The 72,089-nt window shown below is 48.2% G+C and overlaps 1 pseudogene; it reads right to left on the reverse strand.

The window, feature by feature from the left end:
* Nucleotides 1–29,982: 29,982 nt before the first annotated feature.
* LOC140711309 (ATP-dependent 6-phosphofructokinase, platelet type-like) lies at nucleotides 29,983–41,422 on the reverse strand (annotated as a pseudogene).
* Between the last annotated feature and the right edge of the window lie 30,667 nt (nucleotides 41,423–72,089).

The raw sequence follows: 72,089 nt of genomic DNA on the forward strand, positions 1-72,089 counted from the left end.
TTCAAATGGTTAGGAATTCAGCACACACATTGGAATCTTTAGTTTCCTGGAACATTTTCTATTCAAGTATAGACCACATGGCCTCTAAAGGCTGGCTCATTCTTAACACCGTGATTGGGGATCCAGCCTCATACCTGGGGTGGGTGGCAGGAACTCCACAGCCATCCTGGGTGCTCTGGGGTGGGGTGGCTGAGCTGTGGCAGCCCCTCCCAGCTGAGCAGCAAGGCTGGGGAAAGCTCATTCCATTCCCCTTGGTTCTAACCAGGTAGAGGCTTACACTGCACATTTCCTTAGCTGGGAACTTTAGAACTTTACATTTAAATCTAATCTGTGATCCAGGGGGTAGACACATGGGTATTCACTGTACAATTCCTACATTTTTTGTATATTTAAAATTTTTTTTATATGTGTCATGGACGACAAAAGAAATGAGACCCCTTTGAGTTAGCTTTTCTGTATAGCATCTTCTAGAATCAGGAGGCTGGACAGGATTTAGTTCCATCAGAAATCTGAATCTTTCTGGTCAAGAGACGGCACATTAAGTTCTTGGTTGTGTGGTTTCTGGGAAAGAAATATTCTAAATGAGTTCCAGGAATCACCTCTGTGGGATTTCTACAGGAAAAATGACCACTCTTGAAGCTTCGCTGTCACTAACAAGAATAATGGTGACGGTTTCTAAGCTGTCTCCAGCCAATCTTTAGTTCTTTTATGCAGAGTGCTTTTATTCCAAGTGAAGTGCCCTTCTGTTTAATAGTGACCTCCAGTTATTACAGGGATTGCAGCTGCATTTGATGGACGTGAACCTGCTCATCTCTTGCTCCCCAGCTTCGCCTCTGGGGTGCATGGCAGGAGCTCCACAGCCATCCTGAGTGCTCTGGGGGTGGGAAGTCTCTAGGGGGAGTGGACAGTGCATGGCCGGGACGTTCCTGTCCGATGTTCCACACTGGTGTGTGGGCGTCTCTGCCCTGTTTCCTCCGTCCATGCATCTGTGGCCTGTTTTCTCCGTGTGTGCCTCTGTGGCACGTTTCCTCCGTCCATGCGTCTGTGATGTTTCTTCTGTCCGTGCGTCAGTGGCGTTTCTTTCGTCCCTGCGTCTGTGGCACTTTTCCTCCCTCCGTGTGTCTGTGGCTTTTCTTCCCTCCGTGCGTCTGTGGTGTTTCCTCCGTCCGTGCGTCTGTGGTGTTTTCTCCGTCTGTGGATCTGTGGCGTTTCCTCTGTGAGTCTGTGGCCTGTTTTCTCCATCCACGCTGAAGGCCGTCGCTTCTCTCTAGTCACCACTTACTGATCGCTCCCTGTGTGCTGAGCCTGTGTCAGGCATGTGGCGTGTGTCACCTGTGTGGCAGGGTTTTGCGTGACACACAGGGACACACGCTTGGGGAGCTGCAGTGATGGGGTCATAGCCACGCAGCTCAGCCCTCGGTCTGAGGGTCTTGGTGCCCACCCAGCTCTTCCCGAAGCAGCCTGGGGGCAGATCCCAGCTCTGCTTTCTCTCCTCGAGGTACCTCATGAAGTAAACTAAGCAAATCGAAAGTAGGAAACGGTTGTGAAATGAGGTCTGGTTTCAGGTGTGTGTGGTCATTTCTCTTTACATGTTTACTTCACATACCCCAAATGATATACTTTCCAGCTGGTATAACAATTAATTACCAGCCATTACTAGTACAAAATTCCATGAAGGATATTTGAGGAGGGCATAGTCTCAAAAACATGCTTGATTTTCACAGTTGTGATTTGCATGATAAAGCTGTCAGGACTGTGACTTTCTTTTGTTATATTATTTTTATTTTTAGACCCTTGGGAGGAAGTTATTTAGTGATTACTTATAATTGTGAAAATAATGTAATGATTACAGAATCTCATTAGAATAAATATTATATTTTCTGTTCCTTATGTCAATGAAATCATCTTAATCCAGGCCGATGTTGGCAGGAATTGTCACGTTTAAAATGGGTAAGATATTTATGTGATGTGACGACCTCCCGTATTGTCTCTGGAACATATCAGAACTTTCATCTCAATTCTCACTTGTTGACACCCTACCCTGTTTTGTAATTATTCTTGTTTGCATCAGAATTTTGAATCCATGTACCTGAGATGATACTTACGTATGCATGTACGCATGCAGGTGTGTGCATGTGTGTATGCGTGTGTATGTGCGTGTCCACGTGTCCATGTGCACGTGCATATGCATGTATGTGTGTGCATGTGTACGTGTGTATATGAGTGTACGTGTCTGTGCATATGCGTATGTATGCATGTATGTGCGTATGTGTGCATGCATGTGCGCTCATGCACACACGTGTACATGTGCATGCACGTGTGCACGTGCATACACGTGTATGTGTGTATGTGTATGCACATATGTAAACGTGTGTGTACATGTATAGGTACGTGTATGCATGTGTATGCATCTGTGTGTGCACAGATATACCTTCCCCTTTCATACAGGCTGTTTTGAGTATTGCTGTTAGGCAGTGACAACTTTCTGTTTCCTCAGTCAGAAAATGGGTAGCTCATCATTAATAAAGATGAGCATTCAACATCAAGAATAACTAAATACAAATGAAATTGTCATATTAAATAAATAAATTGCAAAACAAAGGCAATGTTCTGTACTATGTGTTCACATTGAACTTTCTTTTTTTTTTTTTTTTTTTTTTTTTTTTTTTTGAGACGGAGTCTTGCTCTGTCGCCCAGGCTGGAGTGCAGTGGCCACATCTCGGCTCACTGCAAGCTCCGCCTCCCGGGTTCACGCCATTCTCCTGCCTCAGCCTCCCGAGTAGCTGGGACTACAGGCACCCGCCACCTCGCCCAGCTAGTTTTTTTTTTTTTGTAATATTTAGTAGAGACGGGGTTTCACCGTGTTAGCCAGGATGGTCTCGATCTCCTGACCTCGTGATCCACCCGTCTCCGCCTCCCAAAGTGCTGGGATTACAGGCTTGAGCCACCGCGCCCGGCCCACATTGAACTTTCTTATAAAAATTGGTGTGAATGTTTCCCACTTATTGGAAATCACATGACTAGTTTAAGCCAAAACGTGGAATATTAATTAATTCTGTCTTCAGATCACTTTTGCATATTTATGATTGATCTGTTCTGCTGTTCTGGAAGCTCTGAAAACCACTCTGTCTTACTCTAGCTGGTGCCACGGTTGTGAGAATTCAGGGAAACAAGGTGTTTGCCAGTTTAAGTATTTTAGATCTCAAACTGCCTCTTTTCTGCATCATAAACCAGTCTTAAAGAAAGACATAGTGTGACTTGTAGTGAATTATATCAATTTTATTTTCTGTGGCTGAATCATCACTCTACATTGTGAATTAATGTTATTTTTCAGATCGTCTTCATAACACAGGGAGGTTCTCTAGTGTTGAGTGCAGGTTCAGTGAAAGTACTAACACTGTTACTACGGACTTAAACAGACTTGTTTTCTGAGGTGATAACCTTGGAGTCAGGCATTCAGTGTCCGCCCATCTCTTGGTTCCGAGTTCTCGGTCCCCTCCCGCTCTCCTCCCCCTGTACCCTTACTACTGTCTTACCTTCTTTTTGACTCATAGGCCCTCGGAAGATGGTGTGTTGGGTGCAGGTGCCTGCTCTGAATCTTTGATAACTTTGGGAGAGAACTTTTTCTTTGGAGCAAGACCTCTCTCAATAAACTTTCAGTAGCCTGAGTATCATCTGTTGTGTGAACTATTTGTGGAAAATGTTCAGCATTTTTCCTTGGATTTTGACTGATCTTTCTCCACCTGCCAGTTTCTTCTCAGTTTGCCATGTCTGTACCCTCACCAACCCGTTCCAGCCCTGGTTACATGTAAAGTATTTGAAGCAGAGCTCTGCAGATGAGAGAGTGTATGTCACCCCCCGAGTTCCCTTTCTGGCCTCTGAGTGTCGGTTGTGTTTTGTTCCGAGGGACGACTCTGAGGCTCCTGGCCCCTGTTTTGGAGCACCCCACACCAAATTGGGTGTAAAATGAAAAATGGGTTTATGCTGTATTATTGTAATTCATAGAGTAGATGATAAAAATGCTTGAATCTGAACAGCAACTGAAAATGAGGACATGGTACCAGTTTGGATGTTAGACGACTTTCTTGAAAAAAGTTTTCATCAAATTTAGAAACTGTGTGTGTGCTGTTTTCTATTTCATACTTAGAATATGTATAGTGTGTGTTGTATGAAGGTGTTGTATGAGTGTGTTGTGTTGTATGTGAGTTGCATGGGTTGTATGTGTTGTATGTGCATATTGTGTTGAGTTGCACTTATTGTATGTTTGAGTGTTGTGTGTTGTATGAGTGTGTTGTGCATGTATTTGTGAGTTGCATGCTTTGTACGTTGTATGAGTGTTGTGTGTTGTATGTGTGTATGTGTATGTCGTATATGAGTTGCATGTATTGTGTGTGATGTATGAGTGTTGTGTGTTGTATGAGTGTGTTGTACATGTGTTTATGGGTTGCATGTGTTGTGTGTTGCATGAGTGTTGTGTGTTGTGAGTGAATTGTACATGTATTTGTGTTGAGTTGCGTGTGTTGTGTGTATGTTGTATGTGTTATATGTTGTATGAGTGTGTTGTACGTGCATGCTGTGTTGTGCGTGAGTTGCATGTGTTGTATGAGTGTATTGTATGTATATGTTGTGTTGTGAGTTGCATGTATTGTGTGTACGTTGTATGAGTGTTGTGTTGTATGAATGTGTTGTACGTGAATGTTGTGTTGAGTTGCGTGTGTTGTGTGTGTTGTACGTGCATGTTGTGTTGAACGTGAGTTGCATGTGTTGTACGTGAGCTGTTTGAGTGTGTTGTATGTGTATGTTGTGAGTTGCGTGTATTGTATGTATGTTGTATGAGTGTTGTGTGTGCATGTTGTGTTGTGAGTTATGTGTGTTGTGTGTTGTATGAGTGTTGTGTGTTGTATGAGTGTTGGAGTCCGCGTGTTTCCTAAACAAAAGAATGTACACACAAGACAACACAGGACAAGAATACATGGCTTCCACGCTCAGAGCCTCCGCCTCACTTTATTTATACTCCATAAACCCCACGTCGGCAGAAAGAACACAATGCAAAACAAACTTTCTTTACCCAGATGTAACCTTCTGCTTAGTTCCTTGTCTCTATGCTCTTCCTTATTTGTCCACCTTCTTGGCGCCTACGGGAGTTCATTAAAAGTTCAATTGGAGATACTGTCCTTGAGCCCTATCTATTCTTAGCATACTGTTTTCAAGGGCCCCTGCATATGAGTGTGTTGCATGTGCATGTTGTATGTGAGTTGTGTGTTGTGTGTGCTGTATGAGTGCATTGTACGTGTGTGTTGTGTTGTATGTAGGTTACGTGTGCTGTATGTGTGTATGAGTGTGTTGTACGCACATGTTGTGTTGTGAGTTGCATGTATTGGTTATGTGTCGTATGAGTGTGTTATAAATGCATATTGTGTTGTGAGTCGCAGATATTGGGTATGTGTTGTATAGGTTGTGTGTGTTTGTGTGCAGTGTGTGTTGTCAGTGTTGTATAACCGCATTATACATGCGTGTTGTGTTGTGTTGCATGTGAGTTGCATGTTGTCAGTGTGTGCCATGTGAGAGGCAGGGCATCCACATGACTGCTCCTCAGTGAGTCCTGCCTTGCAGCCCCTTCGAGCTTGTATCTTCCCGAGCAGCCTAGAAGCAGCAGGCTGTTTGCCTCTGCCCCTCCCCAGGAGGCCTCAGCCAGGTCCTGTGCTCAACCCCCCGCTGGGCAGTTTGCCTCTCTTGTCTCTCTCTCTTCTCTCTCATCGTCCTCCTGTGCCTCCTCCTTCTCGGGACCTGCATCCTTCCTCTGTGCTTCCTGGCAGGCCACACCTGGGACGTTGGAGTTCAGGCTGTCCTCGAAACCGTTTGCTCCTCTCTGAAGAGCGCCCCCCTTGACTGGCCGTGAGCAGCTGGAGTGGATTGCAGGGAAGGGAGGTGGGTGTTCCTGTAGAGACGCCAGGGTCTTACCTGGGGAGAAGGGAGCCTGCACTGGGCAGGCCGCCCTCCTGAGGAAGGGGATAGGGTGGGAGGAGGCTCTCGTGGACAAGGGGCTCACCTCCTGCCCTCCTTCCCTCTATCCCAGTCTGTTGTGAGGGAGGGCGGGACCCTAGGTGATTTCTATGCAGATCTTCAATTATCCACACTGTGAAACAAATACCTCTGTTTTTTTTTTTTTTTTTTTTTTTTTTTTGAGACGGAGTCTGGCTCTGTCACCCAGGCTGGAGTGCAGTGGCCGGATCTCTGCTCACCGCAAGCTCCTCCTCCCGGGTTTACGCCATTCTCCTGCCTCAGCCTCTGGAGTAGCTGGGACTACAGGCGCCCGCCACCTCGCCCGGCTAGTTTTTTGTACTTTTTAGTAGAGACGGGGTTTCACCGTGTTAGCCAGGATGGTCTCGATCTCCTGACCTCGTGATCCGCCCGTCTCGGCCTCCCAAAGTGCTGGGATTACAGGCTTGAGCCACCGTGCCCGGCCTAAATACTTCTGTTTTTAAGATCAGAGGAAATCTCCTTTGTTTGTCTGCCTTTTATTTTATTTTTATTTTATTTTATTTTATTTTATTTTATTTTATTTTATTTTTTTTGAGAAGGAGTTGCCCAGGCTAGAGTGCGGTGGCGTGATCTCGGCTCACTGCAACCTCCACCTCCCAGGTTCAAGCAATTCTGCTTCAGCCTCCTAAGTAGCTGGGATTACAGGTGCCCGCCACCACATCCGGGTAATTTTTGCATTTTTAGTAGAGATGGGGTTTCACCATGTTGACCAGGCTGGTCTCAAACTCGTGACCTCAAGTGATCCACCCGCCTTGGCCTTCCAAGGGGTTGGGATTACAGGCGTGAGCCACCGTGCCCGGTCTGTCTGCCTCTTAGTTAGAACCTGTGTATTTTATGTTTTAAATTTCACTTTTCTGGGTCAGAACAGTAGTGTTTCTTTTTCGTAGTGTTGCTATGAATGTCCTTTACGATTAGGAGACTGGGTTGGCTGCCCACTGGAGAGTGGTATCACTGGGTCACGGTCACCATCTGCCCCAGCAGCGTCCAGAGTGTTTAGAGTCTTTCCTGGACGTAGAAACCCTTTTGTCTGACGTTCAGATAAAACCAATCACCGCATTCAGTTAATCAAAGAGGTCAGAGCTGGGAACCGTTAGTGCACATCCACCTCTCCCGAGAGTGTTCACGCCTCTTCCACACGGGGCTAGGCTGCTGCTGAGCATGGTTCTGCTGGCTGTGGCTGTGGCCCCTTTCCTCAACCACAGCCATCGCAGGCCTGCCACAGTTTTTGTTCTTCTAGAAGAGAATAGGCAACACAAGAGAAGCAAGGTATGTTAGATATGAAACCATTAAAAATTATTTCCTCAAACATTGTATATATTTTTTGCCCATACCTAATTTGATAGCAATTTTAAAAAGATTAAAATGAAAAAAAAATCCCCTATATTAAGTCTTTGAAAGGCATCCAACTTAGTTTTCATACAATTATTCTCTCTTTGGAGTCATACTTTATTGGTTTCAGTAATGTGTAACAAATGCACCAGCATAAACAGATTTAGGAGCAAACAGCTGCTTCGTAATTATAGTTCAGCTCGCGGGGCCCAGCTGTAGGGGTGCAGCCTGTGCCTGCCTGTGCGCCAATAGGGCTGGTCACCTTGAGCATCTGGGAGTGTCTGGGTAAGTGAGGTCTGGGCAAGGCAGCATCCACACACCTGCATAGTTCTCACTTTGTCCACGTTATCCGACAAGGCCACAAAATTATCAAGTAAGTGTTCTCCAAGCGCATATTCAGTTAGTGTTTGGAAAGTGCATAGGTACCTCATACAGCACCTTTAAGAGGAGCTAGGAGCCCAGGAATGATAGCAGGTGTGAGGCCTGTACTCTCTTTGCATAGATAAAATATGCATGTGCATATCTGAGGCCAGAAAGTTTGATTGGGGCCAGAATGTGGAAGTCCTTACCTGTGGGATACTAGGGAACCACTGTGGATTTCGGAGAGAATCGTGTCTCTGATGTGCAGCATGCCGTGGAGCCGGGGGGTGACAGGGCAGGCTCATGCAGGGCACTCGCCGTGGCCGGAGGAGGAGAGAAGGCAGCCAGTGAGCTGAGCAATTCGGTGCCTGGGTCAGGAGGGGAAGAGGGAGTACAGGAAGGCGGATGAAGCTGCGAGTCTGCACCTCGAGGTCGCCGTTGCGCTTTGCCGGAAATCAGGAGAAGCAACTGTGGACCTGACTCAGAGATACTTAGAGACACCACTGCAAGCTGCAAGTTTGGAAATACAGGAGGAGGCTTGGGGAAAATCTGGAGCAGGGAGCATTTGGGAGCCTCTTAGGTAGAAGTGCAGGTCAAGTAGCCAGAGTGTGAGGCATGCACGTCTGGAGAGAGGAGGCCAAAGGAAAGCCCACATTTGGAAATGGAGGAAGGGTTGGAAGACCCAGAAAAGGCCCTGCTTAGAGTCCAGAGAAGAGCTGGATGGTGCAGTTCACGAAAGCCCAGAGCCGAGAGTTTCCAGGAGAGTCCCAAGTGTTGCTGAAAACCAGGGGGCAGGACTCCAGTTGGAGCCTGTGAGGGGAGCCTGGCGGCCCTGATCCCTGAGAGCAGCCAGAGCCTGGGCGTCATGGTGGAAGTGGGTGGGAAGTGCAGGAAGCAGGTGGAGATGGCCTTTCAAGGCCTGGTGCTTCACACAGGTAGCCAGCTGTGGACCGAGACACAACTGGAGAGGGGCCTGAACCCAGAGCATCTCCAGGTGGATGAGGGAGCCAGGAAGGGCAAAGGTATCCGGAAGAAAGGGGGCAGACATGGAGCCAGGTCCCCAGGGAGGCTGCAGTCTTCTTTTTCTGTTCATGGACTGGTTGTTGGTTATTTTGAGTTCTCAAAGTCGTCCACTCGGTGTGGTCCAGAGAAAGTTCCCAGGGGTCTCAAGTCGGAGCAGGCCTTGTGCTTTTCTGAACACTGTGCGTGTTGACTCAGGGTTACCGTCAATGGCTAATTCTAGCGTGTCTTTTGTTGAAGTCTGCAGAAGAGCCTCAACCAGCACCAGCTCTTGAAGAAATTATAAAACTTGTGTTCTTCTGATTCTGGGATTTTTGCCTGAAATGCCTCGTATATTTTTGGGTAGGTGTTGTTAGCACTTGTGTTACAGCATTTGGAGCTCTGCATTTTTGTGATGTGCTAGCTGTGAGGATGTTTAAAATTAGATTCCTAGAAATCAGGTTATAGGAGCTCTCGGCCATGCTTCATGGGTTGTGTTTTGACTCCTCATAGTGGACCCCATTGCAGTGGCTATTCTTAGTATTTGTGGAACACCTGACTGGTGATGCTAGGAGAATGTGATTTGTTTTCTTTGTAAGTCTAAAGTCTAATGACCTTGTAGAGTCTTTATACCCATCTCTTATATATCAGCTTTAATATACTTGAAAATGTCCTCATTGTGCCCTTGAAAAGCAGGCTCACATTTTAAAAGTCATCCTTTTAAAATCCTTTTCTGCAGCCTGTGCCCTTTGTCTGTTTTGTTACCTTCACTGCAACATCATGAAACAGGGACAAGGGCTAGAATCTGTTTCAAACACAGAGCTTGAAACAGGGACAAGGACTAGAATCTCTGTTTCATACACAGAGCTGAACTGTGCTGAGCGACCTGCTATGCTAACGTCTGTTTCTGTCATGAGAGGGAACCCAGACCTCTTGACTTTTCCTTTTGTACATTTTCAAAAAGAATATTTTTTCCTCTCTGGGGTCCATTCCATTGTGGGATTCTCTCCTAAGGCTGTTTCTTTGCATTCCATTTTGACAAGTATGATTTAGTTTCCGAGATGATGAAAGGGCAGTGAAAAGGCCTGGGAAAGAGAAAGCAGGAAGAGAAGGAATTGTCTCATGATTTTAGTCAGAAGGAAATCACTCAGACAGAAACGCTATTCCAAGTGGGTCAGATCCCAGGAAGTGGGATTGAATAAGTGACATGGTATCGCACAACTCTGTTTTACATTCTTGCTGTTGCCAGGGGTAACGAAAAGAACGAGTATATTCATTCCGAGGTCAAATATATATCTTTGCTGACTCTGACTATAATTAGCAGAATTCGTTCAGTTCAAGTTTGAGAATACCTTTACAGAAGAGGGTCTTCGTGCCCGTGTGCCTATTTCTATTTATATGTTCACACGTATTGGAGTATAAATGTGTGTGTGCTGTGTGTGAGACCTCATTATTTGAAACAAGAAATGTGCAGTAGAGCTTATTAATTACGAGAAGGTACATTTGGGGGATAAACTACTTTGTTTAGAATTGAATAATGGGGTCTTTGAGGGATGTATATATGTATGTGTGTTTGCATTTATGTGTATGAAAGTGTGTATTGCATGTATATGTGTTGTGCATGTATGTGTGCCTTTGTGTGTAATGTACATGTGCATGCATGTGTATATGTGTGCATGTGTATTTGTGTTGCATGTATGTGTGTGCATCTGTTACATGTTTAGGCACGACTGCACATATGTGCAAGTAGACATGCATGGATGCTCGTGTGTATATAGTTATACATGTATATTTGTGCATGTTATGTCTACGCATTTACATATGTATGTGTGTCAGAATGTGTATGTATATGCATGTGTGTTTGAGTGTTGTGTGTATGCTTGTGCATGTGTGTTTGAGTGTTGTATGTTTGTGCGTGTGTGTTTGAGTGTTGTGTGTGTATGCATGTGTTATGTGGTGGTATTACGTGATTATGTGAATGTGTGTGCATGTGTGAATGTATGTATTGCATGTAGGTGTGCGTGTCCGTGTGTATGTGTGTGTGTGATATGTGTCTGTGCATGCATGCATGTGCACATTGGATTTGTGAATCCTCTCTGGGAGGGGCATGTTCCTGGAGACAGTGCATGGGATCCTCCGCTGTCCTCTCAGGGAGAGAGACATTGTGAAAGTTCGAGCCATTAGGTAAACATGCCTGATGTTCTATAAAATATATATTTACATATACCACTGGGGTTAAATATATGTTAAATGGGTGCAAAGCTGTTATATTGCATTAAAAGTCATGTTAGTACTTCCTGGTTAAAGGCTTTGTGAATGATTTCCTGTACATGGGACATAATACACCACAGAGAATTACAGTGGGTCAATGGTATTTGCCAGGAGGTCTGGCTTGTGATTGGTATTTCTAGTTGCAGACATGCAGGTTGAGATTTGCTGGACTTAGAGGAGGGTCATTGACTCTGCCCACTGAATGATACCAGCGTCTCTGCTGCTTCCTTTTTCTGCCGGCTTCATCCAGAGCTGGGACAGCTGCTCTCAGACGCATTGTACTTTTCTCTCCATAAAAATCTGCAGCATTTGTTAGCAGTCCAGTAGCAGACCGAGTGGCAGGTCCAGGGGCAGGTCCAGCGTCAGGTCCAGCATCAGGTCCAGCGGTAGGTCCAGCATCAGGTCCAGGAACAGGTCCAGCGGCAGGTCCAGCGGCAGGTCCAGGGGCAGGTCCAGCGGCAGGTCCATCCAACTTTCCACATGGCCCATGTGAAAATGTACCCTCTCCCTTCCATTTTTTAAAGCAGTATCATTAGTAGAGCCTACTGCCATTTCTCCTTGAGCTCCTCACAGTGGATGGTAAGCATTTGCTTTATTAAAGCAAAGTTCTGTGCTCTTTGTGCTAAGTCTCCTCTGCCTTTCTGTGAGAGGCTAGAATTGGGATCGACCCTCAGCTGTGCCAGAGCCTTGGTACACGTCTCAGTTCTGGAATCTACTCTGTGCTTGTTGCCTTCCATCCACCGACAGCCATCTGTCTTCCTGTCACTCCTTCAACACGGAGTCCAGCAGTGTGCACACAGGTGAGCCTGTGTGAATGCTGGTTTTGTAGGATCTTATCGGGACCTTAGTCATCTTTTCACTAGGAAACCAGACACTGCAAGGGACTTAAAGAAAAGCCCAAAGAAGCCGTATCAGTAGAATCATAGAGACAGAATTCTACAACCATAGGAAATGGCATTGATTATCATGAAATGTGCATTTATGTGAGGCATAGTAAAACATCACATTTCTTACTGGGTAAGAGCTTTGAAAAGAGATTATGAAAGTATAACTGACTCTACTCTTGTATCGTGGAACATGGTAAAATGATGCAAGGTATTGTATAGAATGGAACAAACAGAATAGAATTATATAGAGTAGCGCAGAATAGAACAAATAGCATAATGTTATATAGGGTAGCATAGAATAGAAGAAACAGTGTAACATTATGTAGTGTAGTATACAATAGGACAAATAGTATTACATGGTCTAGAATAGAACAAGTAGGATAGTATTGTAGAGTATACAGTTGAACTAATGACGTAGTATTGCATAGCATAATACAATCTAGATTAGAACACACAGCATAGTATTAATATTACGTAGTGTGGTGTGGAATAGTAGAGTCGCATGGCACAGAACAGAGAGGATAGTGTTCTGTAGCACTGATGCAGGAGTTTTGCTCTTTAGCTCAGCTGGGTCCAGGTTCTTGTCTCATGACCAGGAAGAAACAGGCACGGGGACATCGAAGAGTGAGTGCAGTGGAACTTGTTAAGCTAAAAGTTAAGCTCTCAGCGAAAAGAGGGGTCCTGAGAGCAGGTTGCTGGTCGCTCCCTTCCCAGTTGACTACAAGGGCTTTTATGTAGAAGCTGATGGGGCTGGGCTCGCTGTCTAAGGGGCAAATATCTGGTGGTTCCACCCCATTCCCTCGTGTGCATGGGGACCTTTAGTCTGCTGTGAGCATGTTTAGGCGAGCCCCCCCGTGCAAGTCCCCCTATCTGCACAAAACATGGGCTGGAGGCTCTCTGGGACCCTTCCCTTACTGTCTGCCTAAAGCAAGCTGGCTAACTCCTTTCTGTATAGAAGAAAATAGAATAGAATAGAACAGATAGTACAGTATTTTATCGTATGGAATGAAGCTGTAGTATTCTATCATAGAGAATGGAATAGTATAGAATAGAACAAACAGATCGTACTAGTGTAGTATAGAATAGTAGCCTCATGCAGCACGGAGCAGTGTTGTGCTCCCTATGTACAGAGTGTAACCACCATGAGAGCGTTCTTCAGTGGGGCGTCACTGGCCCTTCATATTTCTTTGGTTCTGCGGAAATGAGGAGAGGGAGTTAAGAGAGGGGGAGGAGGTTGGCTTTCTTACTTTTAAGGCGCTCATTACTTCTTGGGGATCATTTGATGGTCCCCTTTGGTAGTATTCTGTGAAGCAGTCTCTGTACTCTGTGTAGGGTGAAATGTGGGGCAGTCTGTGGACTCTGTGTAGGGTGAAATGTGAAGCAGTCTGTGGACTCTGTAGGGTGAAATGTGGAGAGGTCTGTGGACTCTGTAGGGTGAAATGTGGAGAAGTCTGTGGACTCTGTAGGGTGAAATGTAGAGCAGTCTGTGGACTCTGTGTAGGGTGACACATGAAGCAGTTGAGAAAGGATGAAGTCAGAAGTAGCTCAGCAGAGATGCACTAACTCTTACCTGGGAGACTGTGGAGCAGTCTGTGGACTCTGTGTAGGGTGAAATGAGGTGTTTTGTGTAAATTTTTGTCTCATGCCTGGCACATGGCAGAGCCTCCGTGGATCTTGCCGTCATGAACCCTCTGATAACTTCTCTACAGTGCCCTCCACACTATAAATACCACACATTGTGGGAAGTCCGGGCCTTTTCAAAGGCTGGGTTTCTTTTTAACAAAATTGGAATGCCCTGCATATTTGGAATGGCCAGATCATCCTGCACTTTTGACTTCACTTGTCCAGCTGGGTACACCTCCCTGCGTGCTGCCAAGGTTTACAGCGGAATTCCCTGACGCCACTACCCTCACTGCCTGCACCTGAATCTGCTGTGGGGTCATTTCCTTATTGGACTTGTCTGGGGACCTCCTGAGGGGTGGATGGGTCAGGACTGGGTTATCTGGGGAAGGTGTTCATGGCATTCCTGTTTGCAGTCTGTGTCTCTGTTGGAAGAGATGCTTTTAGCACATCCGTTAATCCAGACGTGATTAGCAAGGGGTGTCTCTCTCAGGTAAGAGTTGGTGCATCTCTGCTGAGCTACTTCTGACTTCATCCTTTTTCAAGTCTGTTACAAAGAGAACTTTGGTTTCTCAAGATTTAAGAATTAATGTCAAAGAGCAATTTAGTGTTCTTTTTGAGTCCCCAGCCTTGCTGTGGATGATTCATGAGTCCTTGGTGGTTAGGGCCACAGCACAAGCGGTGGGCTGTCTGTTCCCCACCCTGGTGGATACTTTATCACCCAAAGAAATGTATTCTGTTAACATGTCTCAATTAGAATATTTTAGTAGGAGACAGAGTTATGGCTCTTGTTTTAATTTGTAATAGATAATTACTGTAGCAGGGGCAAGGTTGAGACTTGCAGTGTGGCTCATGGAAAACATTGATTAGAAGCACCCAAAATATATCACCAGCTTTGTTGCTGCAGCTCCAAGGGACTAGGAATGCATATGTATTTTTTCTTTTGTTATTATTTATTATTTTTATTTTTGAGACAGAGTCTTGCTCTGTCACTTAGGCTGGATTGCAGTGGCATAATCTCAGCTCACTGTAACCTCTGCTTCCAGGGTTCAACAGAATCTTGTGTCTCAGCCTCCCACGTAGCTGGGATTACAGGTGCCTGCTACCGTGCCCAGCTAATTTTTGTATTTTTAGTAGAGACAGGGGTCTCACCGTGTTGGCCGCCACCCCCGGCCCGCCCCTCTGGCTTCTGGGAGCCCCATTGCCGGGGGTGCAGGCACCCCCCGCGGTCGGGCTCCCGGCCGCCACCCCCGGCCCGCCCCCCTGGCTCCCGGCCGCCACCCCCGGCCCGCCCTCCTGGCTTCTGGGAGCCCCATCGCCGGGGGTGCCGGCACCCCCCGCGTTCGGGCTCCTGGCCGCCACACCCAGCAAGTGGAGGCAGGATGAGATCACAGGATGGTGTTAAAATTAAAATTAAAAATGAAATTTTGGGCACTCATTGTCATTGATAACATCTTATCAGGAAACAGGGTTTGAGAACAGACAACCTGTCTGACCAAAATTTATTAGGTGGGAATTTCTTCATCCTAATAAGCCTGGGAGCGCTACAGGAGGCCGGGGCTTATTTCATCCCTTCGGCTTCAACCGTAAAAGGCAGAACGCTTCCAAGGGGGTTGTTTATAGGCCTACCCTCAGAGCGCATTCTCTTTCTCAGGGATGTTCCTTGCTGAGAAAAAGAATTCAGCGATATTTCTCCTATTTGCATAAGAAAAGAGAAGAAATATGGCTCTGTTCCGTCCAGCTCACCGGTGGCCAGTTCAAGGTTATCTCCCTTGTTCCCTGAACATCGCTGTTATCCTGTTCTTTTTTCAAGATGCCCAGATTTCATATTGTTCAAACACACATGCTCCACAAACAATTTGTGCAGTTAAGGCAATCATCACAGGGTTCTGAGGTGACATATATCCTCCTCAGCTTACAAAGAAGATGATGGAATTAAGAGATTAAAGTAAAGACAGACATAAGAAATTATAAAAGTATTAACTTGGGAGAACTAATAAATGTCCATGAAATCTTCATATTTTATGTTTTTCTGCCGTGGCTTCAGCCATTCCCTGCATTCAAGGTCCCTGACTTCCCGCAACATTCTCTCTCCCTTTTCCTCTATATAAATGTGCCATGGCGATGAAGGATTGTTCATTGTCTCGATTTGACGCAGGATTCTTCGGCTGGTCCGGCACACTAAAAACAAGCCGATTAAACAGAGACACATAATTCCAAAATTTACTGCAGTAGAGTTCCCAATAGACTTAATCCAAGTCGTTGGGTTTAATCCATAAAGATTTTTTGCCACTTGATCTAACGCCTCAGCTCCAGGCACAATATTTAAGTGACTTTGAGAGGCTTCAAAAATTTGTTCTTTTAATTTAGAAATGTCTAAAGTGAGATTATCTTCTCTTCTTACCATGTGATAAGTAATCTGCTGGTGGGACTGACAGTAGGTACTTCTACCAACCAATTTTGAATAGCAGGCATTAAACATCCTGGTGCTCTCCCTAGGCAAATAGGAGGATAACGTTACCCAGTGGAAATATTTATCATCATTCCTTCTTCCTCCAGTTTGGCAGGGCAACGATCATCTGTGGGACCAGGTACCCACACACTATTATTAACGTATGCTTCAATAGGATTATCCATCCATGTGACTGCCCCAATTAAGGGTGGGAAAGGCACATAGGCCCAGTAGGTATAATTAGCTGCAGCTGCTCCTGCAGGCATGGGGAGACTTACCACCGTTGATACAATCATTAGAGCTGCAAGCAGCATTTTTTTCTGGGGTTTGTGTCACCTTTGTGCTAGCTAGGCTTTTTCCAGCTAACGGTGTCAGCTTCTTTAACTGTGCCCAGGTCGGCAGCTCCGCCTTCTTGGTGCGTGGTGACTTCATCTGTTCTTCTGATATCACCACTTGGTTCATCATGCGAGTCAATGGCGCTCGATTGGGTGTTTCCGTCTCCGTGGAGGTGCTTTTCTCTGCATCTCCGATGGGTTCATTGTAGAACTTTAAATGTCTAGTGGGTATCCAAACAGGAAACTGATTTTCTCCTGGTGAAACACAAGCAAAACCTCTTCCCCAGTTATCACCTTCCCTATTTCCCATGTCTTATTTTTGTTGTCTTTCCACCAAATCAGTTTTCCTTCATGTGGATTGTTCTTTTTACCAGTAAGATGTTGTTCTGCGGAAGTAGTAGTCTGATTTCTACAAATGTTTAAAAAACTTAAAATATAGAGTGCTAGATTAAGCTGCATCTGAGGAGTGGTACACTCCTTACTGTCTCCCCCTTCTTTTTGTTTAACTGAGTTTTGAGTGTTCTATTAGGTCTTTCAACTATGGCCTGTCCTTGGGAATTACAAGGAATTCCTGTTGTATGTGTAATATTCCACTGATTTAAGAATTTTTGGAAAGCTTTAATATAATAACCTGGTCCATTGTCAGTTTTAATTATTTTTGGAACTCCCATTACAGCAAAACAAGATAATAAATATTTTTTAACATGGGAAGTACTTTCTCCTGTCTGGCAGGTTGCCCATATGAAATGTGAATAAGTATCAACTGTTACATGAACATATGATAATTTTCCAAATGAAGGTATATGTGTAACATCCATTTGCCATAATGCATTAGGACACAGACCTCTGGGATTAACTCCTGCCTCTTGAGTGGGCAGGTGTAGTACTTGACACTGGGTGGAATGTTGTACAATATCTTTTGCCTGTTTCCATGTGACATCAAATTTGTTTTTTAATCCTGCTGAAATTACATGAGTCAAAACCTGAAGTTCTTGTGCTTTTATGAATGCAGAGGATACCAGTAAGTCAGCTTGTTCATTTGCTTTAGTTAAAGGTCCTGGTAAATTAGTGTGTGCTCGAATATGAATAATATAAAATGGGAAATTCCTTTTTCTTAGTTTGTTATAACAAATTGAACAACTGGTTTAACTGATCATCCATGCTATATTTAATTAGAGCTGTCTCAATATCCCTTGTAGCCTGTACTACATATGCAGAATCTGATATAATATTAACAGGTTGATTAAAATCTTGTAACACTGTAATGACTGCAACCGACTCTGCCCTTTGAGCTGATTGATATTGAGTTTTGATTACTCGCTCTTTTGACCCTGTGTAAGCTGCTTTTCCATTGCTGGAACCATCAGTAAATACTGTCAGAGCATTTTCTAAAGGTTCATGTCTGGTAATTTTAGGTAAAATCCAAGTAGTCAATTTTAAAAACTGGAATATTTTTGTTTTTGGGTAATGATTATCAATGATTCCCACAAAATTGGCAAGGCCAATCTGCCATGCACCAGAATTGATAAAGGCTTGTCTAACTTGTTCCTTGGTTAAAGGAACAACTATTTTGTCTGGGTCATTACCACACAATTTTATTATTTGTAATCTTGCCTGACCAATTAATGTAGCTATTTGATCCAAGTACAATGTAAAAGTCTCAATTGTACTGTGAGGAAGGAATGACCACTCTACAAGATCAGTATTTTGAATGATGATGCCTGTTGGAGAATGTGTACTAGCAAAAATTAAAAGTTGAGTGGGGCTAAGGGATCTATTCTACTTATTTGCGCTGACTGAATTTTTTCTTCCACTAATTTAATTTCTTTTGTTGCCTCTGGGGTTAATATTCTTTTACTATTTAAGTCTGGCTCTCCTCTTAGGATAGAGAACAAATTTGACATGGCATAAGTAGGAATGCCTAGGCTTGGCCGAATCCAATTAATATCACCTAACAATTTTTGAAAGTCATTTAATGTTTTTAGTGTATCTTTTCTTATTTCTATTTTTTGTGGCTTCATTTTTCTATTTTCTCTCTGCATCCCTAAATAATGAAAAGGAGTAGAGGTTTGGATCTTATCAGAAGCTATTGTTAGTCCTTCACTGGAAACCTCTGCTTGCAGAAATGTGTAACAGTCAATTAATTTGTCTCTTGTTTCTGCAGCACATAAAATATCATCAATATAGTGAATAATATAACAATCTGAAAATTTACCTCTAACTGGTTGAAGGACTTGACCTACAAAAGTTTGACAAATAGTTGGAATATTAAGCAATCCCTGAGGTAATACTTTCCACTGAAACCTGGTGGCTGATCCTTTATTATTTATGGCTGGTATAGTAAAGGCAAATTTTCCACAATCTTGCTCTGCCAGAGGAATGGTAAAAAAACAATCCTTAAGATCAATTATAATTAAAGGCCAGTCTTTCGGGATCATGGCTGGAGAGGGCAATCCGGGTTGAAGAGGCTCCATGGGTTTAATTACAGCATTTACTGCTCTTAAGTCCATTAACATATGCCATTTGCCTGATTTTTTCTGAATTACAAATACAGGAGAATTCCAGGGTGAGAATGAAGGCTCAATGTGTCCCTTTTCTAATTGTTCCTTTGCTAATAAATGTAAAGCCTCCAGTTTTTGCTTAGCTGGCGGCCACTGATTTACTCATACCGGTTTTTCTGTTTTCCAAGTTAATGGAATGGGTTCAGGAGGCTCTACAGTGGCCGCCCTTAAAAATGATACCCTATTCCTTTTCTTTCTTAATTTTTCTCAGTCTCAATTGGGACTTTAATGCCATTTTCATTTTTTCCTAATCCCTTTCCTGGTATATATCCCATCTTAATCATGAGTTTTTGACTCGTGGAGCTGTATAATGGAGCGGGCATAATGATTTCTGCATCCCATTGTTGTAATAAATCTCGACCCCATAGATGAATAGGAATTGAAGTAATCATTGGCTGAACAGTACTTTCTTGATTATCTGGTCCTAAACAATGTAAAATCATGTACTTTCATACACTTCTGAAGCTGTGCCTACGCCGACAAGTCTTCTAACAGCCTTTTGTTTAGGCCAATTTTTGGCCACTAATTTAAAGCAATGCCAGAGATATCTGCTCCAGTGTCTACCAACCCTTCAAACTGTTTTCCTTGAATAATGGCCTTACACACGGGTATGCTCTCAGAGACCAGACTTACCCAATATGCAGCCTTTCCTGCCGGATCAGTGCTTCCGAACCCTCCTGTTCTTTTTATCTCACTCTTTCCAACTTTAATATAAGGTAGGAGTAATAATTGAGCAATCTTGTCTCCTGGCCTGGCACTCCAAGGAATTGAGGAACAAATAACCAATTGAATTTCGCCTTTATAGTCTGAATCAACCACACCAGTATGAATTTGAACTCCCTTTAGATTTAAACTTGATCTTCCTAAGATTAGTCCTACAGCCCCCTCAGGCACTGGGCCATATACCCCTGTGGGGATTTTTTGTGGAGGCTCCCCTGGAAGCAAAGACTGCTTGTATGGTGCATACATCTACTGCTGCACTGCCTCTTGTGGCGGGGGATAATTGCTGTATTGTGATAACTGGCTTATCCCCTGAGACACTTGTGACAGTGGGGGTTGTTGTTCCTGAAAACCCTGAGGAACAAAGGGCTGAATTTGGAATGCCCCAGTTTGTTGCGGGGCCTGAGGCTGGCCCCTCCTCTCATTTCCTGACACTGGTTGCCCATTTTTATCAAATTTAGAACGACATTGATTACCCCAATGTTTTCCCTTTTTACATCTTGGACATAGGCCAGGTGGCTCTTTATCTGTTGTTGTAGTAGCTTCAGTAGTTACATTTTGCTTACTTGAGACTAGGCAATTCTTTTTTAGATGACCAATTTGACCACAATTATAACATTTTTCCCCAAATGTTCTAACTTGTCCTCCTAAAGCAACTCCTGTGATTGCTTGAGCCATAAGCATAGCTTTATGCATAGCTCCTCCAATTCCATTGCAGGCTTTAACGTACTCTGAGATTACATCTGATCCTGCGGGAACCCTTCCTTTTAATGGCTTAATGGCTGATTGACAATCAAGATTGGTGTTTTCATATGCCATCAACTCCACTATGACCTTACGGACATTTTCATTGGTAATTGACTTTTGAGTAGCATCTTGAAGTCTTGCTACAAAATCAGGGTAGGGCTCTTTAGAGCCTTGTCTTATTGTATTAAAGGAGGGGCAGGTGGTTCCTGTGTCTTGGATTTTCTCCCAGGCCCTAAGGCAGATAGCCCTGATTTGCTCAATGGCCTCATTTGGCATTATTACTTGTTGGTCAACAGTGCTCCAATTTTGACCTATTCCTAATAGTTGATCTGCATCTATGTTAATTGGAGGATTGGCAGTCCTATTTCTTTGGACCTGTACTTGTGCCTCATCAATCCACCAAGTCTTAAATTGTAAAAACTGAAAGGGTGAGAGTGATGATTTTGCCAGAATCTCCCAATCATAAGGAATGAGTCTATGTCCATGAGCAATGGAATCAAATAATGTTCTCATGTAAGGAGAGTTGGGTCCATACTGTTTTACTCCTTCTTTCATTTCTTTTAGCATTTTTATAGAAAAAGACTGATATCTGGCTTCAGCTATGGGAGGCTCTCCCTCTTGGACCCCTTCTCCAGGTGGTCTTGCTTCTAATATTACTGGGAATTGCCATGCCTCAATATCTCCTTGTTTTCTTGCCTCATCAATAATTTTATGTACTGCACTACCCTGTGTACTAGGCGGTGCTGTAGGATTAAGTCTCATGGTGGGCGGCTGAGGATATGGCACCCTGCCCTGTGGCAGTGGAAATGTTCCTGGTTGTCCATACGGATTTTCTGGGGGCTGCCGATACTGCAGCTCGGCTGGCAACCAGTATTGATAGACTACTGGCGGCTGGGATTTATTTTCTACTGGCTGATATTGTGGACACTGTATTTGGATTGGCATTGCCATGCCAGAGACTCTTTTTCTATTTGATCTTCTTTTGGAGTTTGTACTTGTTTAACCTGCATTTGAGGTTGTAAAGTTACAGGCATCTGAGGTGCTGTAAGAGGAGTTGGCCATCGTGGTTTAGATTCTGATGGCTCTGCTAATTCTGGACTCTTTTCTTCTAATTTTAACGTTTCAGGATATACTACCTCCTGTAATTGATTATCATAAACATTTTGCATTGACCGAGCCATTACCAGCTCTGCTACACATTTACAGTGTGAACTTTCCTTTCCAGGATTCTATCCCTGCCTCTTTTTCACAATCTACTGCACAGCTTTTAGGGACATCAGAAATTGGAACGCTATCTTCTTCTGTTTGCAATGGTTCTAAAGCTACTTTAATAATGACTCAATCATTCCATACTGTAAGTAGGATGATTTTACCTTCCCTACTTGCTTGTTTTAATTCTTTGCCAATTTTTTCCCAGTCTTTTAGATCTAAAGTTCCCTGTTCTGGAAACCATGGACAAAACTGTTCTATTGTTTGAAATAGCATAATTAGATTTTTGGTAGAGACTTTAACTCCCCCTCTTTTTAAGAGAATTTTAATAAAGCTGTGATAAGAGGCATATTTACTTTCAGTTTGCCCCATTGTTACCCTAGGTTCTTCCGAGTGCACAAGCTTATCGCAAGGCTGACTGTAGACGTACTCGGGAGTCTCTCATCGACTTGTCCTCAATGACCACGCTCTGGTGTACCTTCACCTTAGAGAAAAGCTTCCACGTTGGTCACCAGATGAAGGGGTGGCCTGCCCCTCCACACCTGTGGGTGTTTCTCGTTAGGTGGAACAAGAGACTTGAGAAAAGAAATGAGACACAGAGACAAAGTATAGAGAAAGAAAAAGTGGGCCCAGGGGACTGGCGCTCAGCTTAGAGAGGACCCACACTGGCACCGGTCTCTGAGTTCCCTTAGTATTTATTGATAATTATCTTTACCATCTTAAAGATAAGGGAGTGGCAGGACAATAGGATCATTGTAGGGAGGAAATCAGCAGTAAGACATATGAACAAAAATCTCTGTGACATGAATAAGTTTAAAGGAAAATGCTGTGCCTTGAGATGCATATGCAAACATCTCCATAAACCTTTTAGCAGCATTGTTTCAGCCTATCACATGGGGAGAAACCTTGGACAATACCTAGCTTTTCTAGGCAGAGGTCTCTGCGACTTTGGCCATGTACGTGTCCCTGGGCAGTTGAAATTAAGAGAATAGTGATGACTTTTAACCAGCAAGCTGTCTTCAGGCACTTATTTAACAAAGACACATCCTGCACAGCCCAAAATCCATTAAACCTTGAGTCGCCGCAGCACGTGTCTCTTGCACGGACAAAGTTGGGGGTAGGGTCACAGATTAACAGCATCTCAAATACAGAACAAAATGGAGTCTCTTATGTCTACTTCTTTCTATATAGACACAGTAACAAGCTGATCTCTCTTTCTTTTCCCCACAGAAGTGTTAGTTTTTTATTTGTTCAATCATTTGGAAATGTAAAATCCATTCTTGATTCGCAGGCCACGAGAGCAGGCAGGGACAGGCTGCCCCTTGCCGACCTCTGGAAGGAGCTTAGAGAAGGAAATGACAGGCTGGGCCAGCGCAGCCTCCTCACAGCGAATTCGCTGCAGGAGGGTCCTTCTTAGCAACCACTTCTCATCCTTCATCTTGGCTTCAAATGCAGTTCAGGTGGAGAAAGAGAGAACAGAACTGGCCTCAGCAACAAGAAGGAAGGAGACGCAGGGTCAAGCAGCCCTGTGGACCGATCACACTCAACATTCACACCAAGCGGAGCACAGGCAGGACCAGCCCAGGGGGGCCGAAGTGGAGGCTCTCTGGGGTGGGGGAACTCTGGGTGGGCAAGATTCACAACCTAAAACTCATATAGAAGTTCTACACAGCAGTAGTTACAGAAAACACACACTAAGAAAAGGCCAAAATAAAAATAGGACAGCCACCTTTGACCGCACCTTATCCCTCAGGAACCCACCTTCAAGCCCTGGCAGATGAAGACTCACTTCCTGATGCACTTCCCGGTGAATTATGTGGGCGAATGCATCCGAACTGTCCCCTACACGGACCCAGATCTTGCCAGGTAGGAGGGTGGAGGTTGGGATCTCTCAGGCCTGAGCCTTACAGAAGCAGCTTGTCAAGCCTGTTCGAGTTCACAGGGCATGTTTTAGCACAGGAAGAGTCTGCACTGACTCTGAGTGTTGGACCTGGGGCTTTGTGAGTCTACGAGCAGCCCTCTTTAAACAGCAGAGTCTTTATGAACAAAGGCCCTAACCACAAACTCCTTTCAAAATGCCCCATGTACTCCCCTCATCTCTAGGTGGAAATTGAATGAATTTAGGTTGAGACTTCTGATAAACATGGTAGATTAAGCCTTCGTGAGGACAGATGCATGGAACGACAGCAAAGGTAGATCAAGACACAAAGCCACAAGGGAGAGTGGGAGGTGACCCAGGCAGCCATGGGGGCTGCAGGAGAACCTCATGAGCCAGACTGTGGGTGGGTGGGTGGGGGGTGCCTGACCCGGGGCCACAGAGGGACAGGGCAGTGGGGAGAAACCAGGTGGTCCTGCAGAGCCCTGCAGATGGCAGGGCTGGAGGCTGCCTCACAGTCCCTCTGAGGAGTTTGCCTCCCCTGTCTCCCCACCAAGTCAGAAGCTCAGGGAAGGAGGCCCGGGGTTGAGCGGCCGAAGCCACGGCCGAGAGTGAGGGTCAGGCCTGTTCCCAAAGTGGCGTGGGGCGAGGGAGTTTGCAGCCTACGAACTGGCCCTCCAGCCCTTTCTTCCAAAGTGTGGCTGCCCCTCGGCTGTGTTCATCCCATCTGTGGAAACTGGCCAGACCAGGAGGACAGACTCACAGACATACACTTTTGGGGACCTGTCAGTTGGGTGTGGATGACACAGATCTGTGCAAAAATGTTATATCCCGGAAATTCACTTCCTGTATCCTTGTCCCAGGCAGCTACCCCCATGAGGGACTAAACCAAGGAGGAGACCCCCAGGGTCTGGCTCCAACCTCACTGGTCCCAACTGATGGTGCCTCAGCCACCCGAGTGGTAGAGAGGGGAAGGCAGGCTTAGGCCTGGGCAGTCTATCCTGATAGGAGAAGGTGCCGGGCCTCCAGGGTGTACGTGTGTCACAGTAGGACCACAGATGGGGAGGTGTGTAGCCAGGTGGGAGGAAATGTGGGGCTGCAGTGGGGGCCCAGAAAGAGCTCTTCTGTAGAAAAGAGGTGTGTGGTCAGCTGTTTTGTTCATTAATTTCCATATTTGTAGGAGATAAACAGATCTGTCTGCTGTGCCAGCAGAAGAGTGGTCTGTTTCCACCATCCAATAGGAAAATGCAGACAGAAAACGCTAAAAATGTGGAGGTTCCCCCTGGGCCAGGGGGAGTCTAGATCTGTTTTTCCTTGTTTTTTGTATTTTATAATCTTTCAACAGTGAGCATGTGTTTTTAATATACAAGTAATAGAAATTTCTCAAGGAGGAGGATGCATGGATGGATTGAAGGCCATCCCTGCTGGTGCTTGTAGAGGCTTCGTCCCCCAGGGTCTGGCTCCAACCTCGCTGGTCCCAACTGATGACGCCCCAGCCACCCGAGTGGCACTGGGTTTCTCCTGGAGGGCCCACACGAGATGGTCATGACTTCTCCCAGCACAGCCCCTGGGAACATGCCCACTCCTTCCTTGATTTCCCACCTGGCCTATTTGACTCCCTTCATCTGCTTTGGGAAATGGCCCATCTGTGGAAGTGGTGACCCGGGGCTGATCTCGCCACGGGCGCCTTTAAGGAGCCTGTGTCTTTGCTGCAGACGCTACCATCATTGTCTGCCCTGCCTTCTGTCGGAGGAGGATGTGTTCTGGAATCATCTAGAATGTGATGTCACCATTCGCAGTGGAAGGCAGATGAAATCAGCCCCGTTCCTGGAAATGTGATGTATCGGAGAGTGTGTGTTTACTTAAGGGATTCCTATAAAACTCAAAGAGTTTGACTTCAGTTTCCTTTTTTTTTTTTGGTATCCTGATGTGAGACATTTAAATATTCATTTGCACATTTGCCTTTACAATAGAAATAACATCTTTCTACTTCACCAGATTTAAAAAATGCCACATATGCATTGGAACAAGTTAAGCAGTGTGGTGCTGGAAGTGTTAGATTCCCTCCCCACCACCACTGCTTTCAACCATGTAATCCAAGACAACTGCTTGAAAATTGTGCTTCCTTGTGCTTTTTAGTTTTTGTTAATTAAAAAGAAAATCTCATGCCTGTAAGCCCAGCACTTTGAAGGCAGGAGGATCACTTGAAGCCAGGTGTTTAAGACCAGCCTGGGCAACGGAACTAGACCCTGCCTCTACAGAAATTGTAAAAATAGGCGTGGTGGCACGCATCTGTAGGCCCAGCTACTCAGGAGACTGGTGGGAGGATCCCTTGAGCACAGGAGTTCAAGGCTGCAGTGAGCTGTGATTGCCCTTATGCACTCCAGCCTGGCGACAGAGCAAGATCCCGTCTCTTAAAAAACAAGACCAAAAACATGGGACCATAATTTATGTGGCATTATTGTACAACTTGATTTTATTTTCATTTTCACTGAATCCAATAATTACTTCATTGTCTATGTTTTTTTATCAGCCATGGTGTTTTAAACTTGCATTTTTTAATCATTAATTTCAGTCTTAAAATCCTTGCATGTTTGATGACTGCTAAATTCCTACATACAGAAATTCGAGAAAAAGGTGGCGCTTACAGTGGAGGCGCAAAACTCAGCCACAGTGGGGTTTTCACCCTTTACTCTTACAGGTGAGCTTTGCTCTAGTTCACACATTGGGACACACACTGTGTTTTAGTCTCCTACTCATGATTATCAGTGTCATTTTCTTCTACTGCAGTGAACTTTAGACAAAAGTTGTTCTATGTGCTGCTTTTCACTTCTCGAGCACTTAGCCACACCCAGCAATGTCCTTTCTGGTGCAAGGATTGGGGCCAGCAGCGTAAACGGGAAGCATTCTGTCTTTAGTAAACCCTGGCTTAAGCCAGCATATTTTGGCAAAACACGGTAGTGCCTCCATCCATGGTTTTGCCTTCCACGGTTTATTACCCAGTCACCCTTGGTCTGAAAATATTAAATGGAGAATTCCAGATATAAACACTTCCAAAGTTTTAAATTGTACACCATTCTTCTAAGCAGTGGGATGAAAGCTGACACTGTCTACGGTACCTGCCTGTTGGTCACTCAGTAGCCGTCTAGGTCATCAGATACGCTGTGGGTGTCCAAGAGCTTCTGTTCACAGAACGCTTGTTTTACTTAGCATAACTTTTATTACAGTATAATTGTTGTATTTTGTTAATATCTTGCTGCACCTAATCTATAGACTTTTTCATAGGCATAGGAGAAAAACACAGTATCCATAGTGGCTGTCTGAGGTTGCAACCCTGCTCTGGGGGACCTGGGACACAGGCCCCAGGTGAGGGGCGCGATATAGCCTGAGAACATTCTTAGCTCATTTCATTTGGAGGTGCCTGATGTGGATGCAACTGTTAGCTTTCATAAACATAACACCGTTATTCTAAAATAATAAATTCTTGATTGTGTATGGCTTTGCTGCCCAAGAGAACCTGTATTCTGACACTTTTTAAGAAGGAGTTGGCCAGGCATGGTGGCAAGTGCCTGTGGTCCTAGCTACAGGAGGCTAAGGCGGGAGGATCCCTTGAGCCTAGGGAGGTTGAAGCTGCAGTCAGCAGATTGTGCCACCACACGCCAGCCTGGGCGAATGAGAGCCTGGCTCGTGGATGCAGAGATAGATTAGGTAGGTAGGTAGGTAAGCAGGCACGTAGGTAGAGAAGTCGGTAGCCGTTGCCACCCTGCTGAGTTCTCCCATTTGCTGTGCTGGAAGCCACTCTTCTAGACAAGGATGGGGAAGCAGCTCACAACCCCTCTGCAGCTCTGAGTCAGGGTGGAGGGAGGGCTGGGCTCTTTCCATTTACACAAAGGGAAGTCTGGATCAGCCCCCTCAGACTGATTCCTGTACTGCCCTGGGTGTGTCCTTAAGGGAGATTAAAGGAAAACCTTTGTTTGCTTGATTTTTCCACGTGAGTCTTCTGTAATTTCCTCGTAATCTTGACCTGCCCCCACCCTCCACATCTTTCCTCTCCTGATGTCACAGAGAGGTGGATTTAAATCATCTGGGGAGGACTTTATGCAGACAGACCCTGTCTAAGAGGGAGAACGTGTTGAAAGTCTTATGTGATCGGATTTAAACTTCCACTGAGAGTAATTGAGCAATTTGTCAGGGGGCTGTTTGGACTAGATCAGATGTAAAATAGAGCTGTTAACCCATAGAAAATGTTGAACTGTTAAGTCACAGGTTTGTCATAAACTTGTCCTTTGGTAAAATGCTTGCCTATTTATTTCTCTGGGTTTCCTAGGGACCCCAAAACAATAGAGACACTCCAATCTTTTGGGAAGGTTTACTGGGCAAAATCTGGAAAATTCACGCAGCAAGACATTGACGAAGGCAAACTTTGTCTTCTCAACCGTAGATGCTCCTGTCGCTCCTTCATACAAAGGTATTGTGAATGTAACAGTGAGAATCTCAGTCCACAGCCTCGCAGATGACATTGCTGTTTTCCGAGTTCCCTCATGCACAGGCAGGAGCACCAGCTTCTGGCGCCTCTGTCCTTGCCTGTGATACGATTTCCACGTCTGACACCCTAAATATTGGCCTTGGAAACACGCTTCCCGACATCTGGGCGAGAAGAGTGCATCCTGTCATTTCAGTTTTACTGACCTGAGGCCCAGTGGGGCCAACCCACGGCAGTGACTGGGCTCATTCGTGTGGAAGGATGACGTGACCACGGCCCAGGCCTGGCCACATTACACTGTAGAGCCACTTTTGCTCACAGCATTATCAGCCTCACGCGGTCCTGAATGCATCCACGCTGCAGAAGCAGGCCTTGGTAAGAGTCAGCGTGGCTCGTGGGAGCTAGAGGACAGGGTGTGATCTCTGGGCTGTTAGACATGACCCTGTGGTTGAAACACGTATGTGAAGTAACAGTGAGATGCACCTGTCCCCTCTGGGACACGAGGGCATAGCCCACTGTGCGAGCTCCTGGGTGGCAGCCCCCCTGTGCCTGTGGTTTGTCTTCTAGGAATGGACCACTTCTTGTACGGCCTCTCGGATGAGATGAAGCAGGCCCACAGGGAGCAGCTCTTCACCATCAGCCACAAGAAGCTCCTGGCCATGAGCGATAGGTGAGTGGGGAGTGGGGAGTGGGGAGCGGGGAGTGGGGGAGACAGCGTCCGGGATTGGAGACCTTAACGGCACTGAAGTAGAAGCCAGTCCTCACTGACCTCGCCTGCCTTCCTCTCAGGTACCTCGGCACTGGGAAGAGCACGCATGGCCTGGCCATACTCAGACCCGAGAATCCCAAAATCGCCAAGGACCCATCCTGGATCATCAGGTGAGCGGCCCTGGTGCCCCCAACTGTGCAGGAGCCCCTGAGACAATAGGCCTCTAGAGCTGAATATGAAAAGTCAGAAATGCTACTGCTTTTCCAAGAATATTATATCATTCTTAAAGTGTTGCCAACTGACTGGCAAGTCAATCTTAAGAGCGACCAGGAAGATGTCCATTGAAATAGTCATACACGAAATGCCAAAGATGCACCACGTAGAATTTTCACTTTCTACTGACTGAAAGGCTTGTTTTACCTCATTAGTTCTAGAATATTTAAGAATCTAAAAATAAAGGGCAACTCTGATTTAACCTCTGCTTGAGTCATTATCTTAAGTAGCATTTAGGGCTTTTACTAAAAAACAGAAGTAAAATGAAAAGGTACACAAAGGTGTCCCGTGTCTGCCTGTGCTGATTCATGAAACTCGATTACACCGAGGCCCTGTGGGAGCGTCCTCCTAACAGACGGAAGTTCAACGGGGCGGCCGGATGGAAGCAGTCCTGAGAAGCAGGTGGGCTGGGGTGAGTAAGCGCTCGCTTCGTCTTCACAGAGCCAGAAAGGAGAGCCACCACGCCAGCTCTTCTTGGCCGTTGGACTCTGATTTCCCAAACAGCTTGTTTTTGGGGTCTCCTCTCCCTCCACACAGCTCTCCACCGCCGTTTCTGAGGCACAGCTGTGGTCTCCTGCAACCTAGAGCTAAGAGGCAGAAACGCTGTCCCTACAGGAGGTGGGCCCACGAGGGCAGCAGGGCCGTCACGCCAGCACCCATGTCTACTCTGGCAAGAGTCATCAGAGAATTCCAAATTAGGTCCCAGCAAGGACCGTGGCTTGGACTGGACGAGAAACTGGCTATCAGATTTTTCAAACCCCCACCTTGGTGGTTTTAACATGCAGCTAGGATTGCAATCAAGAGGCCGAGTAGGTAAGATTCATGTGTTCTCTTTTACTTTCTAAGGAGAGCAGGAGCCTGGGGTCAAGGCCCAGGGTCCTGGCCTGCTGCTGTGGTTGGAAACTGACACATGGCAATAAACATGGCATTCCCCTTGGCCTGTGTAAACTACTGGCTTTGTTCTCCTTTTATGACTTGTGCATAGTTCAGTGATCCCTACTAAAAATATTTTTATAATCTTTGCCCACAAAAGTGCTGAGAAAACCATTAGTAGCCACCCATAGATTGAGGTTTTAATCTCCTACTTAAAAAACTAAAACGGAGGACTGTTGGAGTTGTAGGCAAACGTTTAATACACACATCTGAAAGCATGAGACACAGTCCAGACAGCACGCACTGGAGCTGGTGGGGCACACGGTCGGTGACAGGTGCTTGCTTGTTAGGTATTAATGTCAATAAATACTTTCAGAAAGTGCTGATAAATAACTTAAGTGTTACAAAAACAGATGGTCCACGGTGAGTCCAGGTTGCAGGTACATGCAGGCAGGACTGGGTCAGACGCTCCAGGGCTGGGCTGCACGTGCTCTAGCTGGCCTGAGTCCGACACATCATAGTTGTCCATGTACTTGGCCAGGATCTTCATGAGGGGCCGCAGCTTGAGCCACCACTGTTCTTTGGGAATCCTGTGCCTGTGGAGGGATGGGGGGACAGCAGTGAGGCTGGGAGATGCCACGGCCAGCACAGTGAGCCGTCTTGCCAGAAACACGGGGTTTGTAGGGTCGGCTGAATCAACTAGATAATAAAGCCAATTTCAGGGTCAAATGAAACCATTGCTTTTATATTTCTAAAAATTCTTCCCAAAGACCTAGTGGTGGTTTCTTATTGTTGTTCTTTTGAGACAGAGTTTCGCTCTGTCCCCAGGCTGGAGAGCAGAGGTGCAGTCTCAGCTCACTGCAACCTCTGCCTCCCAGGTTCAGGCGATTTCTCCTGTCTCAGCCTCCTGAGTAGCTGGGACTACAGGTGTACACCACCACACCTGGCTAATTTTTGTATTTTTAGTAGAGATGGGGTTTCACCATGTGGGCCAGGCTGGTCTTGATCTCTTGACCTTGTGATCCACCCACCTAGGCCTCCCAAAGTGCTGGGATTATAGGTGTGAGCCGCCATGCCTGGCCAAGACCTAGTATTTTTTAACTGAGCTTCAGAAAATCTAGTTCCTCAAACCCCTGAATGAGTTGCCGAAAGCAACAGCAATGGCCATTCTCCTGTCCTGTACTCACGTTGGCTGGGTTTGCTAAGGCAATAAGACCCCAACTTACTCAAAATCCGTTTGCTTCTTCAGCTCTGCCACAGGTTGAAAAATAAGGTTTCTTTTGCTTATTCCCAGCACACAAACGGAATCATCGGTGGTAAATTTTTTTCCTATAAAAGATTTTAAAAAAGATTAACAACACCCTGTCACATGGGCAGGTGGGAGAGCAGAATCATGGGGCGAGATGAGAAGTGAGATTCCTGGCAACCATCCTGAACCTGGCCTGGAAGCCTGGGGGAGGCTGAGAATGGCCAAGAACGGCCGAGAACAGCTGAGAACAACTGCACAGTGTGGCCAGCGCCTGGCCTGGGCAGCTCTGCTCTTGTGGGATCGCCCTGATGGCTTCCTGGAAAGCAGCTTTTGTTTTTCCTCTCAGTGGAGAGAATTTTTCACTAAATAGTGGAATAGGGAAATTACCTTAAGAAATTGATGCCCACGAATACACACACAGAGGAGTGAGAAACATCCATAGCTAAATTAGCAAAAGAAAATCGATGTAGAAAGAATCAGTCAGTTCTTCAAAAAGACAAACCAATTGAAACTGTTCACATCACTGTTTTTTGTAGACTGTCATTCTTCTACGTTGCACATTGGCAGTGATAATGGTTTGCCCTAAAAAAGCACACACCTGGTATGACTGAAGAAAGCTGAGGGGGGTGGGGGCAAGAAAGATGCTGGCACAAACAGCCACTCAGGAATGAGTGGGGACCAGCCACATTGGAACAATTAACAATTGTATTATACAAAATGTCATGTTTTTTAAAACTTTTCAGTTTATCTAAAGATTTGTTAGAATATGTAACTTACAAAACTGATTTAAGGAAAAACATGCATAGTTCTACAAACATGAACAATTCATTCAGCAGCCAAATCTTCCTCAAAACTGGAAGTTCTGACAGATGGAGTTGCAAGGAGGTTGTCCTAACATACATCCAAAAAATAGAAGGCCCCACTTAAACTGTGAGGGAAACTGCGGGCTGATGCTCAAGATCTCCAGAGCAAAAAGCCTGCACAAAAGAACTTCAGGTTGAATCTAGCAGTGATAAAAGAGAACATGTTACCCACGCCCAAGCTGACCTTATCCCAGGAATCCAAGGTTGGTTAAATAGCAACGCTCAGAGACCAGCAGGAGTTAGAACATCACACGCAGCTCAGTACTGGACTGAAGAAGGAACCAGTATACCCTACTTCTCCCCGATAGGACAGCATTTTCACCAAGGCAGACGGCCTCCCTCCGCGGACCCCTTACCTCTGCCCCAGGCCTCCTTGAGTTTCGCAGTGATCCACTCCATAGCTCTGGCAGAGATTTTGGTTCCAAAGTTTCTATCAAATGGAGAGGGTGCCCCACCCTGTTGGTGGTTAGAGTCATATGAAATATCAGTTATACAGTAACACTTTGTTGTTAAATAGAAATGACGATTTCTATTTCACAGAATTCACGTTTTTATTTCTAGGTCTTTATGGATAGCTGGAACAGAAAAAAACACAATCTCTGTTTCCTGTAGCCTGAACTCAGCCTGTTAAGCAAAAGTGTCAAGTGTTCCCCCTGCCCAGTAAGAGGAGGATTTTAATAAATGGAATGAGTCAACTAACAATCTCCAATATTTTAAAATCTTCAATCAGGATTTCATAAACTCATCTGGGGTGGGGATGGGTCGCAGCTTTAAGAATCTGATAAACGTTGTGGATTCTTTAACAAAATCACACATACGCCTCCTATTTCATCATCATTTCAGGGGATTCATCAGCTCTCTGGAATAAATTCACGGGCTCTGGTTTAAAAGTATAAAGAATAGGAGGTTGTGAGGAAGGAGTGTGTGTGAGTTAGGAATGCTGGACCGCTGTGTCCCAGGCTCAGCTCATGACATGTGTGTGCCTGCATGCAGCTCATTCCAGGTCATTCTGATTTGGGGTGAGTGTCAAGTATATTACATGTCTGATAATCCATTTTAAATCTTAGGAAGCTCCAGTTTTTAACTCGATGAAGTGTTTAATTTGAATAAGCATTTCCAAGTAGTGGGGTTGTCACTGTTTTCATGAAAGCTGACAGTTCCCTTAAAATCCCCATTACTCAAACCTCACCAACAAAAGAATCCTAAAGCTGGTGATGTTTGGCATGACTTAAAAGTTTAGATGATTTGGCTGGGCATGGTGGGGATCACGCCTGTAATCCCACCACTTTGGGAGGCTGAGGTGGGCGAATCACCTGAGGTCAGGAGTTTGAGACCAGCCTGGCCAACGCAGTGAAACTCCATCTCTACTGAAAATACAAAAATTAGTTGTGCATGGTGGTGGACACCTGTACTCCCATCTACTCAGAAGGCTGAGGCAGGACAATCTCTTGAACCTGGAAGAGGTGGAGGTTGCAGTGAGCCAAGATTGCGCCACTGCACTCCAGCCTGGGTAACAGAGCAAGACTCTGTCTCAAAAAAAAAAAAAAAAAATGTCTCCCAGCTAACTGGGTGTATGCATATACTGCAGATCGTTTTGTTGTATAGTGACAACACACGCGACACATAATGTGACACAACAAACTGACACAGGATGTCGATTTCACCTAAGCCCAGCTAACAGGGAGTGATGAAATCTCGTGCTGTGTTGCTCTTTCCCACCCAGAACGCAAATCATCCCTGTGCCCTAAGTCTCCATGCTGTCTGTGCCTCCTGTCCCTGAGTCACTCAGTAGCCGCCTTGGTTATCAGATGGTTATCAGTACCCACCCCCTCATGTATACAGGGGGCGGGTACTATCCCCAGGTTCAGGCACCCACTGGAGACTTGGGACACATTCCCTGAGGCTAAGAGGGATGACTATTTCCTTCTTCCTTCATAAACATCAGGTGCTAATTAGAGAAATGATTTTAAGATATCTAAAAGAGTAAGACTATAAAGCAAAAATTTTAGTTGTCTAAATGCGGGCAAGTCTGTAGAGCAACACACCACGACTCTGTTCTGCAACTGCTCAGCGTATAGTGCACTCCAGCGGCAAAGAAATTACCACTCATCCAGCCCAAAGTCACAGAGCAGAATCTAAGAACCGCAGTGTTACGGTGACCATAACATCAGCCCTGGTCTCTCACTCACCTGAGCACAAGGCCCCTCTGGATAGTAGTCTTCATTTTCTGCGTCAGGCGCTCCACATTGGACTGGAAAAGAGCATTTTGTTAATCAGACAATAAACTTCTGCTAAGCACCTACTGTGTGCCAGGTCCTGCAGGGCGGGAAGTGCCAACCACACGTGGTGGTGAGCGTGGCCAAGGAGGCTGCAAGCTCTCACAGCTTGGGTCTCGGGGAGCCTCCCCAGGCGGCGAGAGCACGTCTGCAGCAATGAATGCTGAGCACAGGGCACTGATGTGAGCAGCCCTCACAGCGGCCACTAGAAACGCCTTCCGGAATCAACAGGGTCCCTCTGAAGATGATAATTCCGTGACTGGCCTAGTGCTCATTCATGGCTCTATTGCTCCTTATTTTCATGACGATGTTCTCTCGGCGCTCTCAGAGGAAAAGAGCGACCTGTGGCCTTTCAATGGAATCTCCTATGACGGCCTGATGAACAGTGTCTGATCAGAGAATTTTGTAAACTCTCATCGACACACAGATTTCTTAAGGAACAGATTGTCTTAGAAAAGGGTAACATCCTATATCAGATCATCCTGGGAGGATTACAAGAGGGAGGTAATTCTCTAATGACTCATCCTAAGAAAATGGAGATTTTTACATCTAATCAATCTGTCACTGGGCACAGTGGCAGAATTTCACAAAGTAGGAGCCTGGGCGCAGTCGCTCACGCCTGTAATCCCAGCTCTTTAGGAGGCCAAGGCGGGTAGATTGCCTGAGGTCAAGAGTTTGAGACCAGCCTGGCCAACATGGTGAAACCCCGTCTCTACTAAAAATACAAAAATTAGCCGGGCATGGTGGCAGGTGCTGTAGTCCCACCTACTTGGGAGGCTGAGGCAGGAGAATCACTTGAAGCCAGGAGGCTGAAGTTGCAGTGAGCTGAGATTGTGCCACTGCACTCCAGCCTGGGTGACAGAGCAAGCGTCCATCTCAACAACAACAACAACAAATCATAATTTCTCTTCTGAAGCTCTTGCCAGGTTGAATGCTGGTGAGGCAGGATCTTTGGACAGATTTCTGAAATACGGTCATGAGTCACATAACAGGGGGATATGTTCTGAGAAATGCATTGCTAGGTGACTTGAGCCTTGTGCAAACATCCTACAGTGAACTCTCACAAACCCAGGAGGCAGGGCCTGCCACATATCTGTTGTTCCTGACTACAAACCTAAATGTCTGAGACTGTTGAATACTGCAGGCAATTGTGTATCTAAACATGTCTAGATGTAGAAAAGCACAGTTAAAAATATATATATATGTATATAACATATGTTTTTTAATATATATAATCTTTCTATAAAAGATAAATAACAGTGCACCTGTTTGGGGCAGCTCCAATATCATCTTATGGGACCCACCGCTGACAGAAACATCATGATGAAGTGAATGACTCCACAAGTATTTAATATGACATAGTGAAGAAATTCGTGATTCACATGTCACATAATTAGTGACAACGCCAAGGCCCTTTTTACTTGATCTACTTGGCCCAGAAACAAGTAACATCCTAACCTTTTAAAAGACAATGGTGCCGGGTACAGTGGCTCACGCCTGTAATCCCAGCACTTTGGAAGGCCAAGATGGGCAGATCACGAGGTCAGGAGTTCGAGACCAGCCTGACCAACAAGGTGAAACCCCATCTCTATTAAAAATACAAAAATTATCTGGGCATGGTGGCACGTGCCTGTAATCCCAACTACTCGGGAGTCTGAGGCAGGAGAATTGTTGGAACCTGGGAATCGGAGGTTGTAGCGAGCCGGGATCATGCCACTGCATTCCAACCTGGGTTGCAGAGCAATATATAACATTATATATTTATTTATATAACTAACTAAAGACAATTGTTCAAGTTGCATTTTATCTGCCAAGGCCTGTCATCCTGCATGGAGTTTAACTGAACACTGCAGGGTCCAGGCCTGGATTCTGCTGTGCCATCCAAGCAGGGGCAGACCCCAGGCTCGGTGACACTCTTCCCTAAAAGAGCCACAGATGCCAAAAAACCACGGCCGTGTGTGTGTCAGTTTAGAGGCAGACGCAGCATCAGAGGCCTCAAGATTTAAAAGAAGCTGCAGCAAGCTTCAGAGCCAGTTGCAGACGTGGGTGGTGATTGTTAGCGGAGGCGCTCAAATCGTTTGTGACAGAAGTGAGAAAACATTAACTACACAACAGACTACATCAAAAAAACAAGCTCGTGTTTCACACAAGAGACTAGAAGGTGTCCTCAACCAGGCACGTCCGCCTTCACCTGACACATGGGAGAGGCATCTGGGCAATGCGAAGGGCATCAAGCATGGCGTGTTCTGTAGTACCTGTCTCCATGCCCCCTCGAAAAGCAAACCACCCTAGATACGATGTTTCACTCCACAGCACCGAGTGGATCCAAAGGGGACGGTCCCCCTAGGCCAGCCCCCGTCACATACCTGCAGATCCCTGATGTCGAAGGGCTCTTCGAAAATGTATGCGGCATCGGCTCCGGCCGTGAGCCCCCCATGTTGGCCAGGTAGCCACGGTAGCCGCCCATGGACTTGATGAACACGCGCCGCTTGGTTCCGCTGGCGGACTGCTTGATGTGGTCGCAGGTCTGGTCACAGAGATCAGTCACTCCAGCCCAGGGCCAGGGTGCACCCACCATCCCAGAGCTCCCCGACGAGTAAGTGCAGCAAGGGCCCCCACCGCGCCTGAGCATGCGGTCCCAGCATCGCAGAGGTGAAGGGTGTACAGCAGCCGGGATGTGCCCTTGGAGTGGGTGTGAACATGCCCCCAACCCCCCCACCCCACCGTGGCAGCCACCTGGAGATGACCTCAATGACCTGTGGTGGGGGCCTGGCCATCTGCCGCTCCCTTCTCCCAGGACCCATAAGAGGAGACTGAAAAGACGACCCCACAAGCCAGCTCACTCCACGCTGCTCTCTGTCCCTGCTGAAGCAGCTTTCACCAGACACGGACACCGTTAGGTGTGAGCTGAGAAGTTAGGGGGCTCTCACCTACCAGCTTAGTCCATGGGAACAGCTGTGATCTTCTATTTTCTTCCATTAAAGCTCCCTGTGATTTTAGATCTGTGGCCATCTTCCATTCATCAGTGAATGTTACGTTTATAGAAACTCTACTCAAAGGCAGACGGTGGTTCTTAGACCCAGGTGCCTGGGGAGTCTTTCGGATGCATAGGCATCAGGTCCCCAAGTGAAATGTCTGCCATCCGCCCTCCACGAGGACCCAAGCTCAGTGGGGAGAAAAGCAGCAGAGAAATGCATCGGCCACCTTCCCACCCACACACGAGTCCGGGCTGCAGCACCCTCTCCTGGGACTCTGCAAAACCTCTGCCTGGGCCTCAGCTCCCATCCCGGCACCCTCCAATCTGTTCACACAGACTGGAGACCCATCTATAAAAAACATAAATCTGATCCAGTCATTCAAAACCCTTTGGCTCACTTCAAGTACACGTCAAGACTTTCTCGGGAATCCCTGGCCCCGCCTGCTTCTGATACCAGGTCCCGCTCTAGATCCAGCAACCTCAGGTCCTCCTGGGGCCTCTGGATATGCTGGCTGCTGTGTGCATTCAGGTACAGTGGTGGGCGGGAGAGCAGCCCCCAAAGGAATCCCGGTCCTAATGCCTGGAACCTGAGAACGTTCCCTCATGCGGTGATAAAGGAATCCTGAGGACTACCCAGGTGCGCCCTAAGTGCCACCACTTGCATCAGCAGATGAGGGGTGTAGAGGCCCTGGAGCAGGATGCTGCACACCTACATGGGAGGAGGCGGCACCGGGGAACAAGGCGGGCAAGGCCCGCAGCTCTGGGCACCTGAATGGGCCACGAGGGACTCTCCTGGAGCAAACACTGGCCTCAGTCCATGGCTCCTGCCTTCCAGAACTGTGTGACAGTGAGTATTATTTTCCAGCCCCAGGTGTGTGGTCAGGGTCACAGCAGCCACGGAACACACACAGGCACCTTCCTCAGCTCTGACCAGGAGGGAAATGTCATTTTCTCACGAAAATGCCGCCTGGTTTCTAATGGCAAAGTTCGTCTGTCAGGGGTTCTCGGGGCACCCCATGTCCTCTCTTCATAGAAATCACCCTGGAGTCTCTCCCTGCAGTTAGCTCGTGGTTATTTGACTTGCGGTCCTCACTAGGCTACAAATTCCATGAGGGCAGGAACTGTGGGCTGGACTTCCACCACTGCACCATCAGCAGGACCCGGCCAAGCACCCACAGCAGGCGCTCAAGAAATGCTTGTCTCTGAATGACATAAGCACAGTATTCTCCAGCCAGCCAGCCATCCTGGTCAAGGGCTGATCCTGCAGGATTCCCTAACCGGCCTCCATGGGACTCAGCCAAGAGTAAAAGCATGAAGTGGGGGTGTGGACTTGAGACTGGGGGCCACATGAGAGTCTGTGCACCAAAGTTTAACACCCACTGGGAAATTTTCACTTGAGATCTTCGGATGAAATTTTAAAACACACTTTGTTGAATAAATACAGGCTTCATTAAACCATTCCAACCTATACTTCGTTTCTTTGGCAGATTCTTTTCCTCCCAAAATAATTGGTTGATGTGTTCAAAAGTGAACACGGGCTCTAGTTAGCGGGCCACTTTGCATTGTGTAGAAGCCGAGATGGGGAGAGAAACAGGCAATGGGAAGAATTCCCATCTTTGTGCTTAGGAAGGACAGAGGACAGAAGCCCGTCAAGGGTCCAAAGAGCCCACAACTGCCTTCTTGAAGGGCCAGTGCAGAATTCTGAGGGTGTCACTGTTCCACCTGTACTGGGTTCTCTCTCTAATTGCGATCTAAGACTTAGGATGTCGTAAGGCTTTAAGACTTACCCTTTGTCTTAGAGAATCCCGGGCATGGGAAGGAAAATGTGGGTGGGGCATCAGGACCCCCAGAGCCACAAAGCCTTATGGGTTATTTTTCCAACTGAATCTCCCCCGCAGCCCACCCTGAGGTGGGGAATTACTGTCACTCATTCAAAGAATGACATCAACCACTTAATGACAAAAGAATTCTGCAGGTAAGCAGCTCTCCCAAGAGGCTGATTTGTGCCCGAGCGTGTCTGAGTTCTAGTCCCACCAGGCTGCTGCTGTGGGTGCGTGGAACAGCGCAGCGCTGACACCTGAGCCACGCCCCCGATCGTGTGCTCCTCTGAGTGTAAACACAGTGACAGCTGGGACGGAAGAGTCCGCCTTTACTGGAGCTCAGATACAGCTTTCCTGAACTCTCTCATTACCTAGATGGTGTCTTAAACCTGAATTAGCTTCTAAAAATAGCAAGTCCCTCCGGCGGTGCCTCAGGCAATTAGTCAAAGTAGTACTGACAAGAAGAAGGCTGATCCCAAGCATGGCCCTGCCTGCCTGCAGTGTTTCAAGCCTGGACATCTAGAAACTGCTAAAGGAGAGCAAAGCCAGCGATGGCCGGACCCTAACGACATTCAGTGAACAGGAGTCAAGCGCGGGGCCCAAGGAAGTCCATGGAACGAGCCGTTGCCAACCTCTGCAAAGCCAGTAGAGCACCAGGGAACACGACAGGGAGAAGCCCAGGAGAGAGATGGCCCTCAGCTCGAGTGGGAGGCACAGGAGGCTGCAGCTGACCTCACGGCCCCTCTGCTCCCTTCCCTGCACTGGAACTCAGTTCTGAAGGAAGAACCCGGAACAGAACTGCTGTTTTCCGAGGTTCTGTGCCAAGCTGAACTAAGGAGTCTCCAACAGGGCTGGGAGTTTTCATGCAAACTCTGGAGCTGGTTTGGACGTGAACATCTAAGGTAAAGGCCAGCGGCTGCTCTCCAGGAGGCACCAGGCGGCCAAGTCACTGATGTAACCCCATGTGCCAAGGGGGCCACTGTCCCATTTGCAGATGAGGACCCTCTCTGGGTCAGCTTATCAGGGACCGGAGGGGGCCACCATGAGGGTGTCAGCACCACGCCCATGACTGGCAGAATCCACTCCTTCCAAAGCACATATTGGTGAAACTGCCTGCCCAGGAGGGCATGATCTCGGCTCTCTTCAGAACCTCTCGTCTCACCAGGAAGGCTGTGGTTCCAGGCAGTGGCCCCCAGTGGGCACGCCTCTGTCCCAGAGCTCGTACGTACCAGGCACTCAAACCCCTTCCTGCAGGCTCCCACAGCTGACCCTGCGGCCTCGCTACTCAACGCAGGCGGGAGAGGCAGTCTCCAGAGAAATGGTGCTCACCACTCCCCTAGTCTAGCAGGGATAGAAACACGACCCCAAGGACTGGATATATCCTCTCACTTTTAATCAATAAAGACAGGTTCTTCCTAAGGCAGAGAAGCTAAAAAATTTACCCTGTTCTGGCCAGTGTGACTGACATAAAGCCAAGCTAGAAAAGGGTGAGGGGGAAATCTGGCTCATTCTTAACACAGAAGAAACACACTGCTAAAATAAATGAAAGAAAGCAATGGGAGGAAATGATGTTTCTTGCATTTGAAACATCAACTTGCTTTGTTCAAGAGGTTTAAGACACACGTAAGCCATGCTCCACACACACGGCCGGCCGTTTCTGAAGTCAGTGTTTCTGGAACAAAAGCCTTGGCCTGCCCAGTGAACATTCACACTGAGCACACTGTCGCGAAGCTGCTTGGCCAGCCAGCAGGGGGCAGGAGAGAGCCGCAGGTGCCATGTGGGGTCCCTGCAAACTGGCCTCACTCCCTCAGTCAAGGGCCTTGCCTCTTGCCAATCCAGGGGCTTCCTCCAAGGGGAAGCGGCCTCTTCAGCTGCCACCGCACTGACTTCAGAAGGCTTAGCCAATGGGACAATAGATTCAACAGAGTTCCATGTTGTTAAGGGAAACTTCTGTTACCAGGCAACCTTAGTATCATATTCAATGTAAAATAACCAACAAGATCGTTTCCAAACAAACATGCTAGTAGTGCCTTATCCTTCAATGCTGCTTAAACACGGAGAAGAATGAGGAAAAAAGAGCATGGCACTTACTTCTTAAAAAATAACACCTCTTCCAGGTTCCTTTTACCCATATCATAAAGACTTACAACTGGATTCCCTACAGGAAGGTGGAGTGGGGGTGGATCCCCACGCTGACCCAGCCTCCCCCCAGGTCAGTCACCCGCCCCTCACCGCGGGGTTCACAGCTCTCCAGACACTGTCACCTCAACAAAGAAAGGTGGCATCTCTGAGATCTCTTCACAGGGAGCACCCAAACGGGAGCTAGAGAGACAGACACACCCACAACTGCTGTAAAATCCAGAAACGCAATACATATTTAAGGACTTCATTATTAGTTATTTAAAACTTGAAGAACAAAGTGAGCCTGCTTTTAACCTCTCTGCCACAATAACATCGTGTACGTCTGTCTTCTACCGTTTGTTCCTTCTCCAGCAGCTGCCGCCTGGCTGGCCGCCTGCAGAAGAGCCGCCTCCGGTACTCCTGCGAGGCCCTCGGTAAAAGCGTGAGCACCACGATCACATCTCAGGACGCTGCACACTTTAGGGTCGCCCACAGACCGCCATTGCCAATGCCTGGAAGGCACTGAACGGGCCCTCCTGCTCTTTGTAAATGTCACCTCTCGTAAGCTATGTTGTGTTGAAAATTTTTAACTGCAGTCCACACATACTTCTTTGTTTCTGTCTTGTTTTTATCCTAGAGGCATATTATTATGGAAAATTAAGTTTGCAAGTGTGAAGGGTTTTCTGAAAATCGACTTCTAATCCTGGAAGGACCAAAAAAAAAAAAAAACTGCCAGATGTGGTGCTCACGCCTGTAATGTCAGCAGTTTGGGAGGCCGAGGCAGGCAGATCGCTTGAGCCCAGGAGTTTGAGACCAGCCTGGAAAACATGGCAAAACCCTGTCTCTACTAAAATTACAAAAAAAAAAAAAAAAAAAAAAAAAAAAAAAAAAAAGGATTAGCTGGGCGTGGTGACATGTGTCTATTCCCAGCTACTCAGGAAGCTGAGATGGGAGGATCACCTGAGCCCAGGAGGTAAAGGCTGTAGTCAGCCAAGGTTTGCGTCACTGCACTCCAGTTTGGGCGACAGAGTGAGACCACTTCTCAAAAAAAAAGCAAAAACTGTATAAATCAGTACAGAAGGGAACTGGCTGGGCACGGTGGTGCACGCCTGTAATCTCAGCATTTTGGGAGGTCGAGGTGGGCAGATCACAGCTGAGGTCAGGAGTTTGAGACCAACCTGGCCAATATGGCAAAACCCCATCTCTAATAAAAACACAAAAATTAGCCGGGCATGGTAGTGGGTGCCTGTAATCTTAGCTACTCAGGAGGCTGAGACAGGAGAATCACTTCAACCCTGGAAGCAGAAGTTGCAGTGGGCCGAGATTGCACCACTGCATGCCAGCCTGGGCAACAAGAGCAAGAGTCTACTTCCAAAAATAAAAATAAAATAAAAATACAAAAAAGAGAGCTAATGCTTTTCATTTAAGGGAAGGGAGAAGAACATTCAGTATTTACACATCTCACGCACACATCTGCAGTGGTGCCCTGAAGTATTCAAAGATACACATTCCTACAAACATAGCTCAAAACCACTCACCAAGTTACATGCTAAAAGCACATGCATTGGAAGAATGCTACATTATATTTTTTAAGCATCTGTATCCAATATTTTAGCATACTGTCAATTTTCTCTTCAGGTGCTGTATGCCTAAATTATTACATCTTTAGTCATTCATTTTAGAATTTATGACTTGCTTTAGACAAAAAAATATATTTGAACATAAGCTACTAACTTAATGACTTAGGGGAAAAATTACTAAATTAACTTAGAAGTTAAACTTTGCAAACTGAATTTGTTGGACCTCATGTAAGCTAGATCATCAGTTTTTTAAATTGTTGTGTGTTTCCCTTGAGGATGGAAGTCTCTTTTCTCTCATGCACTGTGCACACCACTGCAGCCCGCGTCTCTCGTCCACTGCACCACAGTGCGACCTGCAATTCACACTGTACCACGCCTTCCACACTTTACCTGAAAGTCACTAAGTATAACCAAGGAGGAAATGAAAAGCAGATAAATGACCTCCACCCCCAAATCTAGCATACAAATGTTAAACATTCATCCAAGTAAAACCAAAAACCCCTGTTAGCTCACGATTGTAACTGGTAGAGTTATGTGCATGGCAATTGAAAGTCTCAAGAAAAAGTTTATACAAAAAGACATCTGCAAACATCGACAGTGCAGAGAGGACTTCACTCTGCATCCAGCCTGTCCTGGAAGCCACGGCCAAATGCCAGGTTGTATAGATCCGAAAAGCAGAAAAAAAAACACAAGTGTTGAAATGTGTACAGTCTTAGCAATGTACAACTTCGATGTAGGATGTGCAGAAACCTTGAATTTCCAATCAGAAAACAGGAACATGAGCAAGTTCCCCAGCAGCGCCCACCTTCTGCCTACGCCACGTTTAACAGGAATGCTGGCCACCTCCGGGGGGAGAGGCTTCCTGGTCACATTCGCTCTGGCAGCCGCACAGCTGGCCCTGCCACAAACACCTGTCTAATACTGAAGAACCACCCGCTCCCTGGGCTTTGCTCACTCTAGCCGAGAGAGCGTATTTACAGAGTATATTATCAACTGAGTCCTCGTTCAATGCGTCAAGGTTGTTGAAGGCAGGGCAACCCCATTCCTGGCCCAATTAAGTGAACTGAGCAGAGCAAATGGCCCCAGTTGGATGGCACTCAGTCACGACAGCAGCGGCCACTATTCACAGGGCACTGGCTTCGTGCCTGGAACAGTTCCAAGCATCTTCTTTCTGTCCGAGGAATGTGCACTGCAACCCTGTGGGGCTATTTGCAACGTCCACCAGAGTTCTGAGGCAGCCAAGTCCAGGCTGTCTGTGGGCCTCCCCGTGTGGCCGTTCACATCCCCTGCAGACCAGACCTCACTGCAGGGACCGCAGGGACCGTGGGTTCCAGGGCTGCCTTGAGGCACATGCCCCCTTCGCCACCTCTTCCTGGCCCCTGACACCAACCCTTACCACTGCTGCCAACACTTTATTTTCTCATGGCTCCTGAGGGGCCTGTTCTTTCTGCCCTTCCCTGCTCTTGGCTTGGAGGACGCCCACATCAACGCCAACGCTCACCTATCCCTACTCCCGCGTCCGGCTTGGAGGACGCCCACATCAATGCCAACGCTCACCTATCCCTACTCCCGCGTCCGGCTTGGAGGGTGCCCACATCAACGCCAACACTCACGTAATCACCACCCCTTCCATGGGACTTCATGCCTAGGAGTCTCAGTATCAGAAAGTCAGATTCCTGTGCTTGTTGGAGAATTTCTTCCCATCATGGAAGTGAAGGAGATACAATTCTAGGTGCCTGCAATAACCTCATTTCCACAGCTAAGCAACTTCAGTAGTAGCACAAAACAAAAAAGTTTTTTTTTTTAACTTATTTTATACAAGCTAAATATAATTTAATTTTTACATCCACGTTCTCATCAGCTCCCACCTGGTGAGCAGGAGAATAGTAATTTTCAAAGAAACAAATTGTTCCATAATTTCAACACTTAGCATTATCACTATTAAGCAAGAATTATCCCAAAAATACACGATCGTGTTCTCACATTCAAAAATTGATTGTCACACAGTGAAATAGCACTTACTGCAAAGGAATGTTTCTTTTCAGGTTTCTGTTCTGGGGAAAAAAAAAAAAGATTTCTGGCAAAGAGATAAACATTAATTATGTAACTATCCAAAATGCGTCCGAGAAAAATAATGTCATCCAATTAGTTCTTTAAAGTGTTACAAATGCAGCTCAGTTTTAATAGTAATTCATCCATAATTATCAAAAGAATCTTTAAAAATCTTAATACTGAAAGAATAACCATAAATGGATACAAAACACAAAGCAGAAGAGTTAACATTTGGGGTAGGTTTTGGCCCATATTTTTAACATATGCATAGTTACTTACTTAGCTGAAGTATATCCCTCTCCTCCTAGGCTCTTCAAGCCTGATTTTCAAACATAGACTGGCTTTTGGTTCATGAAGGCAGCTTTAGAAGATGTCAGGATCGGGCCGGGCGCAGTGGCTCAAGCCTGCAATCTCAGAATTTTAGGAGGCCAAGGTGGGCCGATCACTTGAGGTAAGGAGTTCGAGACCAGCCTGGCCAATATGGCAAAATCCTGCCTATATTAAACATTTTTGTAATTAACCAAGCGTGGTGGCACACACCTATAATCCCAGCTACTCAGGAGGCTGAGGCAGAGAGAACTGCTTGAACCTAGGAAGCGGAGGTTGCAGTGAGCCAAGATGGCACCACTCCCAGGACCCAGTAACACTGGACTAGCAAGATTAATGGGACACGTACGCAGGGTTCAGCTGCAGAAAGTGATGGCACCAAGAATGGTGTGTGCTTAAACCAGTCCCCACCCAGCCAAGCCCCTTCTCCTTTTCCCCACTGGATTCATCAAATCAAATCTCGCTGTCCTTGGCAAACATACCACTAATTTATTTGCTGCCCAGAAGAAAAGCACACTTCCAGTTAACATGACACCCCCGCTATGATAGAACAGCCTTAATTCAAATATGACGTGGAGGAACAGAGGGAGGAGGGGTCGAGGGCCGTTCTGGAATCCACAGCTGTTTTCTGGGGAAAGCCTCTGTCCCACCCGAGCCTGACACTCATGCCACACTGTCCCCCGTGGTGTCTGAAAGCTCCATGAAGACAGGGTCACTCTGAGCCCTTCACACCCACAATGCCAAAGAGGAGCAGGTGTTCAGGAAAAGTCTCCTGCTTGTGCTGAAGACAAGAATAATTCCTCGTGGTGCCCGAATGTCAGGAGAAAACAAGGTACCATGTGGACGCCTTCCAGGTGAATTTTGGAATGACTCTACCGAATGCCACTCATCCTTTTTCAGAACAAAACCAATACCAGAAAACATGTGTCGCCAGCAGAGAGATGGTCCCTTTGACGGCTCACACACACACCTACGTTACGCTGAATTTGTCTCAAAAGCTACCCTCTCTGTGCTAATGTAAAAAGTCTCCTTTATTAACCAGTACCCTTTCCCATCTGGTGCTTTTTAACAAGCAAGACAGTCCTGTAACACTCAGGCAGTCTAAAACGTCAAATGGAAGCCTAGAATCCTCTTCCATGCATCTTCACTGCAAAGTATTTTGACTTGAGCCAAATCGTGCTATTCCTACACCTCGATAGACAACTCAGAGCTTCCTATCAAAGAGATGCAGCATGATTTCTGCTAGGCACAGAAACTGGTGGGGTGGGCATGGGGTTGAGGGAACATTATATAGAAAGCACACCCCGATAATCATCTGCATGAGAGCCACACTGGACAGCAAGCCCCGGTCTGCTCAGTCCCTGCACAGTCACAGGTGTGAGGCCTACACAGGGCAGACACCTGGCACTGAACCCCCAAGGTCGTGACCTCTGCCCCTTCTCTGCTGCCCATCAGTTCCAAGCTTCTGGCAACAACGCCCGCTGCCCCCACTGCCTGATCGACTCTTCGTGAAGAGCAAATGTTGCCAGGATAGCTTATGAGTACATGTGCCAGGAAAGCAGCTCCGACTGACATTGAAACCCTGTTCTCGCACCCCTGGCAGCTACCTTGCCCCCGATGTGGACATGCTTACAGGCTCTGTCTCGCAGAGAGCCGAATGCAGACTCAATGTTGAGTCAGAAATACACAAAGAGAGTGATGGTTAGGAACTGCCTGCCTGTCCCCCAAAACACAGGTTGAAATCCTCACCCTCAATGCGATGCTGTCAGGTGGTCTTTGGGAGGTGATGAGTTCCCAAGGCTGGAGCCCCATGAATGGGGTTTGTGCCTCAGAAAGGAGCCCAGCAAATCCGTCACCCTCCCACTGTGTCTGGGTCAGAGAGAAGGTGTGCATGAACCAGGAAGTGGCCCGCACCAGAACCCACCTGTGTGGCACCCTGATCCCGCCTTCCAGCCTCTAGAACTGTGAGAAATTCCTGTTGTTCATAAGCCACTCAGTCAATGGTGTTTCGTTACAGCAGCCTGAGCTGCCTGAGATGACAATGCTTCACCGTTCTACGGAGACGGCTACTCCCCTCTCCCAGAAAGAGGGGTTTAATTAAAATCCCTGTCTCTCCTCGCCGCCACCACAGATCTCATTCCCCCACCCAGTAAGCCAGCAGTCGCTAGGATTAAAGGAAAAGGAGGATCGTTTTAGACCAGCCCCTCCATGTCGGTCTGAAGCCTTTGACTTTGCCCACTTGCACGCTGGCTGTGTCACCGGGTTCCCCATGCCAGCTCTGCAACTGCACCGGGTCCCAGGCTCTGCAGACTTCTCCAGTTGCCCATCCAGCACACCCATTTCCCTTTCTCCTTTCCAGATTGTCCTTCAATATCCAACCACCCTCTCTGCAACCCAAGGCCTTTTGATCCAGCCGTGCACTGGAGTCCTTGGCTCAGGTAACCCAGGACCAAGCCGTTGGCACCTACGATCTACTGGTTGTGGGGTCTGCACAGCCACTAGCTGCCCCAGCCACACCAGGGCCTGGGAGGCGAGGCAGAGGAAGCTCTGAAGTTGCCAATAGTCACGCGGGGACAGGGGTCCTTGGGATGAGGAGGATGTCATGGAAAGAAATTCAGAGAAAGAGCCCGAGGGCTGGACAGGTCATACCCGAAGCCTGCACTGCTGAGTTTTCCAGGTTTCTGAACTCAATCGCTGACCCACATAGCACATGTTTCCTGAGTGCTGACCCTGTGTGGTATTGGATACGGCAATAAAGCAGGACCCCCACCTCCCCCCGTCCCCCACATACATGGGGCCTCCGTCCTGGCAGGAAGTCAGGCCTGGGCACCCAGCTGGCACAGCGAGCCTGGGAATGGGGCCATTTCAGATGGACAATGGGTGCAGCCTTGCCACAGCCCAGCAGTCACCTGCACTGCCACAGCCAGGCTGAGTCTGGATCAACCGCACAGAAACCTGACCCTCTCAAGGGCACGCCTGCGCTTATTAGGGAGAGACACTGTGTCCTGCTTATCTCCAACACTATCTCTGCATGTCTAGTTACAAACGGATGACACAGTCTCGGAAGCACATATCCCAGGCCTCCCCCTGCTCCTCTCCTTGGTGCCATTGACGGGAAGGGGCCGGCATGGCCGTGAGGTCGCATACCCACAGCCACCCTGCCGCTGAGAGGTGGGCCTTTGATGGTTACTTCTGCCAAAGAACCCGCTCCATCTTGGAGCACGTCATGGCGGGCGGGAAGCTCCATCCGGAGAAACAGCGATGCTTCTCCCCAGGGCCAACGGAGGGCACCCCCCACCCTGCATTCAGCAGCTTACTTACATTCTGGAAAACATCTGAATGAATGGGGAACACTAAAATGAAAAGAAAATTTAGAAGGCTGTGTGAAGTCTCAGCGAGTCCAAAGGTTTCTGAACCAAGACTGCTGGGGTCGACGAGCTTACAGGGAAAGTTTCCACACGGGCCTTCAACAGGCAACACTCAGCAGAGAGCGCCACGCTCTGGGCAGAACCTCAGACACCACAAAGTCACATCAGAGCCAACAGCAACTGAAATACAGCTCTCTCCTAAGATGTGCGTGTTACCTGCAGAAAGTTACTAGACACTAAGACGAGGGAAGAAAAGGATAAAGTTAGAAACAAATGTAAAGTAATTTCTGCATACAAAAAAATTCTATATCCACTGGCTTCCTTTCTGGGAGTAACAACTTTTATATAAGATGCACATCCCAGTTGGAAGGAGTCTGGGTTTTCCGTGGGCAGAGACAAGGGCTCTCCAGGAAATGTGAGCCCTTTCTCACTGGCTGAGCCGCGTGCCCTGAGGCCATCCTGGCCTGCCTGAGCACCTCCCTGCTCTGCCTCCAGCCAGCTCCTTCCGGCACTCACCCCGCTGCTCCCAGAGCCTGCGCTTGCGCAGGATCTCCTCTTCTGCTGCTGTCAATCTGCTGCTGCCAAACTTTCAACTTTAGGGCAAATAAGTTGGAAACTAAAAAGTTATAAGACCCCTTAGCTTTTTAAAAATTTGTCTTCTCAGAAAACAAAGATGTTGCCCCCATCTGCATGTTCATATGTGTTTTTATATATTTTTTAATCAATACTTACAAAAGCATGCACTGTTGGCTACATTCAGTTCAATTACATTTGATGTAAGAAGTTTTAAATTCAGTGAATTCAGGCACTCAAAATTTAAGCCCTCTGACATCTATTAATCAAATGGAAATATGACAGGTAGATATTACAAAAATCAAGAAGTGTTTAATATAAATCCTGGACTTTTAGATGTTTTCACAAATGTAATGTATGTATCAGTACACAAACTGAGCATTTTCACAAATCTTTGAGCTCAAATTCCATTCTTAACTTTTACAGGTAAATCAATATCCATATGTGATTTTAAGCAGCTCAAGCATCAGCTCTTAAAAACAACCAGAAATGCTGTGGGCCAATTCCACTGAGTAGCAAATAAGGGAACTGCACCCAACAACCCAGGTACCTCCCCCTGAGGCATCTGGAGCATGAGGATTAGGAGCAGCCTTTGGTTTCTGAGGTGCCCAAGAGTGGGGACTCCTGACTCCCCAAGTCTATGAAGGCCACAGTGATAAGGAAAACTGATGTAAGAAAAAAAAAAAACATCCCTGCCGGCTCCCTGCCACAGGCTTACAGATCTCACTTCCTCTCTGCCCCCCAAAGCCTGACTCCTAGAGAAGCTGGTCAATATACAGGATCCTGGCTATCCTGGCAGTGCTCAAGCTGATGCTGTAATTAACTTTGTAGTGAGTTACTTAATGCAAAGGTTTAACTTCTGAATAATTTAGATATGTGTATTCTAACAGGGAAATCCTGAGAGTAGAACATAGGCCACACCTTCACACAGATGCTATCTGGCTAGCACTTTGCCTTTTCAAGAGATGTTTTTAAAAGCAGTTTTCAATTCATAGCAAAATCAGGAGGAAAGTACAGAGTCCTCACATATCTCCTTCCCCAGCACAGGCAAAGCTTCCATCATTCTCCTGCCCCTACCGGACCAGCACGTCTGTACGACCGACAGACCCGCATCAACACAGCACCACCACCGAGTCCACAGCTCACACGAGAGCTTGGCCTGCTGCTGCTCACTCTGTGGGTTTCAGAGATGTGGAACGGCATGGATCCCCTACGAAAGCCCCACCCGGAGTGGCTTCCCCACCCTACACATCCCCCTATGCTCCTCCCATTCATCCCTCCCTTCCCCAACCCCTGGCAGCTGCTGACCATTTTACTGTCTCCACAGCTTTGCCTTTTCCACACTGTCCTGTGGTTGGACTCAGAGAGCAGGCAGCCTTTCCAGATTGGAGGCTCACTTAGCAACATGCGTTCAAGATCCGTGTCTTTTCATGGCTTAGTGGTCCAGTTCTTTTTAGTGCTGAATAATATCCCAGTTTTGACATAACACAGTTTATCCATTCACCTACTGGAGCGCATCTTGGTTCCTTTCTAGTTTTGGCAATTATAAATAAAGCTGTTGTCAACATCTGTGTGCACATTTCTGCACGGAAGTAAACTTTCAGCTCCTCTGAGTAAACGTGCAGGACCGTGATTGCTTCTGCAGTCAGAGTGCTTAATTCCACAGAAAACTGCCACGCTGCCTCCCGCCGCAGCTGCCCCACTTTCCCCAGCGATGAGTGAGGGTCCTGATGCCCACACACCCACCAGCACGAGATGGTGTCTGAGTTCCAGTATTGACCAGGCTGCTGGGTGCGCAGTGGCGCCTCGCCCTACGACATAAGACGCGGGCCATCTTTCCACGTGTAGATTTGCCATCGGTGTATCTTCTTTGTTGGGGTATATCTGTCCAGGTCTTTGGTCAATTTTTAATCAGGTTGTTCATTTTCTTGTTGCATTTTGAGAGTTCCTTGCGCGGTTTGGATAACAGCCTTTATCAGATGAGTCTTTTACAGATACGTTCTCCCCATCTGTGGCCTGCCCTCTCATGCTCCTGAGACAGTTTTATTTTAAAAAACACTTTAGACAGAAGATGGACCTCCCAGCCCAACACGGTTCTCATTTTGGCCGTGGTCACCACCCTCCCAGCCCTGGTTCCCACCTTTCCACGATCTGCTCGTCCTATGGGGGTCGCTCCATACGAAGTCCCTAACACATCTCCAATGATGGCAACATAAAAGCAGGCAGTTTGCAGGTAGGAAGGAACTGATGGAGGCTGGAGCAGTGTGTGAAGGCCAGCGGCTTCATCCCTCAGGGACAGGCAGGCCTCTCAGATGTCCCTCTGGGTCACCTCCCAAATGAAGTACCCGCCTTGGCCATGGTCAGGAAGCAGGACCTGGCCCAGATCTCAGCATATTTGACCTGGCACGGCATTTACAGGTAAGCCTCCATAACCGGAAACTCTACTCTGGGGAGAACACATTTTCATTATCAAGGCTTATTAATTAGAAACCAAAGAGCAGTGCCTGGAGTGAGGATGCAGGGACTCTGTGTGACCCACACGCTCGTTTCCACCTGGCACAAAGGACCCTGGAGTGAGGATGCAGTGCCTGCTCTGAGTCACCAGCATACCCGTCGTTTCTACGTAAAGAACCCTGTGAGTCTGTCCCAGCACTTTTTAGCCTAGACTTAAAAATTCACAGCCCAGGAAACTCTAACCATTTTAGGAACCTGAGGGGTGGGCCAAGGGGATCTCACTGAGTTTGGTGCTCACTGTGGGGTCGCAAAAGGGTGGCTAGGGCTTCCCGCAAGCACTCCCGGGAGGCCGTGCACTGGCCTGAGGCTGGTTCCACCTCCTGTCCTCGGTTCTCATGCCCAGCAGTGACAGAAGCCCTCCTTCCGGAGCAGTCCCTGGCTCCAGGTCCTAACGTCCCTGTCCAGGCCCCTGGTGGGGCAGCTTCTACCCCAGGGAGGCTGGGACTGGAGACAGCCTGGAGCTCTAGGCAATCCTGGCAACCACCTGCTTCCCGAAGTGGCTGCAGACAAACTTCAGCTTCCAAAACCTGGCACAGGCTGTGTAAGGCCTGGAACGCGGTAGGCACACTTCGCAGGGTCCCTGCTCAGATGCAAAAGCAAGGCTAAGAGCAGGAAAATTATTTAATTACCCTCAGGGTCATCAAATAAAGTCATAGTCACTTAGACCTATATGTGACTAGAAGTATACACATTATAGAAGGGTATATAAATGTAAATACATATATGCTTATTTTCCTTTTACATACCTTACATATATATGTATACGTGCATGTGTATAAAACACTGATGATAAACCGTAGTTAATATTTCAAATCTCAGTCACAAAGATCTCAGAAACAAATTACTATCCTTAAATCCTAAACAAAGACGTAACATTTTACATTCTTGCGAACAAAACGTTCTCTATTGGCATTTTACTTTAAAAACTAAGAATGCATTGCACTCTCTCAATTTCTATTTTAAATAATCACTTTCACTGAGAGATTCTGTAACTTGCTACACCCACCCCTTGATTTCTAACAATAGCTCATTCGTTTAAGAAAAACTGCTCTATAGGACTTTCACTATTTTAAAGCATAATGGTGTCTATCACTCTATACCCAAGAATATAAAGATGCCCTTGCAGATGTTTCCAAAGCAATTCAGATGAGATGGTCTAGACACACAGTTTAGGACAACAATATTTTCAAAAAACACAAATCACATTTTCAAGGGCAGAAGATCAAGACCAAATCCAGGATGTTCTGAAGGGGTCACCTTATATTTAAATTATTTCCTGTATTTGTAACTTGGGTGGAACATGACATCCTTAAAGGTAACCAAATAATGCATCACAGCACTTAAAACCCGCAGCATAACATCTCTTTTCTTTTAAATACACTTAATTTTGTCACATTTTCATTTTCTAATTTCAAAATTTCTAAAGCTCCTAAAGCCTCAAATCGAGATAGAATTTGACTTTGCCAATTCCCAAAGTCACAAGCAGGTTCTATGTCCACAGCTATTTGGAATGTGGTTTCTGATGGAAGCTTCTATGAACACACATGAAATCCCTCTGGACTGCAAAGGCTGACTCAACATGTCTCAGAATGAAAATATATACAGTTGTGATGGACAACAGAACAGATACTAATTACTAAGCCAACAGGAAAGTCTACAGCACTTCTCATACAGAACGAATGCAAAGTGTTTGAGGAAAAGTCTTTCCAACTGAAAATATCAGAGCTGATTGGAACAAAGATGATTCTGAAGATGGTCCTGGCTGCTTTACGAGACTTCAGAATTTTCCTCATCTCCAAGTGAAAATGAACCTCCTGTTTTTACCCACTGAGGACAGGGAGAGGACAGGGTAGGATAACAGACTTTCAAACACTTCATAGGGGGAGAAAGGAAGACGGGTCAGCCCGGTACACCCATCAGCACACCCACACCAACTGTGCAGATGACTAAGCTAACTCTGTGATGGCCAGGCATGTCAATGAGACAGCCGGGCACGGGTGACTTGCCAAGAGACAAGATGGCCAAGTTTGGGTGGAATCCCTGGAGGGTGGTCACTCCAGGGCCTCTCAGGTCTGTGCCCAGGAATCTGCATTTCGAAGTAGCCCAGATAAGCTGCTGCCCAGAGGCCCTCAGCAGTCATGGCTCATGCAGGCAGTGGAACCCTGCACGCCTCCTCCTTCTGCAACGCCTGGCGAGCGTGGATTTTCCTTAATTGATGACACCACACTCCTCTACGCCTACTCTCACCATTGGTCCCAAGTTTACTGAACTTACAAACATAACAAGAGAAGCGAAGTACAAACGAAAGCATCCACCTGAAACAGAACTGACCAGGGCTCGCGTCAGCGGACACAGCAAACAGTGCATATCTGTGTACGGCTCACCACTCACAAAGCCCACGGCAGCGCAGTTTCCACTCAGAACATCCGGGTGGCTGTGGGCAGGGAGAAGATGCTGCACAGCTGTTTCTATGCTAAATACTTAAAGGTGTGAATTTTACTACATGTAGAAAAATGTGGGTTTAACATACAAATGTGTGCCTTCATGTTAATTACATGAAAACACGAAATCCAGGTGTTTCGGTTCATACCACTGTCGAGAATTTTTTGTTTGTTTTCATACAACTGCCCAACTGGGGCCCAGAACCAACACCTACCAGCTGTGTCACTGCATCTGTTTTACTGTCACACACCAGCCCTACACCCCCCACACAAAAACGTCATGGCACTTAATAAAAAATTAATTTTACAACATAATTAACAGACAACTTGTGGTCCTCTTCAAAGAGATTGCAGCACACGAAGGGTTTCAAATACCAGTCTGTTCTGGGTCTCCTGATCTCAGGACCCGTCCACACTGGTGGCTTTAACGGTGCTTCGTGGAAACTTCCGGAAGGCATGTGTGTTATGTCTAAGAGCAAACTGCCGTTCACACCTCAGCACGGTTTGCCTCTTCTTTCCTCCATCCCACAGGCACCGTTTTCTCCCAGGGAGCTGGTGCTGTGCCCTGAGGGTCTGTCCCAAAAGTCTCTGGTGCCATTGTGGAGAACCAGCCTCCGTCTGTCCAGGTGTGTTGTACAGAAAGCAACTCATCCAAATCTGTTTTAAAAACACACTCGCATTTCCTGCGAGTGTCATATGAGGGAGAGCTCGGAATGTTTCAGGTTTCAGAGCATTTTGGAGTAGGGACGCTCAGCCTGAATTTGAACGTCTTTTCAAGGAGGCCACACACTGAAGCCCCCGATGTCCGCCCCACACAATCCCAGCACACCCTCTGAAGTCCCCAGCAACAAGATTTTCTTTCTTCAAAAATAAAAAAATAAATCAATAAATAAAAACCCCAAGTCACATAAACTCACACGCAACCACTGAAGGGGGTTGTGGACACCTGCACAGACTGGATGAAATTGAACTGCCACATCTTTCCCAGTGGTTTCTTGACTCCTGGGAATAACTCAGCGTTCACACCCTCACTTCTGGATAAGGGAGAAGATGCAAAGAAATCTGTTAAAACAAAGACATGGAAACAAGTTTAAGAAGGGTTTGAAAGGTTCCTCCTGTCCCCCTGGAGGGGAGAGGAGGACGCCTGGAAGGCTTATGGGGGACAGGAGCACAGCCTCCTCGGTGTGCCATGGACGTCACCTCGCTGAGGGGAGAGGACGATGCCTGGAAGGCTCACGGGGGTGGGAGCACAGCCTCCTCAGTGCTTTCTACACTCAGCAGCTTCAGAGATTCCCGTAAAAGCAGAACGCGTGAGAACCGAGACCGGAACACACCCCAAAGAAAGGGGATGAGGGGTCAACAAAAGCATTCGCTCATTACCAAGGAGCACGGGCATGACGCCGCTTCAAAGAACGTGTGAAAAAGTCACTCACGGGTGTTTCAGAAAATAAGGGTAGCGTGAGATTGCTCGATCAGTTCAAACAGGCTGCCATCCCCCAGGCCATGAAGCCCCTGAGATGAGCCTCTCACAGTGAACAGAAGTCACTCGCACCTCTGCCAGAGAAAGTCCTACAAGCCGACACGTGACCTCACGAAACCTGGCCTACAGCCCGTCGACCACAGTGAGTCTGACACGGTACATCCCTCCAGATGGTTAAGGACCCCAGCCTTCTCGACACCAGGGATGGGTATCGCGGAAGACAATTTTTCTGAGGGGTGGTTTTGAAATGCAACTGTTCCACCTCAGGTCAGGCATTGGATCCTCATAAGGAGCACCTCCGAGATCCCTTCACATGCCGTTTACAATAGGGTCCCAGCGCCTAGGAGAATCTAAATGCTGCCGCTGATCCAAGAGGAGGCAGAGCTCAGGCGGTCATGCTCACTTCGCCCGCCACTCACCTCCGGCTATGACCCCGCGGTCCCTAACAGACCATGGACCAGCACCAGTCTGCAGTCCAGGACTAAGCCCTACTGGCCAGCACACACACACCAGCCCAGGTGGAGACACTACTCGTGACCCTGGCTGGGCAGGAAGGAAGCCTGAGGGCCATTTCCTGACCAGGATGCCACACCCCCGACCCAAATACAGAGGTTCCCCATAAAAACCCACTGTACACTCACCAGAAAACAGAGCCACACCTGGGCAACACAACGAGACCCCCCATCTCTGCAACAAAGAAAAGAAAATTAGCCAGGCATGCTGGTGCGTGCCCCAGGTCCCAGCTGCTCGGGTGACTGAGGGGGGAGGATCGCCTGAGCCAGGGATCACGCCACCGCATGCCAGCCTGGGTGACAGAGCAAGACCCTGTCTCGGAAAATATAAATAAACTAAAAACCAACAGAAACTGGGTGCATGTAGGGTGGAAGAAACGCCGCAGGAGACTAGCGAACGGCACCACAGGGTTTCTATCAGGAAGAACAGCACGTCTCCCAACCAAGTGCTCCCGCCCTCATGAGACCCTGTGCTTGGGAAGCACCAGCGAGGCCACGTGGCTGGCCTCTTCCTGCTTTAAATCAAGTGGAACCAGACGCTGTGATGACACACAGGGACTATGACAAACCCTGGAGGTTCTAACTGAGAAAACAATGACATGTGTGAGTTCCTATGACAACGTCTCAAAACAATGGAAGGAGGGTACCGTTTGCAGATAAGACAACTTCTGAAGTCTATTCAAGTGTTACCTCTTGGGAAAATAGGGAAGACTCATTTTCTCCATAGACAGCGCACACACAGCACTTTGCCACACATAATACAAGGCGGTTTATGGCAGTGGCCGCATATTTTCACGTGTATCACCTTTTGGGCATCTTCTAGGTTTGCTAGAGCCGGCGGCTACTTTTATTCCCCACAAAACACACAGAAATGCATGAGCATTATCTCCTCTCATGGAGCATCTACACTAACAGGAAGAAGAATGTCGTGCTCCAAGTGTACCTGCAAACACGGTTTTCTTCTGAAAACCCAAGTGCATGCAAAGCAAACACGGCATATCACTAAAGCGCACAGGAGAGCAGAGCACCTCTTAGTAGAAAGCATGTAAAGGATAGCTAGTTGGGAGCATTATTTTAAAACGTTTCTATGGAATGAGTTATCCCAGGGAGCCCGTTTGGTACCTGCATTCAAAGGCAAGTCATTATTCGACATCCAACCTTTAACAGAAGGTTCACAGTAAGATCCCCGGAAACGGCATTCCCCTGGTGACTTTTCAATGCTCAGATTGCAGTATCGATACAGCTTGGTAAGCAGTCAGGAGAGGGGCGGCTCAGAGGCTGAAAGCACACAGGTCAGGGCCCTCCTGGGTCTGACAGCCTCACCTGGGCCTCGCTTTCTGCACTGCCCAGGGCTGCTCATGAGATGGTGCCGAAACGGATGTGTGCACGCCAAACAGCTCTCAGCAGGGGCTCAACAGCCAGAAGCCGTTCCACCACACCGTCATCCCCCTTCTAACCAGAGAACACCCGATACAGAAACAGGAGAAACAGGTATTAAATGAGTTGGCAAAGCCAAAATCCACCCGGATCTACCACTCCAAAACAAACATACACCACACTGCCCAATATTGATGGGAGCCAAAAACATGGAAGTCCTGAGAGCCCACACTGACCACAGCCAGACACCACTTCTGCAAGAACCAAGCACGCGCCTAGAGATCGCCCGTGATGACCCAGGAGAGCAGCTTGGAGCAGAGACAAACGTGAAGGAGAGGCACAGGGGCCAGGGTGCTGGGTGTGCCCGTCTGTGTGACCTCACTGAGATTGCTGACCTCTGGCCCTTGGTGTCCGTCCTGTGGAGGAGGTAGCCCCCAAATCCCTGCCTCCCTTCAGCGCTCACTGAGGCTGCCCTGAAGCCTCCCCAGGGCTGAGACCGCTTCGAAATCCTGTCAACTGCACACCCACATAAGCACACAAATAAACAAAGTGTCAAGTACGCAGACAGGAAAAGAAAAGTAGGCCAATCCTCCCCTATCCAACAGGCATTGAAAAAGGAACAGGAAAATTGTGGTAGTCTTGAAACCACCACCAGCTATCACGTCCTGTTGAGATGTTTTAGCCAATCAGGAACATCTCTTTACCAAGCACCTGTGTGTTTAGGAAGTCCGTTGACAGATTCCAAACAACCTCGGAGCCTGCGACCTGACCCCCATTCTACGTGCATCACCTCTCCGGCGGAACAAGCCCTGGACACCATTCAGATGGCGAGGAACAGGAGCAAGGGTAGCGTTCCCTCACCACCACCAAACAAGCTCGACCCCGAGGAGCCCGGAGAACAGCGACGTTTGCTTAGACGCTTTCCCACTGACCTTGTCAGAGCGAACGTTCCCATCCCACGCCACCCAGTGTTTGACTCTCCCTGGGATGCCAGCAGCCGCCAACCCTCACAACTCACAAGCTGGAAACAGAGGCCAAGCTGACAGGAGGGAGGCCTCTCTCCATCCCCTACTGAATTCGCTCAGGACACGGAGGTTCCCAAACACACACGGCCCCGGGTATTCCACACCTGGAGAACATTCTAACAACAGACGCTGCAAAGACGTTCCCCTAAAGAGAAACTCAGTTTCTAACTTCCCTTAGGGAAAAATAGGAGGCCCAGAACTTTCCAGAAAATCAAGCCTGGGAGGAAGCCCCTCACCTCTGGCACTTCCTAAACCTGCCTTCCCGCAGGTGCTCAGGGATGTCCCCGCGCCAGCCCCGTCCACCCAGGACGGCAGCAGGGCTCAGGCAGCCAGCACCTGGGCAGCAGGCGAAGCAACCCCAGGGTGAAAACGTCATCCCAGGCACCACTTCCCGGAGCCCCTCAGCAAGAAAAACAGAGGCGGGACCAGAACCGAGGGCTGACTCGAGGCTGGGGAGCCACAGACCCGCACAGTTCAATCATCGGACACGCTCTGCTGTGGACAGAGGAGCCCAGCCCAGGGAGAGGCCAGCACAGAGATCCTCGTGCCGGCTCCACGGGCCAGCGTCCCCCAGGGCTGCAAGTTTGCGATCACAGCTTCAGAATCGGGTTCCAGAATCTTCCGGAATCAAAGACACACCCAACTGTAAAGCTGCCAGGACAGCAGGGCCCAGGAGCAGGCTCAGGGGAGGAGCAGGTAGAAACCCCACACACAGCACACACGTGTGCATGCTTACTCCACACATGCCACCCCTTCACCCGATACTATACACGCAAACGCCTCTATGCACTCCATACACACCCTCAAATACACTCACCAAATGTGATGCGTGTACACACTCCACACACCCTCCAACATACACGGCACATGCATGAACACGCTCACTCCACACACACCTGCTAAATACACTCACCACACACGCACAAACGTGACACACGTGCACACCCATTCCAGACCTCACGCCCCTCACCAAGTACACAGGTGCACACATCCCCAAGTCCAGCACCTGCAGACTCCACAAGCTTTGGTTTCCCCCACTGTTTCTCTCATCACATGAGATCCACACACACACGTGTCATTTACTGACATCTAACACCCGGGGAGGCCCTTAGACAGAACTGCAGTCACAAGTCGGCTTCATTCAGGCATTCATCACCAGCCCCTGGAAGCCACCTCTCCTGTCCCCACGGGGAGGGGGGGCCGAGACCGCAGGCGTCGCTGGGCTTACAGATCCCCAGGCTGGCAACCCAGCGAAATCAGGAGGGCTCGGCCACGGCCCTGGAGGGAGACGGGTACTGGCTCAGGTATGCGGCACACGGGTCCTCATTTCCATGCGGCGTCACCTACGACAGCGTTGGGTGAAAGCCAGTGGGGCTTGGCATTCCTGGGATAGACGGTCCTGGAATTACAAGGGAAGCTTTTTTACTTCTCCCCTCTGAACACATGAGGTCCATGGTCCCCGCTCACATCTAACCCTGGGAATCGGAATCGGTGACTCCTTGTCCACCTGAGGACCACCCAAGAGGATCCACACACCTGCTGCAACAGCAGCACCGCACCTGGTCCGCAGGGGAGCAAAGCAAATCCCACCTTTTGACGAAAACTGGATTACCCCGACACTGGCAGCCTGCAGTGTGTATATATCGTCAGGCCCCCACATCTGCGGCGCCACCTGCAAGAGGAACACAAACCCTTAGTCCCGGGTTCTCACGATGGCCTGTGAGGTGGATGCTGGCACCTTCTCTTCTCCCAGTGGAGAGGAGAGAAGGCCAGGGCCAGGGCCAGAGCTGGCGTGTCAGGAGGGTCAGGATTCAAAAACCCCATCATCCGCCTCACAAAGCAGCCCTGACCGTTCAAGTGACTTCTATCATCAGCCTGAAAATGGACCACAGTTACCAGTAATTCTGAGTGCTGTTCCTTCTGACGTCAGACATTTCGCTAGAAAGATTTTGCCAAATCGGCTTTCAAAATCCTATGCTATGAAATGTCTAATGAAAATCTGAGCTGTGAAATAAAGCACACATTTCAATGAATCCCAAAATGACTATCACAAAGGAAGCTGTAACTTGAAGTGAAAAATATCCTCTAAATGACATCAGCCAGAATTACCTGCCATCATTACTGATCCCATATGATTAATGAATTCTACAGCATCATCTCAGATATGAACTTAAAACCATGAGCTGAATGCACATGTTAGCACAACCAAAGTTCTGCTTTCATAAGCAGCACAGGCGTCTCTGGAGAGGATTTTAATTGGGACTACAATGCGCACGGTGGTGGTAAGAGGTTTCATGCCGGCTGTTCTCCAAGGTGCAACACAGAAACACCACTAACCTCGAAGACACCTTTGTAACGAGATGATGAGAGACGATGTGGACAGAATACTGGAAATATTTGAAAAGGAGAAACAATGCAAGGAAAGAATCTTATCAGTTACCCTTTAACACGCTTAGAAAAAACCGATTTCTCTTTTGGGATGATTAAAGAAGAAAATGACATTTCTGAATTTTTTTTTTTTTTTTACATTTTTCTTTCTGAGACAGGGTCTTGGCTCTGTCACCAAGACTGGAGTACAGTGGAGCAATCACAGCTCACCGTAGCCTTAAGTGTTCTTCCCACCTCGGACTCCAGAGTAGCAGGGACCACAGGCACGCACCACCATACTCAGCTAATTTTTCTGTTGTGAGAGAGGTGGGGTGTCTTGCTCTGTTGTCCAGGCTGCTCTTGAACTCCTTGGCCTCACAAAGGGCTGCGATTACATTACGGGCATAAGCCAGCGTGCCCAACCAACCTTTTTCTTAATTCTATAACAATTACGCCGCATTCAGAGGAAGGATAACTATTAGTGAGAAGAAACTTGGCGAAGCAATATGTTGATACGAAAACAAAATGGTAACAATTCCTCATTGTGACATTTGAGTTTGAAACTGTTAACATACCAAGCAAAAATGATAGCTCAAATCAGGTTTTACAAAGAAGTCCAATAGATGATGATTCCAACTGTATGTTTGTTTCTAGATCTGAGAAAGTCAGTCATAGCCAACTTCTACAGTTTTGTTGCCATAGACCCAAGATTAAATCACAATGTGCGGGCGAACGTGCCCCAGGGTGCGGCAGGGAACCCCACGCCCACCAAGCACGCATATGCAGAAATATTTTGCCCAAATCTATTTTCCAACATAGAATTAAAGAGGTCCCATATATACTTTTCTCTCTCCCCACCAAGTATGTGAGGTCAAGTTTATCCTAGTATTCGATAAAAAGGCTCACGTGAAAAAGGGAACAGCAACGCTCAGGCGACCCCCGCAGGCCCCGGCAGATGCTCTATAGCAGAAGGGACGCGGCACAGGCAGGGCTGTGGGTGCACCTGCACCCTCGCTAACCTCATGGTGCAAGCACCCGAGGCTCTACAGATTCCACTCCCAGAGTTAGTGGGAAACTCCATCCTAGCACCGGGATGCTCTCCGTTGCTAGATGTACCTGCTTTAAGATATGCATGAACTGTCCTTACTCTACACACGAGACTCACTAGGAGATACTTTCAGATTTATCGGAAAATAGACATTCCAGCAAATGCATTTCTGTAAGATTCTCTACCTCTTTTCACTGGGTGGGGGGTGGGGGAGGGGGGAGGGGGAAAAGGTAACTTGCCTCCAAGGGTTGGAGACAAAGCCGTTACTGCAAGACAAGAGTGCTGCGCACCCCGGGAACCGCTGCGCCACGAGGCACGAGGCACGAGGCACGAGGCACGAGGCACGAGGCACGAGGCACGAGGCACGGCCGTGCACACCGGACGCAGGAGTAGCACACGAGGCTAGCACAGGTTGACGCCAGCCCTCTCCAGAAGCAGGCCTGTCCCTTCCTCCTCCCCCTCAGCCCCCAGCTCCCTCCAGACCTCAGTGGCTGCTGACAGGGCAGAGGCCACAACTAGAGGAGGCTCTCAACTCCACCAGGGACAGGAGCCCCGGACGCTGGGGACTCCACTGCTGCCCTCCGCGCCCACCTCCCTCTGCTCCGCCTTTCTCAGGAGCGAGGCGTGGCCACTTTGACCCTCTCTTCCCTTCTGTGGCTCCTACAAAAACCAGTGCAGCGAGCCCAGGCTGCCTCGCACGCCACGGATGCCCGGCACAGGCCACATGTCCTCATCCAAGCTCCTGGGGCAAGAAGGCTCTTGCAGTATTTCGCTTTCTGGTTGAGCATCCCCAGCCTGAAATCCAAAGTGCTCCGAAGAGCATTTCCTGCGAGTGTCATATGAGGGAGAGCTCGGAATGGTTCAGGTTTCAGAGCATTTTGGAGTAGGGACGCTCAGCCTGAATTTGAACGTCTTTTCAAGGAGGCCACACACTGAAGCCCCCGATGTCCGCCCCACACAATCCCAGCACACCCTCTGAAGTCCCCAGCAACAAGATTTTTGTTCTTCAAAAAAAAAAAAATAAAAGGTAAATAAATCAATAAATAAATAACCCCAAGTCACATAAACTCACACGCAACCACTGAAGGGGGTTGTGGACACCTGCACAGACTGGATGAAATGGAACTGTCACATCTTTACCAGGGTAATTTCAAGTCATTCCTCAAAACACACACCTGTTTTACTGAGCTGCATTTTAAGGTGAACACACACAAATCATTTCGGGGAAACAAATGTCACTTTGGGCTGTGTGTGGTTTCTTGACTCCTGGGAATAACTCAGCGTTCACACCCTCACTTCTGGATAAGGGAGAAGATGCAAAGAAATCTGTTAAAACAAAGACATGGAAACAAGTTTAAGAAGGGTTTGAAAGGTTCCTCCTGTCCCCCTGGAGGGGAGAGGAGGACGCCTGGAAGGCTTACGGGGGACAGGAGCACAGCCTCCTCGGTGTGCCATGGACGTCGCCTCGCTGAGGGGAGAGGACGATGCCTGGAAGGCTCACGGGGGTGGGAGCACAGCCTCCTCAGTGCTTTCTACACTCAGCAGCTTCAGAGATTCCCGTAGAAGCAGAACGCGTGAGAACCGAGACCGGAACACACCCCAAAGAAAGGGGATGAGGGGTCAACAAAAGCATTCGCTCATTACCAAGGAGCACGGGCATGACGCCGCTTCAAAGAACGTGTGAAAAAGTCACTCACGGGTGTTTCAGAAAATAAGGGTAGCGTGAGATTGCTCGATCAGTTCAAACAGGCTGCCATCCCCCAGGCCATGAAGCCCCTGAGATGAGCCTCTCACAGTGAACAGAAGTCACTCGCACCTCTGCCAGAGAAAGTCCTACAAGCCGACACGTGACCTCACGAAACCTGGCCTACAGCCCGTCGACCACAGTGAGTCTGACACGGTACATCCCTCCAGATGGTTAAGGACCCCAGCCTTCTCGACACCAGGGATGGGTATCGCGGAAGACAATTTTTCTGAGGGGTGGTTTTGAAATGCAACTGTTCCACCTCAGGTCAGGCATTGGATCCTCATAAGGAGCACCTCCGAGATCCCTTCACATGCCGTTTACAATAGGGTCCCAGTGCCTAGGAGAATCTAAATGCTGCCGCTGATCCAAGAGGAGGCAGAGCTCAGGCGGTCATGCTCACTTCGCCCGCCACTCACCTCCGGCTATGACCCCGCGGTCCCTAACAGACCATGGACCAGCACCAGTCTGCAGTCCAGGACTAAGCCCTACTGGCCAGCACACACACACCAGCCCAGGTGGAGACACTACTCGTGACCCTGGCTGGGCAGGAAGGAAGCCTGAGGGCCATTTCCTGACCAGGATGCCACACCCCCGACCCAAATACAGAGGTTCCCCATAAAAACCCACTGTACACTCACCAGAAAACAGAGCCACACCTGGGCAACACAACGAGACCCCCCATCTCTGCAACAAAGAAAAGAAAATTAGCCAGGCATGCTGGTGCGTGCCCCAGGTCCCAGCTGCTCGGGTGACTGAGGGGGGAGGATCGCCTGAGCCAGGGATCACGCCACCGCATGCCAGCCTGGGTGACAGAGCAAGACCCTGTCTCGGAAAATATAAATAAACTAAAAACCAACAGAAACTGGGTGCATGTAGGGTGGAAGAAACGCCGCAGGAGACTAGCGAACGGCACCACAGGGTTTCTATCAGGAAGAACAGCACGTCTCCCAACCAAGTGCTCCCGCCCTCATGAGACCCTGTGCTTGGGAAGCACCAGCGAGGCCACGTGGCTGGCCTCTTCCTGCTTTAAATCAAGTGGAGCCAGACGCTGTGATGACACACAGGGACTATGACAAACCCTGGAGGTTCTAACTGAGAAAACAATGACATGTGTGAGTTCCTATGACAACGTCTCAAAACAATGGAAGGAGGGTACCGTTTGCAGATAAGACAACTTCTGAAGTCTATTCAAGTGTTACCTCTTGGGAAAATAGGGAAGACTCATTTTCTCCATAGACAGCGCACACACAGCACTTTGCCACACATAATACAAGGCGGTTTATGGCAGTGGCCGCATATTTTCACGTGTATCACCTTTTGGGCATCTTCTAGGTTTGCTAGAGCCGGCGGCTACTTTTATTCCCCACAAAACACACAGAAATGCATGAGCATTATCTCCTCTCATGGAGCATCTACACTAACAGGAAGAAGAATGTCGTGCTCCAAGTGTACCTGCAAACACGGTTTTCTTCTGAAAACCCAAGTGCATGCAAAGCAAACACGGCATATCACTAAAGCGCACAGGAGAGCAGAGCACCTCTTAGTAGAAAGCATGTAAAGGATAGCTAGTTGGGAGCATTATTTTAAAACGTTTCTATGGAATGAGTTATCCCAGGGAGCCCGTTTGGTACCTGCATTCAAAGGCAAGTCATTATTCGACATCCAACCTTTAACAGAAGGTTCACAGTAAGATCCCCGGAAACGGCATTCCCCTGGTGACTTTTCAATGCTCAGATTGCAGTATCGATACAGCTTGGTAAGCAGTCAGGAGAGGGGCGGCTCAGAGGCTGAAAGCACACAGGTCAGGGCCCTCCTGGGTCTGACAGCCTCACCTGGGCCTCGCTTTCTGCACTGCCCAGGGCTGCTCATGAGATGGTGCCGAAACGGATGTGTGCACGCCAAACAGCTCTCAGCAGGGGCTCAACAGCCAGAAGCCGTTCCACCACACCGTCATCCCCCTTCTAACCAGAGAACACCCGATACAGAAACAGGAGAAACAGGTATTAAATGAGTTGGCAAAGCCAAAATCCACCCGGATCTACCACTCCAAAACAAACATACACCACACTGCCCAATATTGATGGGAGCCAAAAACATGGAAGTCCTGAGAGCCCACACTGACCACAGCCAGACACCACTTCTGCAAGAACCAAGCACGCGCCTAGAGATCGCCCGTGATGACCCAGGAGAGCAGCTTGGAGCAGAGACAAACGTGAAGGAGAGGCACAGGGGCCAGGGTGCTGGGTGTGCCCGTCTGTGTGACCTCACTGAGATTGCTGACCTCTGGCCCTTGGTGTCCGTCCTGTGGAGGAGGTAGCCCCCAAATCCCTGCCTCCCTTCAGCGCTCACTGAGGCTGCCCTGAAGCCTCCCCAGGGCTGAGACCGCTTCGAAATCCTGTCAACTGCACACCCACATAAGCACACAAATAAACAAAGTGTCAAGTACGCAGACAGGAAAAGAAAAGTAGGCCAATCCTCCCCTATCCAACAGGCATTGAAAAAGGAACAGGAAAATTGTGGTAGTCTTGAAACCACCACCAGCTATCACGTCCTGTTGAGATGTTTTAGCCAATCAGGAACATCTCTTTACCAAGCACCTGTGTGTTTAGGAAGTCCGTTGACAGATTCCAAACAACCTCGGAGCCTGCGACCTGACCCCCATTCTACGCGCATCACCTCTCCGGCGGAACAAGCCCTGGACACCATTCAGATGGCGAGGAACAGGAGCAAGGGTAGCTTTCCCTCACCACCACCAAACAAGCTCGACCCCGAGGAGCCCGGAGAACAGCGACGTTTGCTTAGACGCTTTCCCACTGACCTTGTCAGAGCGAACGTTCCCATCCCACGCCACCCAGTGTTTGACTCTCCCTGGGATGCCAGCAGCCGCCAACCCTCACAACTCACAAGCTGGAAACAGAGGCCAAGCTGACAGGAGGGAGGCCTCTCTCCATCCCCTACTGAATTCGCTCAGGACACGGAGGTTCCCAAACACACACGGCCCCGGGTATTCCACACCTGGAGAACATTCTAACAACAGACGCTGCAAAGACGTTCCCCTAAAGAGAAACTCAGTTTCTAACTTCCCTTAGGGAAAAATAGGAGGCCCAGAACTTTCCAGAAAATCAAGCCTGGGAGGAAGCCCCTCACCTCTGGCACTTCCTAAACCTGCCTTCCCGCAGGTGCTCAGGGATGTCCCCGCGCCAGCCCCGTCCACCCAGGACGGCAGCAGGGCTCAGGCAGCCAGCACCTGGGCAGCAGGCGAAGCAACCCCAGGGTGAAAACGTCATCCCAGGCACCACTTCCCGGAGCCCCTCAGCAAGAAAAACAGAGGCGGGACCAGAACCGAGGGCTGACTCGAGGCTGGGGAGCCACAGACCCGCACAGTTCAATCATCGGACACGCTCTGCTGTGGACAGAGGAGCCCAGCCCAGGGAGAGGCCAGCACAGAGATCCTCGTGCCGGCTCCACGGGCCAGCGTCCCCCAGGGCTGCAAGTTTGCGATCACAGCTTCAGAATCGGGTTCCAGAATCTTCCGGAATCAAAGACACACCCAACTGTAAAGCTGCCAGGACAGCAGGGCCCAGGAGCAGGCTCAGGGGAGGAGCAGGTAGAAACCCCACACACAGCACACACGTGTGCATGCTTACTCCACACATGCCACCCCTTCACCCGATACTATACACGCAAACGCCTCTATGCACTCCATACACACCCTCAAATACACTCACCAAATGTGATGCGTGTACACACTCCACACACCCTCCAACATACACGGCACACGCATGAACACGCTCACTCCACACACACCTGCTAAATACACTCACCACACACGCACAAACGTGACACACGTGCACACCCATTCCAGACCTCACGCCCCTCACCAAGTACACAGGTGCACACATCCCCAAGTCCAGCACCTGCAGACTCCACAAGCTTTGGTTTCCCCCACTGTTTCTCTCATCACATGAGATCCACACACACACGTGTCATTTACTGACATCTAACACCCGGGGAGGCCCTTAGACAGAACTGCAGTCACAAGTCGGCTTCATTCAGGCATTCATCACCAGCCCCTGGAAGCCACCTCTCCTGTCCCCACGGGGAGGGGGGGGCCGAGACCGCAGGCGTCGCTGGGCTTACAGATCCCCAGGCTGGCAACCCAGCGAAATCAGGAGGGCTCGGCCACGGCCCTGGAGGGAGACGGGTACTGGCTCAGGTATGCGGCACACGGGTCCTCATTTCCATGCGGCGTCACCTACGACAGCGTCGGGTGAAAGCCAGTGGGGCTTGGCATTCCTGGGATAGACGGTCCTGGAATTACAAGGGAAGCTTTTTTACTTCTCCCCTCTGAACACATGAGGTCCATGGTCCCCGCTCACATCTAACCCTGGGAATCGGAATCGGTGACTCCTTGTCCACCTGAGGACCACCCAAGAGGATCCACACACCTGCTGCAACAGCAGCACCGCACCTGGTCCGCAGGGGAGCAAAGCAAATCCCACCTTTTGACGAAAACTGGATTACCCCGACACTGGCAGCCTGCAGTGTGTATATATCGTCAGGCCCCCACATCTGCGGCGCCACCTGCAAGAGGAACACAAACCCTTAGTCCCGGGTTCTCACGATGGCCTGTGAGGTGGATGCTGGCACCTTCTCTTCTCCCAGTGGAGAGGAGAGAAGGCCAGGGCCAGGGCCAGAGCTGGCGTGTCAGGAGGGTCAGGGTTCAAAAACCCCATCATCCGCCTCACAAAGCAGCCCTGACCGTTCAAGTGACTTCTATCATCAGCCTGAAAATGGACCACAGTTACCAGTAATTCTGAGTGCTGTTCCTTCTGACGTCAGACATTTCGCTAGAAAGATTTTGCCAAATCGGCTTTCAAAATCCTATGCTATGAAATGTCTAATGAAAATCTGAGCTGTGAAATAAAGCACACATTTCAATGAATCCCAAAATGACTATCACAAAGGAAGCTGTAACTTGAAGTGAAAAATATCCTCTAAATGACATCAGCCAGAATTACCTGCCATCATTACTGATCCCATATGATTAATGAATTCTACAGCATCATCTCAGATATGAACTTAAAACCATGAGCTGAATGCACATGTTAGCACAACCAAAGTTCTGCTTTCATAAGCAGCACAGGCGTCTCTGGAGAGGATTTTAATTGGGACTACAATGCGCACGGTGGTGGTAAGAGGTTTCATGCCGGCTGTTCTCCAAGGTGCAACACAGAAACACCACTAACCTCGAAGACACCTTTGTAACGAGATGATGAGAGACGATGTGGACAGAATACTGGAAATATTTGAAAAGGAGAAACAATGCAAGGAAAGAATCTTATCAGTTACCCTTTAACACGCTTAGAAAAAACCGATTTCTCTTTTGGGATGATTAAAGAAGAAAATGACATTTCTGAATTTTTTTTTTTTTTTTTACATTTTTCTTTCTGAGACAGGGTCTTGGCTCTGTCACCAAGACTGGAGTACAGTGGAGCAATCACAGCTCACCGTAGCCTTAAGTGTTCTTCCCACCTCGGACTCCAGAGTAGCAGGGACCACAGGCACGCACCACCATACTCAGCTAATTTTTCTGTTGTGAGAGAGGTGGGGTGTCTTGCTCTGTTGTCCAGGCTGCTCTTGAACTCCTTGGCCTCACAAAGGGCTGCGATTACATTACGGGCATAAGCCAGCGTGCCCAACCAACCTTTTTCTTAATTCTATAACAATTACGCCGCATTCAGAGGAAGGATAACTATTAGTGAGAAGAAACTTGGCGAAGCAATATGTTGATACGAAAACAAAATGGTAACAATTCCTCATTGTGACATTTGAGTTTGAAACTGTTAACATACCAAGCAAAAATGATAGCTCAAATCAGGTTTTACAAAGAAGTCCAATAGATGATGATTCCAACTGTATGTTTGTTTCTAGATCTGAGAAAGTCAGTCATAGCCAACTTCTACAGTTTTGTTGCCATAGACCCAAGATTAAATCACAATGTGCGGGCGAACGTGCCCCAGGGTGCGGCAGGGAACCCCACGCCCACCAAGCACGCATATGCAGAAATATTTTGCCCAAATCTATTTTCCAACATAGAATTAAAGAGGTCCCATATATACTTTTCTCTCTCCCCACCAAGTATGTGAGGTCAAGTTTATCCTAGTATTCGATAAAAAGGCTCACGTGAAAAAGGGAACAGCAACGCTCAGGCGACCCCCGCAGGCCCCGGCAGATGCTCTATAGCAGAAGGGACGCGGCACAGGCAGGGCTGTGGGTGCACCTGCACCCTCGCTAACCTCATGGTGCAAGCACCCGAGGCTCTACAGATTCCACTCCCAGAGTTAGTGGGAAACTCCATCCTAGCACCGGGATGCTCTCCGTTGCTAGATGTACCTGCTTTAAGATATGCATGAACTGTCCTTACTCTACACACGAGACTCACTAGGAGATACTTTCAGATTTATCGGAAAATAGACATTCCAGCAAATGCATTTCTGTAAGATTCTCTACCTCTTTTCACTGGGTGGGGGGTGGGGGGAGGGGGGGAGGGGGAAAAGGTAACTTGCCTCCAAGGGTTGGAGACAAAGCCGTTACTGCAAGACAAGAGTGCTGCGCACCCCGGGAACCGCTGCGCCACGAGGCACGAGGCACGAGGCACGAGGCACGAGGCACGAGGCACGAGGCACGAGGCACGAGGCACGGCCGTGCACACCGGACGCAGGAGTAGCACACGAGGCTAGCACAGGTTGACGCCAGCCCTCTCCAGAAGCAGGCCTGTCCCTTCCTCCTCCCCCTCAGCCCCCAGCTCCCTCCAGACCTCAGTGGCTGCTGACAGGGCAGAGGCCACAACTAGAGGAGGCTCTCAACTCCACCAGGGACAGGAGCCCCGGACGCTGGGGACTCCACTGCTGCCCTCCGCGCCCACCTCCCTCTGCTCCGCCTTTCTCAGGAGCGAGGCGTGGCCACTTTGACCCTCTCTTCCCTTCTGTGGCTCCTACAAAAACCAGTGCAGCGAGCCCAGGCTGCCTCGCACGCCACGGATGCCCGGCACAGGCCACATGTCCTCATCCAAGCTCCTGGGGCAAGAAGGCTCTTGCAGTATTTCGCTTTCTGGTTGAGCATCCCCAGCCTGAAATCCAAAGTGCTCCGAAGAGCATTTCCTGCGAGTGTCATATGAGGGAGAGCTCGGAATGGTTCAGGTTTCAGAGCATTTTGGAGTAGGGACGCTCAGCCTGAATTTGAACGTCTTTTCAAGGAGGCCACACACTGAAGCCCCCGATGTCCGCCCCACACAATCCCAGCACACCCTCTGAAGTCCCCAGCAACAAGATTTTTGTTCTTCAAAAAAAAAAAAATAAAAGGTAAATAAATCAATAAATAAATAACCCCAAGTCACATAAACTCACACGCAACCACTGAAGGGGGTTGTGGACACCTGCACAGACTGGATGAAATGGAACTGTCACATCTTTACCAGGGTAATTTCAAGTCATTCCTCAAAACACACACCTGTTTTACTGAGCTGCATTTTAAGGTGAACACACACAAATCATTTCGGGGAAACAAATGTCACTTTGGGCTGTGTGTGGTTTCTTGACTCCTGGGAATAACTCAGCGTTCACACCCTCACTTCTGGATAAGGGAGAAGATGCAAAGAAATCTGTTAAAACAAAGACATGGAAACAAGTTTAAGAAGGGTTTGAAAGGTTCCTCCTGTCCCCCTGGAGGGGAGAGGAGGACGCCTGGAAGGCTTACGGGGGACAGGAGCACAGCCTCCTCGGTGTGCCATGGACGTCGCCTCGCTGAGGGGAGAGGACGATGCCTGGAAGGCTCACGGGGGTGGGAGCACAGCCTCCTCAGTGCTTTCTACACTCAGCAGCTTCAGAGATTCCCGTAGAAGCAGAACGCGTGAGAACCGAGACCGGAACACACCCCAAAGAAAGGGGATGAGGGGTCAACAAAAGCATTCGCTCATTACCAAGGAGCACGGGCATGACGCCGCTTCAAAGAACGTGTGAAAAAGTCACTCACGGGTGTTTCAGAAAATAAGGGTAGCGTGAGATTGCTCGATCAGTTCAAACAGGCTGCCATCCCCCAGGCCATGAAGCCCCTGAGATGAGCCTCTCACAGTGAACAGAAGTCACTCGCACCTCTGCCAGAGAAAGTCCTACAAGCCGACACGTGACCTCACGAAACCTGGCCTACAGCCCGTCGACCACAGTGAGTCTGACACGGTACATCCCTCCAGATGGTTAAGGACCCCAGCCTTCTCGACACCAGGGATGGGTATCGCGGAAGACAATTTTTCTGAGGGGTGGTTTTGAAATGCAACTGTTCCACCTCAGGTCAGGCATTGGATCCTCATAAGGAGCACCTCCGAGATCCCTTCACATGCCGTTTACAATAGGGTCCCAGCGCCTAGGAGAATCTAAATGCTGCCGCTGATCCAAGAGGAGGCAGAGCTCAGGCGGTCATGCTCACTTCGCCCGCCACTCACCTCCGGCTATGACCCCGGTCCCTAACAGACCATGGACCAGCACCAGTCTGCAGTCCAGGACTAAGCCCTACTGGCCAGCACACACACACCAGCCCAGGTGGAGACACTACTCGTGACCCTGGCTGG

The sequence above is a fragment of the Chlorocebus sabaeus genome, unplaced genomic scaffold, assembly GCF_047675955.1.
Source record: "Chlorocebus sabaeus isolate Y175 unplaced genomic scaffold, mChlSab1.0.hap1 unalloc_scaffold_593, whole genome shotgun sequence".
Lineage (NCBI taxonomy): Eukaryota > Metazoa > Chordata > Mammalia > Primates > Cercopithecidae > Chlorocebus > Chlorocebus sabaeus.